This window comes from Vigna unguiculata, chromosome 8 (assembly GCF_004118075.2).
Source record: "Vigna unguiculata cultivar IT97K-499-35 chromosome 8, ASM411807v1, whole genome shotgun sequence".
Classification (NCBI taxonomy): Eukaryota; Viridiplantae; Streptophyta; class Magnoliopsida; order Fabales; family Fabaceae; genus Vigna; species Vigna unguiculata.
Genome location: NC_040286.1, coordinates 3,392,777 through 3,447,262, shown reverse-complemented (window position 1 = coordinate 3,447,262; position 54,486 = coordinate 3,392,777). Strand labels below are relative to the sequence as shown.

Sequence of the window (54,486 nt, the reverse complement as noted above, 5' to 3'; positions counted from 1 at the left end):
GAAAGACTAAGAAAATGTCCTTTTAGAAGTAAGAAGGACTTGTCGTATTGAATTATCAATTTAAAATAAAAATAACTTGTTTTACTAAAAAGTATAATATTGTTCTCATAAAACTAAAATTTTAATTCAAATTAATAAAAGTCAATATAAATTTGTTAAAACTAGGAGTGAAAACTATTAAAGAATAAAAAAAAGTTTTATCAATTAAAAAATATGAATAAAAGATTATATTTAATACTTTAGAGAAAATTTCATGTTGGCATAAGCTTTAAGCAAACATAAATTATAATTTTTGTGAAAATGTCTATTTACTAATTATAATATACATCAAAACATTAGACTCACAAATAGATGACAAAATACTTATATTTGCATGTATTTATAAATAAAACCCGCTATGGACAATAAGTTGATGTTTCATACGAATACCCGCAGACAATAAATAACAAATAATATTCACTTATAATACAGATATTATACTATTCATACTCCTGTGTGTTCTTTATTTATAAAAAATTAAAATTAATTTTATTTTTTATTAATTCAATTTAATTAAAATTAAAATTTTAATTTATATTGTATTAGTTTAAATTTAATTAAAATTAAAAATTAATTTGTATTAATTAATTTACTTTGTATTTTATATTTTTTTAGATTTCATTTTAAAAAATCTATAATTTTTTTAAATATTCACCGATAATCACATATATTTGCAAATTTTTTAAAAATTTGTGAATATTTTTTAAATGAGTATTTAGGTAACGAAACTATGTTAAACTTCTGTTGCGAGTCGGGAAGATAATAGATATTATTCGTACCTGACTCAATCGGTTGTTATAAGTAATTACGTAAGATCAAAGAATTATTTAAGTAATCAAAATAATAATAATTGTATAAAAAGTATTTAATTATAAAAATATAAAAATATATTAAAAGTATGAAATGTTTGTTTAGCTTCAGACCTCCTTTCTAGTTTTTTTTCCCTCTTTTGTTATACACAACAAAATCACAAAAGCAGCCATAAACATGCAATTTTTGTTATCCGGAAGCACCATATCAAACATGGACAGTTTCTTTCTTCACCTCCATAACTTTTAAATTCGTTCTGCACCTCTATACATTTTTATATTTCGTATTATTCAAAATATAAATTTTATATTTTAGAATATATAATCTAAAATATATATTATATTTTGTATTATAAAATATACACTCTAAAATATAATATTTTATATTTTAAAATTTGATTTTGAATATAAAAAGTATATATTTATACATACATACATACATACATATATATATATATATATATATATATATATATATATATATATAAAATATAATTTGGAATGTATTATGTATTTTATATTTAAAAATATATAACCTAAAATAAGTAATAAATTGTATTCTAAATTATATATTTTGGAATATAAAAAAATTATATATTTTAGAATAAAAAAAATATAGATATAAGTTGAAATTGAAACTATGGAGGTGCATGAAGAAATACCTCAAACATGTTGAAATAGCATAAGGAGGGGTTTTGTATTTTCAAGAAGGAAAAACTAATTTGACACCCCCTTTTTTATTACAGTCTTTAAAAATCTTTAAATAATAATAATAAAATATTGAATTAATTTATTTAATTAAAATATTGAATGAAAAGTTAATAAAAGTAACTGTGATTTAGTTGTATTAACAAAATGAGTGTGATGGCTCTTAAGTCTCTCAACAAATTTTCGTACAAATTAATCCTTATACTTACATACAAGTTCTTTCATATTAAATGTAAAGAAAAGTCTCTTAATCAAATAATTATAAAAGATATATTTCAAAGATTAATTTACATGAAAATTTAATTAAAAACCTATTTATCAATGCACTAGTTTTTTAAAATCAATTCGGATATTAAATTAAAAGGTAATATATTATTTAATAAAAATAACATACCCTTTTTTTCTGCAAAATTTTATTAACTCACGAAAATAAGCTTCCTAATTCTCCCGTCAATGATTTTATGTGAAATTTGATCAAAATCAATCTCAAGGAACATTATTTCTTGATTGTTATTTTTGAAAAATTAAATTAAAAATGAAATTACCCGTTCAACTTCAAATTCTCGTAAAACTAAATTTCTTATGCCATACTCTCCCTAAAATGAACAATCATGCAACAGTGTCTTTACCCCCATTCATTCCTATTCTAATTTTTAAACAATAAATATAAGTCAATAATGTCATTCAACTTTTGTTCCCTTAGGAGAAGTGAAGTCCAGCATACTTAGAAAAACAAAATCTAAAAACATTGAACATAAATAACTTAGATCTTATAGCAACTGAGGGGTATGGCAAACCTGGTCCCTCTCTATAAAATAACCAATTTAGCATATTCATAAAAAGAACTTGGTTTTAAAAAAATTACCTATAACTTCTACTTTATTTATAAAATTCTTAATCTGAACTTCATCTGTTAAGTATAAACTACAAGCTCCTTAGCAATAAAAAAGAAAGTCAGATGCAAAACTAGAATTCCAATAAATTTCAAGTCTCTTGGCCAAAGAGAGAAATGAAACAAAAAGTAGATGGGACGATGCAAGTTACTTCAACTCCGCAAGCATAATTATCTATACCAATGTTCTTAAGCTCGATCTCCATCCAAATCAGGTTCCTCATCCATGTTCTGCATCTTAGTTTCATCCATGTTCTGTGTCTTAGTTTCGTATGCAAAGTCTTCGTCATGACTCTCCATAGTTCTTCCATAAACAAATGACTTTGTTCCCATGGTTGTAAAGGGCATCAAGCCAAATGCTCGAGCAGTTTTTATCTCCCTAGCAACTTTTCTTTGAGCCTTGGCACTAATGCCGGTCTATTCAATGATCAAGAAGAAACAGTGTTAAGATCTCATAGTATATATTTTTATGAATTCTTCATAAATACTCACAGAAGAAAAAATGAGAATTTTGTTTTTTTCCGAAAACTCAAATCAACTTATAAGTTAAAAAATTAGGTTTTGGAAAAACTAACATGAAATAACATATAAATTGACTTACACATTAACTTTTCTAACTTTTGGAAAAAATTATTTAATATGCTTTGGGTAGGGAAAACAGTACTAGAGGAATCACTGAGGTACTAATTCTGACATATCCATAATCTATTTTTCTTTCATAATAATCCTTCATCATTCTTACAACGTTACTGCCAATATAGTTTCAGAACTTACCTTGCTTCGCTTGATAAGAATTCCTGCCTCTGTTATGAAATTTGCCAGGAATCTTACATTCTGCATCAAAACATAAATACTACTAAGCCATTTCAAAAATAGCATTTAACTCAAGGATTAGCAAAACATTTAATGAGATGTGAAAGTGTCTCTTACTATGAGAACATGCAAGTCGTGATGTTAGTTTTACTTTATCACAACACCAATATACAAAAACAGAATATTCATGCAAGTGACAATTTTCACTGCAGCATAGCAATCAGAAGTTCATGGTTGATGCATTACTATAAAGGAACTACTCTGACACAAATGCTAACCCTGAAATCTGCTTGACTAAGAACTTCTTTGGTGGTTACACTGAATTCATTCCTTACGGGAGCCCTGATTACACCAGGTTTGGTAAGATCCAGATCCTATATGAAAAAAGATACTGCACAAATTAGAAAACTAATATGTACACATAATACAAAATAAACATTAACAGAGTAAAGGTTGAGATATCATGCAGTGAACGGGATATTGTAGCCATGGTTGTTTAAAGCAGACAAAATACGATTAGTGATAGGATCAAAAGCATTTAACATTATTGGTTAATCATGCATACCATTGAATATGAATAATAAGATGTGTACGAGTTAGTTCATCTAATTTAAAACCCTTCTATGCAATAGACTGAAATTATGTGTCAAATTAAAAAGGATAAACAAGAGATGGATTTGAGTAGCCACTGCAATACATTTTCTTTCATGAGGAGCATCAATAAAAAGGGTTGGATTTGAGGGTTATAATATTTGTTGATCACAGGAAGATGAGAACACCCATTCAAAATTTCCCAAATGCATATTCTTGCAAAAAATATGTATTCCATCCACTTTTAATTGATACAATCAATAAAGATACCTGCAACAAACAACATATCAAGAAATTCAAAACCTCTTTCATTACTATCCAACCATATTCACATGCCTTTATCCCACCCACCCGAATGAGCTCAGCTAATGTGCTCCCAACCATTCCCCACATTTTCTGACACCCACACTGATTACTGATCACACACCACCTAGACCATTACAACTCTTTTCCCACCCAGTCATAGTTTGCAAATGTTCTTTTTTTACACCCTCTATTCTGCTACTCAACCAACCGACACCCATTGTTCTTATTATAGTTATAGTAATAAGGAGCATATCCTACGTAATCAAGATCATACATCTATTATTAGGAACGTTTTTGTTTATTCTTGTACTATGCCTTTATTATTTGAGGATATCAAATCTCCTCAATTTATTTTATAGGTTCATTTTTCTCAATACAGAAAAGTATCCATACTGTCTCAGAAAAATACAGTTTCAGCTTAATACCTCCCTTTTCCTAGAGTTCAACAGTTCTTTTTCTTTTAGAATAACTTGTGAATATCTCTTTAATGTTGTTTTTTTAAACGTATATAATATACATTATGATTATTTTCATTAAAGATCTATAATCTGAACTTAATGCGCATCCTGCTATTCCATTATATAGCATTATTGGAGTCTGTCACTTTGTCCTGCTATGAGTATTGAAAAAATACCCTGCGAGACACTCTTCACTATTCATTCTATACCTCCCACCAAACATGTGTATAATTTATAACTACATCAATTATCAATTTGGACATAAAACATGTAATGCCCTCATGCATATGACAGAACAAGCACAAACAAACATCTAAAATTAAAGATAAATACAAAACAATGATAGCCAAGGAAAATAGACATTGTTATTCAACTTACTTTTATATCATATGTTGAACCAGTTGGAAAAGTGGCATCATATCGAAAAGAATAATCTTCTTTCTCAACTTCCTCCTCATCCATTTCAAAGTATGTGGCAGCATTCTTCAGGTCTTCATCCATTCCATCAGATAATGTGTCATCATTTTCTTCTAGATGATCCATCATATCAGAACCAGCACCATATCCAAAACCAGATCTTCGTCGAGCCATTCCCTGTTGGCCAATCTTTTGAAGAATGGAATCAAACTGGGGATATCTACCACGATTTTCTCCAAACTTCCCAAACTCCTCAGGAGGTTCTGACTTGTTAGCCTGCTGATCACCGGTTTGATTATCTGCTCAAACATTGGGAAGGAAGATCATAAGGAATAATTTTAATTCCATAGTACAGTAATGAGAGACATATAAAAAGAATTTTTTAAACATCCTTATACAATTTGGGAAATTGTGATTCTAGCACAGACCACCATACTGTTGAAATTATATTTACATGAGTTGGGTATAGCAATAAATGCTAAAAAAGTCCCAATGATACGTTACATGTAATGTGCAGAAATCCGTTAGGCCTGTGACACAGAACACCTGAAATTCTCATCTGAATAAAGCTTAAATCCATAGAGGTTTACTATATAACGTTTTTCTTCCCTTCTTATAACAAAGATTATGCTAATCTTTCCTGTTTGAATATTCAACAGCAATATTTACTTCCTTTCTGGCCTACTACGTACTTTGAAAAATAAAAATTCAGAAGTGTAGTTAACTCTTCTCAGTACTGGAAAAAAAATATACAAATACCTAAGAACATGAAGAGAAACAATTAACCAGTACCCTACTTAACACGGAAACAAACAGAAGATGACAGATGATGGTGACTCATCAACTTTAAAAAACTGAAAAAAATGTTGCACAGTCAAACAGATATTTGGTTATTCAATCCTGGGGTTGGAATTTCATGCTTTTGATCATATTGTTGGTAAGTTGGTAACTTATTTTATCATCCCAAATTCATATCTCACAAAAATTACTTAACACCCTTGCAAACAGCCTAGAGACTAAAGTTACAGGCATTGGTCAAGAACCCTCTTCCATTCATACCTTTGGATTTAGATCTTCTCTTTCATGATTGTCCACTAAATCTAGCTTCAGTGAAACCACCGACCCATTTCCTTAACTGTTCACTAAACTTTTTCTCTAATTCCTTCAACGTACTGGACCAGAGTATGGAAAGATTATTGGTGCATGTTTTTAATCATACATGGCAACTAATCTCCTTCTGTTGTTAGTACTGACACTGAATACAAATCTCCACTTTATCTGACCCTAAATAATTACTAAAGAAGGGTTCTCAATCTCTCCCATTTGTAGTCTTTTGAAATGTGAATCATGTCAGCTAAATAATCACAATAATAAGTCTAAATTTCAACTCAGAAATGTTTATTCAGATGTTAGGGACCATCACAAGTTAGTTCTATCATGTGTCATATTATAATGAGTTAGTTTAGCCCAGTCAGCTTGCATGTGACAACAGGCTGTAACTGTCCGCAACTGTTTCTGTTTCTTGTAGAGCAAGCTATTTGTAGCTGTATAATCTTTGTTGTGACAGAATTCTAAATACAATGAGAAATAAAACTTCAATTTTTAACAATGGTAAGAGGCGGGCTGGCAAGCCTAGAACTTTTGGTTCACATTCAAACTTTCAATCATAGAGGAGTAAAGCATAAAACGTTCACAAACTCAAACTTCATGGAAACCAAACACATATACAACCAAATCATCAAAATCAATTACCAAAATATCAGCAACAAGGCTGACCATTGCTTACAAAGGAGACAAACACAGACCAAGTACCTGTAAATCCCCAAGTGGAAAGGCTTCTGAACATATGAGTCTGATAAAGCGGACGGGACAAATTGATACTCAATGACCTAACTGCAACTGAAACAATCTTCATTTTCTTCCTGTACCACACAAATCAAAGAGAGAAATTATCTCCCTTCTGTTAACCTGAAATCTAAATTTCTAACTAAACCATAAGAGATGTCTCAAATATTTCCTTATCTGAGGAAATTATATCACAAAATCTCAAAAAAAAAACAATAGTTTTCAGTTATACCTTCATAGTACACATAGACAACATACATATGAATACATTTAAGATAACACCTCTCACACTTCAAAATTAGTCGCCACTTAAACAGTGATATAGTTTGTTTGTTCGTGAAATCCAAAATCTGACAAGAAATGAGGTATGCTGAAAAAGTAATGAAGGGCTTACCTTACCAGAAAAAAATGAGAGAGTTTTGGGTCTCCAAATTTAAGGGTTCCAAGTTACGGAAAGTGAAATTTAAGGGTTCCAAATTTACGGCAACCAGCCTCTTGGTTCTGTGTAAGATCCAATTTTGAATGTGAAGGAAGTCACCACTGAAAAAAAAGGAGTGAAATTCATCACATGGTCATAAAAATTTCAGAAACTTCTGTGCCACAATATGAGATCTATCAGGAGTGCCAAATCAACATTCGAACATGTGATGTTGGGAACAACAAAAATACAGCACATGGGTATTAAAAAACAAAACAGAGATTTTCTAAAGAACAGAAGCAAAAGGTAGGATTTTTATTTTTCCCATTTTGGTGATCTTACCAACCAAAGATGAAAGGGGTGGTGCAGAGTCAATGGAGTGAAGGAAGGAGAGTGAACAGTGAGAGAAGAAGAAAAAGTGTACTCAAAGATAGTATTATTGACTAGTAGGTGTGGATTTTGGAGATAATTGATGAAACAAGTGTATGAATGAAAGAGTGAATCTGGATTTGTTGTTAAGTGTTGGCTGTTCCTACGACTTCTCGTATTCAGAGTTGCAACCTCGTCATGAGGGTGTGAGGAATAATAATAAGGATGCAGAATCTTCAAGCTGGTCTCATTTTTTCTTGCCCCATTTTGTACCCACATTTAGGGATGTCAAAACGGGCCAGCCCGGCCCGTTTTGACCCGGCCCGATTTTGGCCCGATTTATACGGGCCGGGCTGGCCCGCAAGGGTGAAACGGGTTACACTTTTGAACCCGGCCCGCAAGCTGGTGGGCTGGCGGGCTGGCCCGCGGGCTTTTTTCCATATGTTACATTTTCAGTCCAAAATCAGATTTCAACAAAATTATTGCAACAAAAACAACCCTGCAGTATATAATATAACTGATCACAAAACAAACAACCCTACAATATATATAAATGACATTTTGCTCTCTGCAAGTCATCAAGACACTGTTGCAACATCAATAACAAGTCTGAATTAGAGTACTTTAGGCATGGAGCATTACCAAAGTGCAAACAGTTACATAAAAAAAAAACAGAAGCATTAATTATGGATGAGAGGTTGTATAATTTGTTTGGCAACATGTGCTGCAGAAGCATCTAAACCCTCCAAATCAATAGAAGCATCTTCTGAAATCTCCCCATCATCAAACCCCGGTAGAGATGCCTCAAACAAATTAGAGTTCAGAACAGTTAAAAAGGAGGTGGCATTATAGTTCTACATCAAATATACTGCAGTGTATAAGCAAATTTCAGTTTAAGTTAATGCCAAACAACTCAATCCCAGCTTTGCAAACACGGCACATACAACTTTGCAACTTGGTACTTTCTTTCATATAATTCAATCATTAATGAAGAACATATTTTTGTCTCAAGGATGATAGAACAATATGAAACAGTGGCAGTATTTATTTGATCACAGTGCAACGATGAAATACATGTTCTCCACATATCTCCAACATGATTACAGATAAACAGACAAACAAAGAAAACAACCACAACTATCAGCCTATCACACAGTCAGATAAAAATTAGTAACACTAGAAAAACAAGAAAAAAAGAAATGAACATCACCACCACACCAAAACGGCAGCAACTACGAAATTGAAATTGGGGGAAAATTTAACCAACAACAGCACAACAATTATGATTCACAGAATGGGTCCAATCCAAACAAGGACAAATCGCAGCAACAACAACCACACATACACCATAACTTCCAATTACAGGAAACCAATTTTAGGGTTACGAAAATCATAAATTTAGGTTACAAATTGAAAGAAAAGGGAACCAGAACGCAAATTACAAACAAACCTGTGTTCGTGGTGGTCGTGGCGATCGAAATCGTTCGTCAATCGCAGTCCGATGGTGGCGCTGCTGCCCCTGCCAGCGACGTGGTGGATGTCACGGTGGAGGAGAAAGGAGACGCCGTGAATGGCCTGCACTCTGCCTTCGTGTTTCTTGGCCAGCGACGTGGGTGGAGGAGAAACGAGGGTGCTCTCTTCTGGTTTCCCAAAACGCGGGTGGTGGAGGAGGAGAAGAGAGTGTGAGAGGAATGAAGGAATAAGTCTGGCAGTGGCAGAGTAGAGAAGAGACTTCAAAAAAAATGCTGAAAGTGAAAGAAAAATGGAGGGAGACAATAGGCAAAAAAAAAAAATGTAAATAATGCATTAGTGTAGTAATCATTGGGTTCAAGAAGTAAAGGCCTACAATTAGTTGAGATACTCAAGTGGAATCACTTTCGGCCTGGCCCACTTACTTTTATCGCTAGCATGAACACATTGACATTGTTGACTTACAATTAATGAAAAATGTATAAAGTTAATCAACATGCACAATTTAAAAAGTAAAATTTTTAAAGCAAGAAACCAAAACTAAAATGATTCAATAATACATATTTCTTATAAATTATATCGATACAAAAATATTAAGTGCTACACATAAATTGTTATTAGTATATACTAAGGATGTGTTTAGACTATAGTTGAAAAAAATTAAATTTAGTTGAATGAAAGAAGAAAATCTGATTCAACTGAAAAGCTTTAGTGTGTGTAATATTTTTAATTTGGGAGGTGAAACCAAAATTTATTTTTCATCGAAAGTCATAAATAATATTTAACAATTTTTTATTCAATTCCATTGAACTCTATTTCAAAACAAAAACAGAAGAAAACTCAAAAAAAAAAAAATTTAAGCAGAAACTGTCTACAATCATTTCAGTGTCGAAGGTGAGTTAAAATAAGAGTACCAAAATATCATTTCTAATTAATAAATATGTACTAATAATTTAGTTACGTAAACCTACTACTATGGTATAACACTGTCTAGAACCATCGAAAACATCAAACACCCAAAGCAAAAGTGTAACTGTGTCACAGAGAGAGAGAAAAAAAAAATGGTGAACTTCACGTTGATGATCACTGCGGAGCTTGAGAACCTCACCAATCTTCAACCCCAAGGTGGCTGCGATGATCCCAATTTCCCTTACCTTTTCAAGGTTTCTTTCTTTTTCCTTCATCTCTTCCAATTAATCAAATGCAACTTTTTCAAGTTTCTTTCTGTTTTTCATTTTCGTTCTGTTGTTGCAATCAATAGTTGAAATGTGGGAGATGCGGAGAACTCAGCCAGAAAGAAACCTGCGTCGTCTTAAACGACACCGTTCCTCTTCCGGTTGGAAAGGCCACCACTCATCTCATTCAAAAGGTAACCTAATTCACCCTTTGGCTTGCGTTTTATCAAAAGCATTTTTTTTTCACTACCCAATTCAATAAACCCGTGGATTTAATAGTCCCTGAAAGATTGTGATTGATTCTCGCATGAGCTCCTCAAGTCTGCACATTTCTCAGTTCAAGTTCTTATTACTCTCTCATAGTTTATTGGTAACCACAAAATTTGGTGTGTCCTACTACTTTTTGTACTAGTTTCTTCTGATGATTTCTAATAAAATTTATCTTAGTATTCCTCATCGGAATCAATGGCCTTAGGAACTTCTTGTGATTTCCATCTTTGTATATTTTGACAAGAGTTTAGTAATCATGCACACCTTTAAAATAATTTTACATTGTTATCCAATTATAAACTATTGTTGGTTTGAGTTTTCAGATTACTATGGTGAAAAGTAACAAACTTAGTTTCGTTAATGATTGAAAGATAGTGCACAATGTAAACATACCATTAAGGTAATCTTATACTGTTAGTGCAGAACATCTTTTTCTCATTGGCTGTCAAAAAACAGTTTTTCTCAATTCATACTGCTATGTGTTTACTTTTAGGGATATATAATTTTTCAGTTATGTAGGGCAAATTGCAACAACAACAACCAGATATAGACCATAACCCCAAATTATGGGAAACGAATTTTAGGGTTACAAAAATTAGAAATTTAGGTTACAAATCGAAAAAAAAGGGAACTAGAACACAAAAACCTGTCTTCGCGGTGGTCGTGGCCGTCGGAATCGTCCGCGAATCGGAGTTCGATGGTGGCTCTGTGTTCTCCCTGCACTGCGTTCTCTCGCTGCTGCACTCCCTTCGTGTTCCTGGCCAGCAACGTGGTGGATGTCACGGTGGAGGAGAGACGCGAAGTGATGAATGGGCTGCACTGCCTTCGTTCGTGTTCTTGGCCAGCGTCTTGGGTGGAGGAGAAATGGGATAGGTATGGTCGCGAGAGAGAGAAAGGAAAATGGAGGGGAATGAGAAATCTGGCAGAGAGAGCAGAGCACCAAAATTAAACACACCTCTGCATATGCTTCTATTCGGAAAAATCAGGTTTCACATGACAATTTCGCCACGACGCCGTTTCGCCTGAAGTTCCTTGACCCACTCGCTCGTGCTCTCACTTTCACGCACAACGCCTACAATGATTAATATTTAGAACAAATAATGCATGCGTTGGTAAGAGCAGTAATAATAATAGATATATTTTTGTTGTCTTTTAATTTTTATAAAAATTAAAATTAGTTTTTTTTATATTTTAAATTAAGTTAGTCTCTTCTTTTTAAAAATGTGCAAATTTAGTCTTTTAAATTATTTTTTTTAAGTTTATTTTACGTTCCAAATTTTAGTTTAATATTGAAGCGAACATGTGTCAAATGAGATAAATAAACTAAAATAGTATAATAAAACGTAAAATAAACTTATTAAAATTTGATTAAAATGACTAAATCCTCGAATTTAAAAAGTTGAAAAACTAAATGGGTTCAAACTTTTTGGACAGATATTAATCTCAATTTTCACTTAATATTGAAACACCAAATTAAAGTTGGAGCACAAAAAACATATTTAACCTAATAATAATGTAAATTTATACAACTAAAAGTTATTTATAACAATTAGTAAAAATAATAATAAAATTATTAACTTTGTTATTGTTATAATGTTAAATTATGTCTTTGGTCTCCATTTTCGTAACAAAATATCGATTTGGTTTCTTTATTTATTTATCTCAATTTGGTTCATGTTTTGGAAAATTTGATGCAATCAAGTCTTCTAGTCTTTTCCATTAGTGGTACAGTAACAACATTAAAGGGTGTCACATGTTAGTTCTTATATTTTTTTATTTTTTATTTTTAAAAAAATTAAAAGTTTGCCACGTGTCAACTTTGACGTCATGTCACGTGGCAGTGACAGAGTAATGTGACAGTGAAAATATCATGTGTCACTATCATGCCATGTGTCATCTCATTGTTCTCAATTTGGTCCTATATTTTAATTTTTGTCTCAATTTAGTCTCAATTTTTGTAAAAATTATGCAATTTTGTTCCTCTCCAAATTAAAACAAAAATTAATTTTTATATAAATGTTATACAAATATTTTTAATAAATTTGATATTTTATTATATATTTTTAACAAAACTAAGTTTATTTAAAATTATTTTCAAATTTTAAATTTATTTGTTTTTTTTTTTTACATAAGGTAGTTAACATTATTTTTAAAATTTATATAATTGTTGTAAGATTTTATAATTTTAATTAACTTTAAAAATTACTTTTATTAAATATAAATAAAGTAAGATTTTCATCGTTATATATTTTAACCAAATATTATATTACAATATTTAAATAAGATGACATTACAAGATAAGAAAATTAAATTTTTAACAACTAAATTTTGACAATTTTTTTTATAACTTGAGATAACATTTTTGGCTAGAAAATACCATGATGAAAATCTCACTTTATTGTATTTAATAAAAAATATTTTTAACGTTAAATAAATTTATAAAATATAAAATAAAAAAGTTAAATAAGGTATGATTACAAGATGAAAAAAGTGATTTAACAACTAAATTTTGACATTTTTTTCTTATAATTTGGCTTGACATTTTTTAAGTGACTTTTTATTTTTTCATTTTCTTATTTTATATTCTAAAACAACTTGAAATATGTCGTCTTATGTCGTAAAAGTAAATAGTTAAAATTTTATTTGTCAATAATTGTCCTATATGTTATATACTATAAAAAAAATTTAATGAGTCAATTAAAAAATTTTAAAATTTTGAGATTTTAATAAAGACTCAATTGAGATCTCATAAATTCATTCGGGACTCAAAACTTAATTAATTAAGTAAAATAATGTTTTATAAGTTAAATCTATTTAATTTTTTGTTTAGAAAATCTTCAAATATGAAAGAAAAATAAAGAAAAATGAGTAAAAAAATAACCATAATATTGAAATATTACTTTTGACTATTACATGGGTAGATGAGAAAATGTCACTATCATTTGTAATTATTGGGCCATAGGTAAACATGAGACGAGCACGTGCACAGCCAGGCGCGTGAAGAAGAATGGAGAAACCTAAGAAAATTGAATTTATTGTTATTAATATCATTTATATGTAAGGTAAGGTTCCTTCTAAAGTAAGCAAGTAAAAAACATTTAGTCTTTTACTTAATTGTTAGGAAATTATTAATTTTATTACAAAGGTATTTGGAAATAAACAAAATAGTACCTATGTAATTAAAAATTAATTAAGTTTGAACTATCATTTTTACTATTTATGTATGATTCAGAGGATGGAAAAAGGGAAAAAAATAAACGACTAAAGAAATAAATAAACCTAAATGATGTAGGGAAGTGATGCTTGAAAAATAAAATACCATAAATTATGTAAAAATTTATATTATCTATACTATTTTATAAAGGAGATTTTTTTATCGGTATACACATTTATTTTCCACTTTTATTTTTTAATAATTATTTTCCAAAATTAAAGTAATTAAATTATCGATTTTATTTTAAGTGACATTTTTTAAAATTAATTAATTTTTATTTGACAATTTTTTTTAAATTTAACTATTTTTTAACTAAAATAATTATCTATAGTAAAATTGTAAACTATATATATATATATATATTTTATAATTATATTATTTTTTTAAACAATAATTTTTTTTTTGTTTTCCAGTTTTATCTTTAATAAATATATATTTTTTAATTAAAATAATTATCTTATCAATTTTAACTTTTTTTATTTGAGGTTTTTCAACTTAACTATTTTTTAAAATTAAAATAACTATTTATAATAAAAAAATACCTATAAAATAAATAAAATTTACTTTTTATTGTAATAATTATTTACATTTAATTTTGTAATTATAATTTTATTATAATAAAAAAATGTGAAAACAATTAAAAATAGCTGTTTATAATAAAAAAATATTTACAAAATAAACGAAAATTATCTATACTAAAATTATAAAAATAATCCATATTTAGTTTTATAATTATTATTTTATTATTATAAAAATGTGAATACATAAATCTTTTAACTAGTATTTTTTAGAGTTATACGTGACTATTATTTTTAGGGTTAAATATGTTTTTGGTCCCTCAAGTTTGAGCGAAATTTGGGTTTAGTCCCTCATCAAAATTTTTGACCAATTTAGTCCTTCATCTTCCAAAATGTGTGAATTTAGTCCTTTTAACCAAATTTTGTTAAGTTTATCTAACATTTCAAGCGCATTTCATGATAGTATTTAAATTATTTATACTGTTTGACACATTTTTGCTTCAATATTAACTTAAATACTATCATGAAATGCGTTCGAAACGTCAGATAAACTTAACAAAATTTGGTTAAAAGGACTAAATTCACGCATTTTGAAAGATGAAGGACTAAATTGATCAAAAGTTTTGATGATGGACTAATTCTAAATTTCGCTGAAACTTGAGGGACCAAAAACATATTTAACCCTTATTTTTAAAGTTAACATTTGATCAAAAGACAAGAAAGATAATTGAATTGAGAGTTTGTAGTTGAAATGACGCGATAATTTTTTCTTTTTTCTCAAGCAAAGTTTGTGACGGCGATTTGATAATTACGTAAATATTGAATTTGCATTACATAAGTTCAACCAACATATAAAATATTAACATTATCTTTCATATTAAATATAAAATTTTAAGATAATAAATTTATAAATTTTTATTTTTATATAAAATATTAAACTTTTTATTTTTCTTTAAAGTAAAATTTATAGTTATACTTGAATTTTTAATCGGATTCTCATCAAGTTATTAAACCTTATAACTTATTAGATAAAGAGATAATATGAATGTACATTGCTATATAAACTAATTAAAATTAGTATTTTTACGTGTCAAGTGTTAATATTTAATAACACATACTTAATATATATATATATATATATATATATATATATATTCAAAATACGTAATACTGTATATTAAGAATTTTGATTAAAAATTTTAACAACTCGTGGACAATATTTCAATTCATCCGAGGTGTTGGTAAGGACTACTTTCTTCTTGTTAGTAATATACCAATGTCATTATGTACATACAAGTTAGGCTTATATATTATTGTGAATTAATATCATCATACATAGTAAAAAACCATATGCTGAAGTAGGTGCATGCTACGGAGTGAAAAGGATATATACATATATTTTTTATATTTTTGTTGTAAATATTCTTTTCCATTTTATGTTTCGAAGTATTATAATATGTCATGTACATGACATTGATATATATATATATATATATATATATATATATATATATATATATATATATATATATATATATATATATATATATATATATATATTTAAATTATATTATTATTAAAATATTAATTTAAATAATACTTAGTTAAATATTTTAAGATTTTGACTGTTATTTTAAACTATGTGTTATTTTTATTAAAATGAAGATATTTATATAAATTAGATATAGTTAAATTTTTAATAATTTCCATAAATTAAAAAGTTAAAAATTAATTTCCAATAAATGAGTGTAAGTTTAATAAAAAATATATATCATTTAAACATAATATCCTGGTATTATTTATTTATTTTTCCATACTAGATTGTTATATATTATTCTATTGCATTCTTCTTATTTTATCCCATTTTCTTATGTTTTTATATAATGTACACCACTTTTAACACTAAATGTATCACCTTTAAAAACATTTTCTCTAAATAACTTCACCTTCTAAATAAGTTCTTTATAAAAATAATTAACTTATAAACAAATTAAAAAGAATTACAAAATAAAAATTAAAAACATTGAATTCAAATTAGAAGTGTTCTTATAATGTCGAATGGACTTCACAACTAATTTAATAACTTTATATTATCTCATTCCATTATTTTAGTGTTAGATGTTCCAATAGCACATTATTGAAGTTAATTTAAGTAAAGTCCACGTACACACTTCAATAAAAAAAAAACACAAGATTTATCCCAAACACCAAAATCAATCACTTCACCAAAGAATTCACATAGAGATCCAAAATATCATAAAGTTATCAACACCCATAATAATCAAATAGAAATTATGATAATTCATCAAATAAAAAAAATAAGATAATTATACTTTAATTCACTTTTTTTTATCCACTCTTAACCCAACACTTCAATCATCATTAGATCATCATATCACTAAAAAGAATCAAAATAGATGATGTAATGGTGATTGAGATAGTGGGTTAAAGAAGTGGGTTAAAATATCGTTATCCTAGAAAATATGTATGGAGATAGAAGTAAGAAGGACTTGTCGTATTGAATTATCACAAAATCTCAAAAAAAAAAAACAATAATTTTCAGTTATACCTTCATAGTACACATAGACAACATACATATGAATACATTTAAGATAACACCTCTCACACTTCAAAATTAGTCGCCACTTAAACAGTGACATAGTTTGTTTGTTCGTGAAATCCAAAATATGACAAGAAATGAGGTATGCTGAAAAAATAATGAAGGACTTACCTTACCAGAAAAAAATGAGAGAGTTTTGGGTCTCCAAATTTAAGGGTTCCAAGTTACGGAAAGTGAGTGTTTATTGTTTGAAGAAGATGGTGGCGCGGTGGCAAGACACCCTGACGACGTCGCCTTATAGTGGTGGCAAGAGCAAGGGCTTCCTTCTGTGTCTCTCTGTCGATCACAGCAGGTGGAGCGTCGTCGTTTTGCTTTGATCTTCTGAAAAAACAAATGTCACTGGTCCGAGTCACTAAAATTGGTCGGGTCAAGCTGATAGGTTCGGGTCATAATGTTTCAAACATTGCCTAGCCCGTTTTCATAAATAACTTCAAGTTTCGCTACTTTTTGCGTTTCAAGTTTTCAGTACTCTTCTATTTTCTTTCTCTTGTCCGTTTCATACAAATTTGGACTGTTGGGCCTCAATTTAAGTCCAACAATTTTCTTTTATATCTCAAATAGAGCATAATATAAAATACAATTAATAAAAAGGTAATAATATTAGTGAAATATAAAATATAAAATGTTATATGATTAATTAATAATAATATTATAATAAAATTATAAAAAAATATTTATAGCGACATATAATATTTAATTATGTTATTTATGTATGTTTTAATATATGTAAATTATTGACTTTTGACACGTAACGTAAATATAGGAGTAAAAGTTCAGAAGTGTATTTTATTTGAATGAAAAAAAAGGAATTAATGTGAAGGGGTGTTTCTTTCTTAGGTTTCATTATTGAACATGAAGTTTTTAAAGAATTATTAGATGAAAATTTTAAATGGAGGAAAATGACAATATTTACTTTATAGTGTTTGATTTTTTGTATTAGTTTTACTCAATCACTAACTTGATAAATTGAAAGACGTCTTCTTACCTAAATCAAAAACATAAAAAAAAATTGAATATTAAAAATAAGAAGAAAAAAATAGACCAAAAGAAAAATATAGACATTTATCAGAAAATAAAATAAATAAATAAAATCTATGCTTCTTATTCTAATTTGTATGTCTCAGTTAACAAATAACTTATCATTTAACAAATACATTACAAAAATTAAAACCGAAATATAATTTTTACCAAGAATTAAAATAAAAGCAAAAATAATCAAAAATCATATGAAAAATTGCAAATTTATATTAAAAAAGGTGATAGGTCACCTTTATACGTGTACAAAACACGCACACAAGCACAACACACATTTATTAGTATTATTGAACACAATTTAACACAAAATTAATTAATGAAACTATGTGCATAAACATACCTTTTTGCGTTTAATCTTTTATGCCGTTCCTGTCTAATACAAAATAACAGGGAATTAAACATTGTGTATTTCTGTAATTTTTGCAAATAAAGAAAATAAAAGAGAAAATGATTAAAAAAAGAAAATAAAATATGGAATAATATTTTATATTATGTTATATTATAGTTGTGTGTTTTACATGCATCGCATTATGATATTTGACCAAAGCCAAACAAATGAAATACTATTTTATTTTAATATTAAATTATGAAATGATTGATCCAAATGGTAAGGTTATTCTGTCCATGAATTACAAATATGAAATAATGTCTTTTTCGTTTAAAAAAATATGCATTAACAAATCAAAGTAGATGTAGAAATAAGGTGACTTTAAGGAATAATTTTGACCTTTTTGCTATTGATAACCTTGCTAACAAGAGAGAAGTAAAAGATTTTCAATCCTTTCTATATTCAACAAGGATTTTAACACTTGGACAAATAAGAAGCCTCTTGCCAAATTAAATTGTAAAACATGATTATGTATGCATTTACAAATGTCTATAGTCACTAATTCTCTATTTTAATATATCATTCATGGTTTTTGCTTTATAATTTCTTTTTCCCCTTTCTTAGCATATGACTCCAATATTCCATTTTTATTACTCTATCACTTCAAAACAACTTCGGCAATGCTTCTTTTATTTATTTTTTTTCTTATCTTCTAACAACATAAAAAATGACTTTAAGATAATGTGAAATAGATGTACAAACACAATGATATTATCTTTTATTCTAGCAAGGTGATTCTTTATCCTACAATGTCACTTCAATAAGTTTGTGAACAATATTTACACTTGAATAAAAATCATCCAAGAAAAACATTCTCACTATGGTTCAATGTAATGTTTGTTTTCATTTTTTTTTCTTTTCTTTATTTGACATATTGTCCTACTAACAAATTGAAATAAAGCTGAATTTGTATTATTAAAGATTAAATAAATAAAGTCCTTAAAAACAACTAACTTTTTTATACAAAAATAAAAAAATATACAATAAAAGTTATATTCTAAATCAAATTAATAAAAGAGTTGTCGGCTATTCAAGAAAAAACATATTCATTAATGCAAACTATCAAAATTGTGTCACTGATTTAGTGTATGCAAATGTTAACAAAAATAATACTATATCATATCCTAAAGTTCATTAAAGCATTTGGTGGTGTAATGTACATTCTAAAATATTATAATGAAACAATGCTAAAGTAAAAATATTCTTCAATTATTGTATTTATTTTCCACAACTTATTCTGGACAGTGTCTCTTTATGAGTTTCTTCTCCCAGGTGAAACGAATTTTCTTTTTATTTCTTATTTGTCTTTCTTTTTTTCAATTTCCTTTCTCAATATATAGAGCTTGTTCAAATCAACATGTTTCGTAGACATACACCAACTATAAACAATGGAGTTGAATTGTGAATCACTCAATTTAACTTCAATTCATCTCATTCAAATTACAATATAAAAAAAGTGCATTTAATGATATCTCTATATATGGGAGAAATTTTATATTAACTACAATTATTTAATTACTATATAGTCAAATTTATATTTTTGTGACAGAGAAATTTTTTCATCGAGTAATGTATAACTTCGAGTTTGGTGTTAAGGAGATTTTGGTTTCTCAATCTCTATTTCTTTGGTTTAGTTCAATGATTCTACAAATCAAAAGACAACAATGATATTCAATTAACTAACAGTAAGCAAAAATGAGTCATCAAATTTACAACATTTAACCAAGACACAGACAAAGAGGACAACATCTCCATGCTCTGATTCTATTTATAGACAACAGAAATATTGAATTCTATTTATAGACAAGCAAAGGCACATTCATATCACTCAATGCTCTGATTTGACCCTCACATCTCCATTTGACAGTGCACTTTGAGCTTGTGCCTGACGTTTCAGCTCCTGCACGATGTAATAAGGCCAATATTTATGTAACGAACAAAAATACTTAATTAATTCCTTGAATTCACTAAACCTGCTCAGCACTTTCAGAAAATTTAGCAATATAAATAGTCTCTTCATGCTTCTATTTACTATAGTCCTATTAAATTAACCATGTAAAATATACAGTGCAAAATGTGCAGAAAAGTCAACTCCAAGGTTCTTTAAATTGAGTGGGATTGCTTAATTTTAAGAATCATAATTGAACAGAAAAAGAATAGATGAGAACAGTCAAAGAACATAATAGTTGGTTTCTTGGAATAGAAAGCATTCCGAAATAATGTGTATTACTTTCTTCCTAAACTAATAAATCTCTCATTTTATTATTCATTATTTTGCAATACTTGAGTTGAAGAAGGTGAGCATCAAATGTAAACTTGTTCAGCATGTAGAACAACGGCCATACAAAAAGAATAAAAGTTAAAATGCAAAAAGCAATTCAAGGAAAGAAGATTAGTAAAGCTAAGGAAAAGATAAAACTAGTCATGTCATGACCTAATTTATTTCCATTATCAGTTCCAAAAAGAAGAGCAGTAAAGTTAAAATACAGAAATCAAGATATCCTAGGATCCTACAGTGAACTTAGAGCACACGAATGGCATAGCAAGGTCATTTTAAATCTCTGTTCCTCAATGAAATAAAATACCAAATAAGGAATACTTACAGCAGCTGCAGCAGCACGACTTTCTCTAAAAGTTTCAACCTCATCAGGAAAGTTTTGCTCCAATTCTTCTAAAAGATGTTTGCGCAAACTCTGCCCAAAAAGAAATGCTAGGTTAGACTAAAACTGCTTATTAAATACATAAAGCTGCAAACAGAAACAAATTCATATGTAATGAAAATAAAGAATAAGAATAGACCTTTAAGACATCAGTTTTTCCTTTGGTGATCTGATTCTTTGCAATACAGCTGTTTATAACATCTTTGGTAAATTCATCTGGATTCTTTCCATCATCAATTAGACTATAGCAAAAGATTAAACTCGGATGAGAAAAATTAAAAAAGATAAACTATATTAGGTCAAAAGAAAACTATATGAGCACATTCAAATGCAAATCACTCACTTAACAACCTCCATGGGAACCTGAATGTTGCATTTCTCTGCCAATTTAACCATGTTGTCAAGCTCTACCACAAGACCATTACTGGGATGTTTAAAGTAAAATATGATTAATTTTGAACATGAAACAAAAACAAAACAAAGAAAAAAGAAAGCATTACAGGAAAAGGATCAGAATAAAATACATGCGCTGGAGTAGAGGCATTTGAAAGGCAGCATTGAAGGTAGAAACTGTGAGGTAAAGCTGATGAATAAGGCCCAAGGTTTTCTGAATTGAGTTGCTGACCTGGTTCAGCTTCTGCATAGAATCATCAGCTCCTGCTGCAGAAGCTGTCATATCATTAGTTTGAGAAATCAATGTCCCATTTCCACCGCTCCCACCATTTCCCCCCAGAGCTGTGTTTTGTGATGAATCCATGTGTATTTTCCTATAAACAAAAAATTTATATAAAAACTTCAATCCAAAATAAATAATATAGCATTTCTCTTAAAAGTAAATCAAATGGCGTTACTGCACAGATTTAAAAAATTAAAATCATGCATGAGGTTCTTCTAATGTAAGTATAAGACCATTGGCAAATCATACTGTCATCAAACATCATGAGCTGAAGGAAAATGTTCTAGTAAAGTTGGACATGATACATTAATCTTGGATATAATCTCCAGTTAACAGGCACAAACTTTTCAAAATATCGAAACCCTCACTGTCGGGAAAAACATGTTAGAGTTACACTTGCATCCCCTTGCACTTTCCATTTCTTCCTCTTAGAGTGGCAATCCCAACACAAACATTGAATAACCATTATAGCGCAACCATAACACTAACATGAAAATTTCTGACCCGACCAAAATAGGCCATTTGTGAACCAAAGGGAAACCCAATGTCTCGAGAATTGTAAGGGATCAAAAGGGAATGAAAACTCATAACTCAACTCGTAAGAGTTTTTTACTAGTAGATAAAAAATTAAATTCATAGGTGCATCATGAAATGTAATCATATCAATTGAAATAACTCATACAAAATTCATAAAATGGGTTCATAACAATTCTTGATCACATAAGATCAAACATCATCATCCCAAAAAGGCAACAACCTCTGCATCATTTTGACTACTTGTAAACTGCCAATCAAGTAACAAACTAACCAATCGCTCTACCAGACAGGACTGAATTGTTATTAATATCATACAAACCATACAAATCATAGCATTAAGCAATTAGAAACACCACAAACAAAAAGTAGTGGAACAAAAACAAATGTAGTTTCACAAATGCATGCTATAAATGACAAGTCAAACAAAAATAAAAATAAAAATTACGTTTTGAAATATGAAAGTTTTTCCTTCAACACTACATCTGTAATCTGTTTAACTTGGCTTGTACCCTTAAAAGAAATCTCCAGTTATCGGACCCAATTTAAAACTCACTATGATTCTGTTATTTTTAAATTTGCTTGATTTCTTCTTTAACAGCACGGAATGATCATGTTCCTAAACTTCTATCCTCGTGGGGGTTTTGCTGATCGCAAACACTACAAATTTTAAAAAACGAAAAAATTCTTACAAATTATTCACACCGTTCAATTTAAACACGAGAATTAACATTACTCGCCACTTAAACAGGGATATAGTTTGTTTGTTTGTGAAATCTAAAATATGACAATAAATGAGGTATGCAGAATATGAAAAAACAATGGAGGGCTTACCTTACCTGAAAAAACAGAAGTTTTAGGTCACCAAATTTAAGGGTTCCAAGAAAGGGAAGGTGAGTGTTTATTGTTTGAAGAAGATGGTGGCGCAGCGACAACACACCCCTACGACGTCGCCTTACAGTGGTGGCTAGAGCAAGGACTTCCTTCTATGTTTGTCTCTCACACGTAGAGCGTCGTCGTTTTGCTCTGGATTTCTTAGAAAACGAATATTTACTGGCCCGGGTTACTGAAACTCTTCGGGTAAAGTCCGATCGGTTCGGGTCGCAAACATTTCCCAGTCGGTTTTCATCACTTCAAGTTTCGCTACGTTCTCGTTGTGTGTTCAAGTTTTCACTACTCTTCCATTTTCTTTCTCTTGTCCCTTTCATACAAATTAGGATGGATTATATTAGGGTTTTAATGTTTTACTCATCTTTTTCTTGGGCCTCAATTTAAGTCCATCAATTTTTTTTAAGTCTCTAAATTTTATCATATTTTTTTTTAAATTTTAATAAAATTTAATTATCCAAACTTTAAAAATAATCGAATATAATTTTGATGTAAATTTGGTTAGACTTGTCAAACAATATTTCAGGTAACATCAGAATTATTTAACGTGTTTCATATATTCTAATGCGAATATTAACTTTAAATTTCATTTAATACCTAAAAAGATTAACACCGTATTTATTAATTTTTAAAATTTTATGACTAAAATATATTAAAATTTAAAGAAATGAATTTCAACGTTTAAGTGTAAAAATAAAAAATATATTTAACTTTTTTTTTAACCAGAGCATAATATATACTATATCTAATAAAAAGGTAATAATATTAGGGAAATATAAAATATTTAAAAAGTAATATATTATATGATTGATTATAACAATTGTAATATTACAATAACAATTATAAAAAAAAAATGTATTTATGGCATCATACGATATATCATATAATATTTAATTGTTATGTTATTTATGTATGTTTTAATATATGTAAGTTATTTACTTTGACAATCTTGAGAATAACCTAAATGTCTAAGTGTGAGTGCTTTATTTGAATGAAAAATAATTTAATGTGAAGCGATGTTTCTTTCTTTTATTTTCATATTTTTCGTTTGACGTTTTTCATTTGACGATAAAACTAAAACAAAAATTGAATTTTTTTAGAAAATCTAATATGTATTTATCTATATCTTTTTAGTTTTCATTATTGAACATTAAGTTGATAAAGAATTATTATATGAAAAATTTAAATGGAAAAAAATGACAATATTTACTTCATAGTTTTATATTTTGTATTAGTCTTACTTATCACTAATTTATAACTTACAAGACATCTTGTTACCTTAATGAACAACATAAGAAAAACTTTATCGAATATTTTAAAATAAATCAAAAGAAAAATATAAACATTTATCAGAAATATATATATACGTCTTATTTGAATTTTTATGTGTCGGTTAAGAATAACTTATCATTTAACAAAAACAAATAATTACAAAAATTAAAATCGAAATATAATTTTAACCCAATAACTAAAATAATACAGAAGAAAAAAAATAAAAAACCATATGAAAAATTGCGTTATATATATATATATATATATATATATATATATATATATATATATATATATATATATATATATATATATATATATATATATATATATATATATATATATATATATATATATTACCTAAGTCACACGCAATTGTCAACTTGTCACTGTCGAAAATTGTCCATTTTGAGTTAGGAGAGCCCTATGTTGATATTTAGATGTATAGTTTGTCAATATGTTTGCCAAACTTTATTCTTTAAGAGAAAATTAATTAATGAAATGAAGGTTAAGCATACTTTTTTTTTGCCTCCCCTGTCTATACAATCTAAGTAAAAGTTTTGTGCATTTTTGTAATTTTTACAAATAAAGTAAAATAAAAGAGAAAATGACAAGAAGATAAGAAAAAATATGAAATCACAATAATATATTAGTGGTTAAATATGTTTTTATCATATAAAAAATTAGAATTAGTCTTCTTTTCATAATTTTAGATTAATTTAACTTATCCACTCTAAAAATACATGAATTTATTTTTTAAATCAAATTTGTTTACTTTAATTTTGTTAAAAAATTAAATCTAGTAAAATTTGAATAAAATGACAAAATTAATACATTTATCAAATTAATCGACTAAATTCAATCAAAATATTAAAAAATGAACTAATTTCAATTTACACCAAACCATATTATATTTACCTTATATTATTTATTATATGTGTTTTTTACATGCATGATATTTGAACAAAACCATACAAACGAAATACTATTTTTCTTTTTCTTTTATTGTGAAAGTATGAAATGTTTGATCCACATGGTAAGGTGAAACTCTCATGTCCATGAATTACAAATATGAAATATTGTTTTTTTTAAAAAAAAAAAAACTGTATTAACAAATTAAACAGGTGTAGAAATAAAGTGATTTTAAGGTATAATGGATCGCAAATTTATATCAATTTTAATCGTAGACGTTTAAGCAATTAAAAGTAAACTTTATTAAAAGTATTTTATTATACATTCGATGATTTTAATATAATAAATAATCTTAAAATTGGTGCTAACAAATGTTCAAATTAATATAAGCAAATATTTGACAAAAAATTATTTGAATTTAATATAAATAGACTGATAATGTAAGAGTATCTATTCTATTATACAGTCACAAAATTCCGCATGTGATTATAAAATTTGCGTTGACTTTCATACTGAATTTTTACCAATAAATAAACGAGTTTGAATTAGTTTAACATAGATTGATAATAAAAAATATATATTTTTATTGTCACGCAACTACAATTTATTAAATGAAAAATTAAATTTTCATAATAAAAATGGTAAAAATCTGTCAAACATAAATTTTAATTAGTTGAATTAAAAATATAGAAAACTTTACATTAATAGCTTTGAAAATTAAATTCCATTGGTTATATTCTTCCTACCTCTAAACGAAGTAAAACAACTAGGGAAGTTATCAAAGTAGATATACAAGTACAATCATCTTTAATTAAAAGAAAAGTAAGCAAATTCTTTCAAAATTAAATTGCTTCATATCTAAATCATAGGTATATTTTAATCAAATATTGCAAAAAATATTCGAAATGAAGTAAAATTATATTAAAATACCCAAACAAAAATTACAAAATTTTATATGTCTTTTATATTACTAATCTTAGTGTAGATTGCGTAAACAATCTGATTAAATTTTGATGAGAGCCTGAAAGTAAAATTCTCCAAAAATGCTTTAAAGCTCTGTTCTATTAAAACTCTGATCCTGTCTTGTCACGAAGGAAAAGAACAAGAGAAGTTACAAAATCAGAGGCTGAAACAGTGAAGTTTGATGCAACACGGTAAATACACATTAATGTGGGTACAAAATGGGGCAAGAAAAAATGAGACCAGCTTGAAGATTCTGCATCCTTATTATTATTCCTCACACCCTCATGACGAGGTTGCAACTCTGAATACGAGAAGTCGTAGGAACAGCCAACACTTAACAACAAATCCAGATTCACTCTTTCATTCATACACTTGTTTCATCAATTATCTCCAAAATCCACACCTACTAGTCAATAATACTATCTTTGAGTACACTTTTTCTTCTTCTCTCACTGTTCACTCTCCTTCCTTCACTCCATTGACTCTGCACCACCCCTTTCATCTTTGGTTGGTAAGATCACCAAAATGGGAAAAATAAAAATCCTACCTTTTGCTTCTGTTCTTTAGAAAATCTCTGTTTTGTTTTTTAATACCCATGTGCTGTATTTTTGTTGTTCCCAACATCACATGTTCGAATGTTGATTTGGCACCCCCGATAGATCTCATATTGTGGCACAGAAGTTTCTGAAATTTTTATGACCATGTGATGAATTTCACTCCTTTTTTTTTCATCTTTTAACCTCCCATCTTTTATATTTTTCGCATTTGGGGAGAGTTTATGTTTCTAGAGAGCCATCCTTGGATTTCGCACAGAGGAAGAAAATCGAAGAGGAGAGTAGAGGGCGTGGCGACTTCGTCTGAGTCGGAAGGGCTTCCCATAGTGGCCGGTGTTGTCGGCGGCGACTGCGTCTGAGCAAGGAAGGTGTGACCACAGGTTTTGCTGATTTGTAAGTTCGTAGTGATTTCGCGAGTTCACGCTTTCAACACTTTTTCACTCCAGATTTATGGAAAAACTCTGTTTCTAGCATTGATACTCACCTTTAACTTTATGCTTCAACAATCACTTTATCGCATAGATTTTTTTGATTCTTAGTAGGTGAATTTCATGGTTATTGTTGGTCATTATCTCAAAAAGTGCAAGTTTACACATATGACAATCTGTCCTGAAATTTAGATTAGAAATACTTTTACAAGATGAGAATCATGATCAGTTAGATTGTCTTTTGATAGAATTTGTGAACCATAAATCTGTTTTTCCTTCAGTAACTTCTACACTTCTCCAGAACTAAAATTGTCTTTTGTAACAACTGGTTTTGGATTATAGGTATGTAGGTTTTTGGAAGTCTCTAAGCTATCCTTTATACAAGAGTATGGTCCAAAACTAAAAGAAGGATATGTAATGGTGAAGCATTTGTCAAATATTTCACAGGATTTAGATGTATCATGTTTCCCGTGCAATTGGTTTCATTGTTGTAATACATGTTTAATTTATCTACTAGTATATTTCCAGTTAAGAATGTAATCATAATCAATACTATTATTTAATATGTTCTTTAGTTGATTTATCATTAATAAATGTAATCCATAAAATATCATTATTTAATATGTTTCTTATGTTTTGGTAAGAAACCCATCTCTAAATTCTTATCTTTCAACATGTTTTACAGTAATCTTATGTGTTTAATATTTCAATTAAATAGTTCATATATATATATATATAATTATTGATTTAACTACTAACATTTTTATGCCTTTTTCTTAATCTGTAGATGAGAACACCACATCTATAAATTGAAGTTCTTGCAAATTATACGCAAATAAATGAGGTTGTGAGGCATGGTTATATGAAACTTGAGGTAAGGTTTTCTTGTCATTTATTTTCTAGATTTTTCTCTCACACTAGTATGGAGATGACATGGTATCAAGTGAGTTCGTGTTTTGGTTTGAGTGTTACATGTTTGTTCACCATATCTTTCAAGTTTGCCACTACTACAGATTGTTATAAAGACCTCGGACTCTATTCAAGATAATCACATAACACATCAAGTCATGAAACAATAAATCATTTTCTAGTTTAATAAGTTCATGATACAATTGTCTAAGGAAACGTAAGTAGCATGTTACTTAGATTTTCAACATTTTAATATTTGACAAAGTAGCAATTTGTTACTTAGATTTTCTTGGTGGCTTGTCAATATTTTTTAAATGATTCTGAACCATGTGAGAGAAAGATTTTAGTTCATGTTTACAAGGATTGTTTTGTCGCTTCTTGTAATAGAAATGTCAAGTGAATTCTCAACAAGCATGGACAACACAAGGAGCCATTAAGCTTGAGGGACCCTTGGCCTCCAATTAATTATATTATTTCTCTTTGGCCTCTAGACAATACTATTTCACTGAATCTGCTGAATTCAAGTATTTACGTTTTGCTTTAAAAAGAATTGGAGATGCTCTTGTTAGTAAGAAGTCTATGAAATTATATATACATATGGCTTGTTCAACCTATTTCTACTTTAGATAGGAAAGGAGAATTCATTATTCTCCTTTGTTATGCATATATCTTTTACAATGAGCATCAGACACAAGACAAGACGACTAATTTTAGTTAATGTTCAACAAAACACAACTATATTTAATATAAAATAATTATTATCTTGCTTGAATATTGAAAATCCTACAAGTTAGTTTCTGATTTTCTTGCACTCTACCATGTGGCCTTAGCAACTTTTACATGTGACAAGGTTCTAGATGCCGCTGAAGCTTCTGAAAAACAAACTCTTTCTGCCACTTCCAAAGCTACATCAAGAGTGGTTTCTAACAGGTAAATATAGCCTTACAAATTTTTCTCTCACATGTTTTCAAATTCAGTTTTATTACTTATTTTAAGTTTAAGCAATCTAGTTACTATCTTTTCACAAAATTGTTAAACTTAGATATATAACTTTTACTAGAATAATGCACTCTAACCTGTTTAGAAAATACTTCAAATAAGAGTAGACTAATTGTTATACTTATGAAATGATATTTAAGTAATACGCATATGCTTTTTTTTCTAAAGTTGAATTTGATAGATAAGATTTGGTTGGTTTGGGGAAAGTGCAAGGGAAGCTACTGAACATGTATTTGCGACTACTGGACATGCTGCAAACACTGCTTGGAATGTCTTTAAGATACAAAAAGCTTTAACTCCAGCTTCTTCAGCAATCGACCTTGTATGAATTATGATTGATTGTATGAATCAATCATAAATTACTCACTGCATAACTCATAATCTAGTACTTAACTTTAGTTAACCTTGTATATACCGATTAAAATCTTGTTGTCAATGAAAACAAATTTTTATTCAATGATTTGTAAGTTTATCTATAAACATTTTCTAAATCTTACATCTCTTGCAGTGAACATGGTTAAATTGTTATATACATGTAAATATACTATAATTAAGAAATTTCATGACAGTTTTAATATATAAAATAAAACAATGAAGATGCATGTGTGAGTGTAAAGGGGAAAATGTGAGAAGAGAAAAATATGCACTACATAATATAATACTATCTTTGAGTACACTTTTTCTTCTTCTCTCACTATTCACTCTCCTTCCTTCACTCCATTGACTCTGCACCACCCCTTTCATCTTTGGTTGGTAAGATCACCAAAATGGGAAAAATAAAAATCCTACCTTTTGCTTCTGTTCTTTAGAAAATCTCTGTTTTGTTTTTTAATACCCATGTGCTGTATTTTTGTTGTTCCCAACATCACATGTTCGAATGTTGATTTGGCACCCCTGATAGATCATATATTGTGGCACAGAAGTTTCTGAAATTTTTATGACCATGTGATGAATTTCACTCCTTTTTTTTCAGTGGTGACTTCCTTCACATTCAAAATTGGATCTTACACAGAACCAAGAGGCTGGTTGCCGTAAAAGTTTTTTTTTTTTTTCTTTGGTTTTGATTTGTAATTGTGAGCAAGATGCAATCTAGGGGTGTGGCCCTTGAAGAGGGAAAGGAAAGAAGCAGCCAATCGAAGCCTCTGAGACCACTGCGGCTACTTGTGTTGTTTTTTTCTCTCTGTGTTGTGTTTTCGGTCATTAGCATATACACAGTTAAGCATTTTGGAATTGAGAGTGTAGCGACTACAATGAGTTCTAATTTTCAGCCATGTTATTATGAGGAACATGGTGGTTTGGATAAGTGGATTAGACCACCTTTGAGCCTGATCCACAACATGAGTGACAAAGAACTGCTGTGGAGGGCTTCTTTTGTTCCAAGGATCAAGGATTATCCATATCCTAGAATTCCCAAGATTGCATTCATGTTCCTGACCAAGGGACCATTGCCTCTGGCACCCCTTTGGGAGAGATTTTTCAAGGGGCATGAGAAGTTGTTTTCCATATATATTCATTCACTGCCCTCATATCAACCTCAGTTTCCTCCTACATCTGTCTTTTACGGCAGGCAAATCCCTAGCCAGGTAAGGCCATATTCGTCTTATGCTGCTATTTGTTGATGAAACTGCACTTGCTCTTTTTACCCTTGTAACTACCTTTGATCTGAAGTTGCCTATGCTTAATTGCTGCAAGTTTAGTAGTTTAAACTTTATATGTTAATCTCTGTTCACAAATGTTATGTCTTCTTTTAAGTCCTGTTTGTGATTGTTTTAAGCTTTTTATGAGAATTTAGCTACTGATGGTGGTGGCATCAGTGCATTTGATTATAGTTGCATCTTACTTTCTGAATTCTGCCTTGTGTGGTGATGGTAATGTTGATTTTTTATCAGTGTTAAATGGTTAGAGTATCAAGTTGCTAGACTTTTAGGTAAGGAATTCAGCAAGTCATATCAGTGGATGCAAAACTTTCAGGTTTACCGTGTTGTGAACTTAGGTTTCTAATGTGCTTGAGTCAAGGTTGTAATCTTTCAATACCAGTGTGATTAAAAGAATCATACACTTTACTTACAAGATAAAGTTAGTTTTACAAGGTGGTGAACCATGGAATGTATTAACCTTGGATTAGCAGGAACATATAAAACAGTAGATATAAATATAATACTACCTAATTATCTATAACTTGTTACCTGTTTAGAATTGTCCGTTTACGAAATATCATTGCATCTACAAATCTTATGTAGTGTTGCATTTGAAAGACATAGGTTTGAGAGAAAGATAAAAAATTTTATCCTGGGAAAATGCTTGAGCTTGCTTCCTAGGAGAGGTATGGCAGTCATTGAAAGTTATGTGTTCATGTTTCCTTTTGTAATACTAAGATAATAGATTATCATCGTGGAACATTTTAGATTGCTAAGCTCAATGGCCTACTTTTTTAAAATCTTAAGCTATTAGGTAAACCACAAGATCGGTTCTAGAGCCATTATTTTGTCCTTAAGGAGTAAACAATACACACATAAGCACTCTATTTTGTGCTAAAATTGAAATCAATAATGCAGGACAAGGGTGAAAAGGATCTAATTCCAAAATCACTTGGTCACAGAGGCTTGAATATAAAGGACTAATGCTTCTAAAAGTTTGCATTGTTAGAAAAAGGCACAAGATTAGCTTTATATGTCAATTTCTGTTCAAGGATTGCGGTTTTCAATCGTATGAAAAGGGTAGAGGGAGACCAAAAATGACTCTACAGGAAGTTCTCAAGAGAGATCTTATGATGAATATCTCTAAGGATTTGGTCTTTAAATTAGACCAATAGTTATTGTATGATCCATGTAACCAAACTTCATCTAGTGGCATAAGACTTTTGTTGCTTTTCATAGCTATGGATTTGCAGCCTTGCATATCTGATTTTCATAAGACTTTTTCATTTACACCATGAATTTGCTGCATTTTTAGAATTGATAACTTAAGATTAGTCTTGTGCCACCTATTTTGACTTAAGCTCTCTTACATTTTTTTCTCAGCAATGAGTTTTCCATCCAAGCTTTTAACACACATGGAAGCTATACTTGTTTCTAACTTATATTAACTTTCTTTTGACCATGAAAATTTTCTGCAAGATCTTATGATTTCTTTTGACGCCTCTGATGATGATCTTTGTGTAGGTTTCTGAGTGGGGAAGGATGAGCATGTGTGATGCTGAAAGAAGACTCCTTGGTAATGCATTGCTTGACATGTCCAACGAGTGGTTCATACTTGTCTCTGAGTCATGCATTCCCCTCTACAACTTCAGTTTTATCTACCATTACACAATGAAGTCCAAACACAGCTTCATGGGTGCATTCGATGATCAGGGTCCATTTGGAAGAGGGCGCTACAACGAGAACATGGCCCCTCTGGTGAACATCACTGAGTGGCGCAAGGGCTCGCAATGGTTCGAAGTGAACCGGAAGCTCGCCGTCACCATTGTTGAAGACACGAAGTTCCATCCGGTATTCGAGCGATATTGCCGGCCGGCGTGCTACGTCGACGAGCACTACTTTCCGACGATGCTCACCATTCAAGCTGCAAATGTTTTGGCCAATAGAAGCTTAACTTGGGTGGACTGGTCTAGGGGTGGAGCTCACCCAGCTACATTTGGAAGAAATGACATCACTGAGGAGTTTTTCAACAGCGTACGAGGAGGTTCTACATGTTTGTACAACAATAGAAACTCTTCTGTTTGTGTGCTTTTCGCCAGAAAATTTGCTCCTAGTGCTTTGGAACCTTTGTTACAAATGGTGGATTCAAAGGTATTGAACTATTGACATATATTTTGTTGTCACTTTCCATTGAAACTTGAGGGAAAATAGAGATGTAGAATAAAGTGCTTAGATATACTAGTGAGATTCATGATGACTTATGGGACGTGTCAACACCCAATTTCGTCATGATAATTACATTGTTGGAGAGTGCTAGGTGGTAGAGTGACCCCATTTCATACACAAGTTGAGTCATTTTTGAATGTACAAAAGAGACCTGTTTGATCATACTTTTGTTTAATATTAACTCCATGGATCTTTGTTCTTCTTCTCTTTTTTACTTTTTAAGGTTTTTACAGATCGGAGATTGTGACATAATTGTTCACCCCTCTTCTCCTTAATTTGACAATTGAGATATGAGAAATAATGGAGGTTCAAAAAAGTGTTCTTGTGAAACAAGAAAGACTGAAACTTTTGAACTCAGTGTAAGGAAATTGATTAAAACTATTGTTTTATGAAACTTAGAAAAATACTAATTTTTAGAATACCTCTTTATTTTGAAACCTAAACATGTGATGTTTTTAATTTTTAACTTTTCTGGGTTACTTTTTAAAAGAAAATTATCGAAATGAGATGTGTAAGATGAAGTCATGTTTTAAAATACAATTTCAATTATTTTTAGAAGTTGAATTTTAAAATTCAGCTTCTTTATTAGAAATGTATTTTAAAATTCAACTTTTCTATTAAAATAGGATCTATTATACTCTATAAATAGGATCTATTATACTCTATAATTTAATTAAAATTGATTTTTTTGGTATGTTTTTTTGAAAAAATAGACCAAAAACGTAGTGTTTATTTGACAGAAAAGAAAGAACCAGAGGGGATGGTAGAGAAGAGAAAAAAATAACAAATGTCAGATGAATGAAAATAGAGGTTGTTTGACTTGAAAAACAATATCTATATATTATTGTTTATTTATATTGTATTTATTATTTTTGTTTAAAATTTTTAATTTTTTTTTCTTATTTTACCTTCTTATCTAGCAATTTTAATTTTTTTGTAGATGTATAGTTATTTAACTTAATCGGAATACAAAATATTGAAAAACTATGTAAAATTTGTAGCATTACCATAGTTGAGAAATAAAGGTCCTATTATTCTAAACTGTTAACTAAAATAAAATACAGATAAATCAAACAAATACTCTAATATTTAATAAGAGAAGTGTTAGATTGTGACATTTACTTAATTTAACATGAAATATTTTTGCTTATTTTATTGGTGATATAATCACATTACTACCTTTTCACTTTATTTGTTAATCACATTATTACATCATTAAGTTAATATCCCGAAGGGAATGTGAAATCTATATACACTTTGAAACTTAAACGATAATGATCATAATGCTGCTAACATTGAAAAATCAATGTTAAAAATTTAAAAATTAACGATAAAAAATAAAAAAATAAAAAATTAATAATAAAATATATAAGTTAAATTTAAAATATCATACGTATTAAATTCTGAAACAGAAATCACTTTAAATTACTCAGATCATTACATCGTTAGTAATATAATAGTCAATTAACATTTTAAAATTCAGATTATCAAATTCGAGAAATTAAAAATTTAGAATAAAAATTCTAAAAATATAAATACTAATGATAAAATATGTAATTAAATATTTATTCTTTTAGATGCATAAAAAACACTCAATTTTCAATCTTTTATGTTCACTCTCTCTTGCCCTGTGTATCCTAATCCTACACTAAATTTTATTTTATTTTAATTTAATTTCATGTTACTTTCTAAAACCTCATTGCTTTTACATTTTGATAAATTTTTACTTATATTTTAATTCTATAAAAGCTTGATTAAATTTTAAATTTCGTTAAATTTAAGCATTCTATCGCAGTCGTAGTCATTAGCGTAGCCCAGGAGTCCTTTTCCTTGAAATCCAAATATGGGTTTAAATTGCATCATCGATTGCAACTAATATCAGAACATATCTTTTACCACCTCTATACTTATTTTTTCACCTCCATATGTAAGAAAAAAGTCAAATTAACACAAACATTTATACAATTTAAGATATATTTATAGATTACACAAACATTTTCAGATTATACAATTTTGATAACAAATTATAAATTACACGATTCATAAAAAATTTCAGATTCAAAATACGTTTATCAAAGTACATGAAAAATTAGACAATTAAAAATATATTTCCAAATCCAAGAGTATATTCTGTAATACATTATAAATTCTAAAATCAATTATACATTTTTAAATTTTAGATTACATAGTGCGAATACATTTTTTGATAATAAAATCCATCATGCATTTTCAAATTATATAATACACATATATTTCCAGATTGCACAATATTTTTTATATACAAACAATTTAAATTTTTTCACACGTGTAGAAACAAATTATGGGAGTGCTGAAAGAAAGAACCCATTAATACCCCCTTTTATCTGAAGTTGGCACATCAGTTAAATATTTAATTAAAATGATATCGTGACTTCTAACCCTTAAACAATTTCCTTATAAATAGGCATACACTAATATCATAAAGAAAAATGTCAAATTTGTTTTGTTCAGACTTGTTACCATAGGGAAAAACTGAAAATAAAATAAAATAAATAAAAATATTAATAATGAAATTTAAATATTAATATTTAGCGTGGTGTATTGGTGTCATGTCCAGTGATCACAATGAAAAGTAAACTCCATCAATCACATGTAATGTTAGAAGATTCCACAATTTCTTGCCTGATTAAGATGCAAACCAGTGCTCAAAAGCTCATCTGGAACAGAACAGTGAATTTATACATCAAGAAAATGTTTACACAGCAAACCAGTTTTCTACTTTGTCACTTCAAAAGTAGCTCGAACATTGGATATCATGACTGGGCATTCTCCCTTCTCGTCATAGTCAGCATATTCTCCACTTGACAAGTCAACATTCTCAAATTTGGTTCCCTCAAGCTTCAAAATTCAAGTTGTATTTGTCAATAATATAACTAACATGCAGAAAATTATGATATTACCAAAATTTATAGGACCTGTTAAAAATATGGCTATCGGGTTAAATTACAGTTTTTTGCACCAGGAAAATCTAGAACTGTACAATTTTGAATGAAATTTTATTCAAGAGGCTGTATCTTGTAAATTGTGATGATCGAAACTATTCATTCTGAACCTGTCACTTTCCCATAAATGATACAACTATAGGTTTAATTTTTGAAGACTGGGGAAAAGAAGATTTGAAATTAATCACATCACATCAAATTCATCCCAGTTTTAAGCTCTTAGAAAAAAACATTATAGACATCGTTTCCAGTATTGATACCAGTGAACAAAATAAATTGAATCACTAACAGTAAGCATCAAAGCAAAACAAAGGAAGCACATGATGATGTGTTTCAATGAATTATCAGTAATGTATATCAGTAACACTGAATTATCAGAAGAGATCAGACACATGATGCCATTAAGCCAATAATTTTTGTTTCAATAGAAAAGAGTGGGTATATGAACTATATCTACAATACAAACTCCTAAGCTTATATGTCAGAAGCAACAATGAACAATCAAAAGAGACCAAAGATATGTCATAAAAAAACTGGAAACATAGCATAAAATTAAAAAGGATACTCACCGATTCAACTTTCCATCCATCACCGAATACAAAATCTACAGGTTCATAGCCCCTGCAGTCAAATAACATCAATGGTGCGTACTTCCCTGATTCACTGATTTCCTGGGTGAGTGGTTTACCTTTGCCTTCGATCATGGTCACAGTGCCATCCCTGCCACAAAATTTGCACTACATACCAAATAAAGGATACTAAGAAACCACCAGCTGCAGGAGCAAACAGTTCAAAGAATCACAAATGAAAGAAAACACTGCATTGAGTGATTATCATTTTAAAGTTATGCAGCAGAATCACATAAAATCTTCAGAACCTTTCCTACTACGTCAGAGACAGAAAAATAACCACATAAGTAAAAGCCCAATCATGCTAAACGAATAGAATTCTATTCAGTTGGTGTGTCTTTAATGCACTTAGGTCATATTTGGATAAAATTATCCATAAGTATTTATAACAAAAAAAGTAATAAGGTAAAAGAATTATGTATCTCACATAAGCTAAAGTAAACTAAACTAATACATTTAACTTCCACAAAAGCTATTTTCATTTAACTTCTCCCAAAGCTAAGGTACAGAAGCTCGTTCATTTTAGATTATAGAGAAGTTCAATTCATTTTACCTCTCTTTTTTTCAACTACAAATATTTATAGAGAAGTTTATCCAAATACAGTCTCATTTCACCTAATTAAAAGCAAAAAGTCGATGAACCATAACAGTGATTGCAAATACTAGTATAGTGGATAGTTCACTCGTCTTTTCTACTGTTCAGAAATACATAACTGAAAAATTATATATCCCTAAAAGTAAACACATAGCAGTATGAATTGAGAAAAACTGTTTTTTGACAGCCAATGAGAAAAAGATGTTCTGCACTAACAGTATAAGATTACCTTAATGGTATGTTTACATTGTGCACTATCTTTCAATCATTAACGAAACTAAGTTTGTTACTTTTCACCATAGTAATCTGAAAACTCAAACCAACAATAGTTTATAATTGGATAACAATGTAAAATTATTTTAAAGGTGTGCATGATTACTAAACTCTTGTCAAAATATACAAAGATGGAAATCACAAGAAGTTCCTAAGGCCATTGATTCCGATGAGGAATACTAAGATAAATTTTATTAGAAATCATCAGAAGAAACTAGTACAAAAAGTAGTAGGACACACCAAATTTTGTGGTTACCAATAAACTATGAGAGAGTAATAAGAACTTGAACTGAGAAATGTGCAGACTTGAGGAGCTCATGCGAGAATCAATCACAATCTTTCAGGGACTATTAAATCCACGGGTTTATTGAATTGGGTAGTGAAAAAAAAATGCTTTTGATAAAACGCAAGCCAAAGGGTGAATTAGGTTACCTTTTGAATGAGATGAGTGGTGGCCTTTCCAACCGGAAGAGGAACGGTGTCGTTTAAGACGACGCAGGTTTCTTTCTGGCTGAGTTCTCCGCATCTCCCACATTTCAACTATTGATTGCAACAACAGAACGAAAATGAAAAACAGAAAGAAACTTGAAAAAGTTGCATTTGATTAATTGGAAGAGATGAAGGAAAAAGAAAGAAACCTTGAAAAGGTAAGGGAAATTGGGATCATCGCAGCCACCTTGGGGTTGAAGATTGGTGAGGTTCTCAAGCTCCGCAGTGATCATCAACGTGAAGTTCACCATTTTTTTTTTCTCTCTCTCTGTGACACAGTTACACTTTTGCTTTGGGTGTTTGATGTTTTCGATGGTTCTAGACAGTGTTATACCATAGTAGTAGGTTTACGTAACTAAATTATTAGTACATATTTATTAATTAGAAATGATATTTTGATACTCTTATTTTAACTCACCTTCGACACTGAAATGATTGTAGACAGTTTCTGCTTAAATTTTTTTTTTTTTTGAGTTTTCTTCTGTTTTTGTTTTGAAATAGAGTTCAATGGAATTGAATAAAAAATTGTTAAATATTATTTATGACTTTCGATGAAAAATAAATTTTGGTTTCACCTCCCAAATTAAAAATATTACACACACTAAAGCTTTTCAGTTGAATCAGATTTTCTTCTTTCATTCAACTAAATTTAATTTTTTTCAACTATAGTCTAAACACATCCTTAGTATAAACTAATAACAATTTATGTGTAGCACTTAATATTTTTGTATCGATATAATTTATAAGAAATATGTATTATTGAATCATTTTAGTTTTGGTTTCTTGCTTTAAAAATTTTACTTTTTAAATTGTGCATGTTGATTAACTTTATACATTTTTCATTAATTGTAAGTCAACAATGTCAATGTGTTCATGCTAGCGATAAAAGTAAGTGGGCCAGGCCGAAAGTGATTCCACTTGAGTATCTCAACTAATTGTAGGCCTTTACTTCTTGAACCCAATGATTACTACACTAATGCATTATTTACATTTTTTTTTTGCCTATTGTCTCCCTCCATTTTTCTTTCACTTTCAGCATATTTTGCATGCACCAAACAGATCGCTAAAGCCTCTATTCTATTATTCTAACTCCTAAGGTCTGATATATATATATATATATATATATATATATATATAAAACACTATAAGAACTTTTGAATCGTGCAAACAATTATTTTCAACGGGGTTAAATATGTTTTTGATTATTTAACTTTCACTAAAAATTGGAATTAGTATCTCTTTGAAATTTTGGCCTAATTTAATCTTGCAACTTTACAAATGGTTGGATTTAGTCATTTTAACAAAATGTTGTTAAGTTTATTTAACGTTTCAAACGTGTTTCAAGACAGTTTCTTAGTTAACATTGAAGCGAAAATGTGTCAAGCAAGATAAACAAAATGCTCTCATGAAAACATTAAATAAATTTTAAAAAATTGGTTAAAAAGGCTAAATCCAAATATTTATAAAGTTAGAGGACTAAATTAGGCTAAAGTTTTGGAGAGGGACTGATTCCAATTTTCACATTTTCACTGAAAGTTAAGGGATCAAAAACATATTTAACCCTTTTCAAGCTAAAATTTTGGAAATTTGTTGAAAAATTAAACCAAAGGATTCACATATGAACATTAATTTTAAATTTAACGGAAAAATCTAAAACCTTTATTTTCTTTGGTTCATGAATGAGATTCTTTTTTCAAAATTTTGATTGGGTGTTGGTGTAAGCATAAGTTGAATGACACAGACGGTAACTCATGCATTAATGTCTCTAATTCATGACCTCACTTCACCAATAAATTGCATATCTTCAATTTCAGTGTTGTGACTCACTTTGCAAGACACAAAAATTATCATTGCTAATTGAATTTTGAATGGGAAAAGTGTTGCACTTTTCTGCCATGAGATCCACAATCTTCATTCTCTTATGGCTGCTAATCACAGTCCATGGTGGCTCTCCATCAAGACACAAGATTTTGGAAGTTGAGAGAAAATTAAAGCATCTTAGAAGACATTCCTTAAAAACTATCAAGGTAATTAAGTCTATCTTAATGTTGTTAAACACCTAATTAGTTCTGTAATTGACCAGCCATTTGATCAAGAATATCATATAGTTTATAGGGAGATAATGTTTTCTGAATTGTTGCACTACGTTATTGATTATTATTATTATTACTATACAAAGTTAAAGTTTACTTATGTTTTTAATTTTGTAGACTAGAAAAATGTTTTTTATCTTTCTCAAAGACTAAACACACAATTAATTAAGTCTTGATTTATCATAACACTTCACTACTAAAAAAACTCATATTTCTGTTGATTTTGTTTTGAAATATTTATTTTGTAGAAAATACTTATAAATTTTGTTATGAAAAAAATTTTGCAGGAAATTGTTGCCAATTTTTTTTACAAAATATTTTGTATAAAATATTTTTCACAACAAATTTTGTAGAAAATACTTGTGAATTTTATAATTTTGTAAAAAATAATTATCCATAAAAGAATTACTTACCAATAAAAATTCTTAAAAAAAATAGCAGGATAAGTCTTTTCTTGCAAATCTTTTTAACAAATTTGCAAAAAAATTCCCATATAATATAAGAATTTTTAGTAGTAATTTTTTTCATCTTTGTAGAGCGAAGATGGAGATATAATTAATTGCATTGACATTAATAAGCAACCAGCATTTGACAACCCTGCACTGAAGGATCATAAAATCCAGGTGAGTCATATTGTTTGTTATACTGAATAGTCTGCTTCGTTTAAAAGTTAAGATACAAAATAATTTAAACACATTTTTTTTCTTTGGATCTCTTAAAGGTGTTTAAAAAAATAACCCGTAACAAATTGTATATGAATCTGCATATATCAGATGGCTCCTACTCATAATTCAGCTAAGAAGGACTTAACAGTGGGGTCAAGAACTTCTAGATATGGAAAAAAGATGAATGAATCTTTGATTGTGACTTCACAAGTGTGGCAGAAAAGTGGAAAATGTGCAGAGGGAACAATACCTGTTAGAAGAATAAGAAAAAGAGAGCTATTGAAGGCTGATTCAGTTGAAGAGTATGGAAGGAAGAAGCCAAGTTTCTCTCATCACGAACATGGTGAAGTGAATAAGAATCTTGATTCATTTGTTCAACTTAAAAACCACTCTGTAAGTGATATTGTTGTAGTTGAATGAAAGAAGTAAGTGTTTTTTTGTGTGGTGATTTGACATGGGAGGTTTGTGAAACAGAAGGCAATATTGTTCACAGTTGGTTACCGTTACCTGGGAGGAAAAGCAGACTTAAGAGTTTGCAACCCTTTTGTTGAGAAGGATGATGAATACAGCACTACTCAAGTGGCTCTCTTAACAGGCCCACACAATGACTTTGAGTGTGTTCAATCTGGATGGGCAGTAAGAATTTCCCTTTTCTTATATGCATTTTTCTTATTTAAAAAACCAAAGTTATATTCTAACACTTTTTCTTGTTTTTCTTTTTAAGTTCATAACAATTTTTTTTTTTTAAATATAGGTTTAATTACTTATTTATTCCTGTTTTTTTTAAAAAAGAAAATTATCCTCCAGATTTTTGTAATTTTAATTTAGTTTCTATTTGCAAAAATTGATATAATTTTTTAGTCGTCTACGTAGGAATATATAATTTATAATCAATATCTATAATCTATCTATCTATAATAATAAAGGAAATTCCTCTTTTTGTGTCAATATTTCATAATTCATGTTTTACCCTTAGTTATTTTAAAAATTAATTATTTTATAAATAATTTACTTTTAATCATTTTTATACAAATATTTTTTGAAATCTCTTTTGTCTTAAATTATTATTTAAATTTTCTTTTTACATATCTTATTTTTTTTAATTTTATATTTAACAACTATTTCAAAAATTATTTATTTGTTATTGATCTTAAATTTCTTGAAAATTAAAAAATGCGAATACACATGCGCGATAGCGCTTATGTGTTCGCTAGTAATATATAAAGAGTATTTCTTCTTTTGTGTCCATATTTCATATGTCAATTTTATTCTTTACAATATAATTATTTATTAAATTTTTTAAAATTAATCGTTATTTTTATCTATTTTTTATAAAACTGTTTATCTTTTTTTCTTTTTTTATTCATCAATAATTAATTTCTCTTTTCATTTCATTTTATTTTTAATAAATATAAATTTATTTTTATATATACTTAATAACATTACACTATTATCACCTACTACCATATTATTATTCATATTTAAAAGATACATACGCTAGTAATATATAAAAAGTATTCCCTTTTTTGTGTCCACATTTTATAATAAAAAATTCTACCATTTACAATATAATTATTTATTAATTTTTTAAAATTAACAGTTATTTTTATCTATTTTCTATAAAATTGTTCATCTTTTGTTTATTCATCAACAATTAATTTATTTGTTTATTTCACTTTATTTTTAATAAATATAAATTTATTTTATATATTAACTTAAAAACATTACATTATTATATTGTTTAAAAATGACACAATAGTTATTGATAAAAATAGTTTATTTTATTGGTGTAATTAATTTTAGTGTTAAATTTGATGATTTTTTTTATTTGTTTCAAATAATTTAACGAAAATAATAAATTGTATCAATTATTCTAAATTCAGAAGTAAATTGCTTCCATTTTTCACCGATAGATATAATTTTGAATAGTGAGGATTAAAAAAATGTGGTAGACATAAATTTGACTAAACTTCATGTTTGAACACCTGAAGTTATATATGGTTTCACATTTTTAAGTGTTTAAAATTTGTTCACCTTTAAATAACTCATTCTCTCTGTACTCAATAAACTTGCAACAGGTGAATCCCAGTGTATATGGAGATAGACAAACTCGGTTATTTGTATATTGGACGGTGAGTTTTATAATTCCATCAACCCAAAAATTAAACTTAACTATCTACCAAATCAAAATAAGTGTGTGTTGGGAAAAGTCCTCTGAGTCAAAAGTTCAACATTGGATAAAAAAGACAAAGTTAAACACTATATAAGAATAAAGACCCATAACAACATTGTCTTAAGGTTTTGGGGTTAGAGTGGTGTCTAAGATTTTATATGTGTTACATCCTATAAAACAAATTATTTTTAGTAAATTTTGAAATCATTGTTTTGTTTTTCTAAAGTTTAAAATCATTAATTTTCACATTTAACATAATGTTAATCTAGATAAATAGTATATATTTTTATAAATCCAAAGTTCTTTTTATTTTAAGATATTATGTATATGTAGACAGTAAGCGAATTTTGCACTTAAATAGCACACTATCTATCTTTTCTCCGCACTAATATAATATAGATTTTATTTAGATAAATAATACATTTTTATTCTGCTAAAGATGTTTTTGGTATATTTGATAAAATAAATAAATAAAAAGCGTACTAATTTATAACTAAGTCTGCAATTTTTTTTATTACGCTAGATATTAAAAATATATATTAAAAATATGATTAAATATATTTTTGTCCTTTAAATTTTTTTGTCCCTTAATTTTAGTAAAAATTAGAATTGAAATTTTGGACAAGTTTAGTTTGTTAAACTTTAGAAGTGTGTGAATTTAATATTTTTAACAAAATTTTATTATGTTTATTTGACGTTTTATATGTGTTTCTTAGTTAACATTAAAGTGCGAGTACAGGTCAAATTGTGTAAATAACTCAAATGTTATCATGAAACATGTTTGAAACGTTAAATAAATTTAACAAAATTTAATTAAAAATATTAAATTTACCCATTTCTAAATTTTGAGAACTAAATTGAGTCAAAATTTTAAAAAATAATAATTTCAGCTTTCACTTCGAATTACGAAACCAAAAACATATTTAAACCTTAAAAATACACTATATCATTACTTAAAAAAACTGTTAATATTTTTTAAAATTTCAAAATCAATGGTCATAATGATATTTTAAAGACAATACAGAAAAATTCATTAAAAAAATGTAATATATTTTAAAACATCAAAATCAATAGTGATAATGATATTTTAAAGACAATACAAAAAATCCAGCAAAATATCCAAATTTAAATTTGAGAACTCCATTGACTGAGATATCATTTAGTGTGATGGCATGACTTTTAGTTAACATATAAATATTTAGTGAATTATGTTAAAAAGAATTTATTTTCAATTTTAGATGCACAAGAAACAGAAAAAAAAATACAATAAAGTAAAAAATATTTTGATTAAAGTTTAGATTTATTGAAAATTTGTAGTAATTTGTTCTAGTATTTTGGGCCTGGTAATTTTAAACACCATCTTTTGCAGGCTGATGGTTCAAAGGAAACTGGTTGCTTTGATCTAACTTGTCCTGGCTTTATTCAGACCAACAACGAAATTGCCTTGGGTGCTGCTATATATCCAATCTCAATTCCTGGTGGCCTTCCATACGTAATAACTATTTACATCTTTAAGGTTAGTGATATGTTTGTTTAACATCGTTCTAGGGGAAATAATACAATATTGATATTGATATTTTATGAAAACAGTCACGTGTTAACATCTAGTTCTATCACGAGTTAAAATCTGGATCATTTATAACTATGAAATTCCTCTAATTTTGACATGTAATACTTTCTAGGTAAATATGATTCAAATTTTGACACTTATATACTTATATTTTGACATGTAGCACTTTTAATTAGGAGATCACAAACAAATTCATTCCGTGGATATTGTTTAAGTTCATTCTCATTTTGGAAAGGAATTCTTATATTGACTAAATATGGGTATGTATATGAGAAATACCCACCTTTTTCAATTGGTATGGAGATGAGATGGGATCAATAGATCTGTTTCATAATACTCATCTCCGTTCTCGTTTAAATTATTAAAACATTCATTGTCTGTTAAATAACTATATATATATATATATATATATATATATATATATATATATATATATATATATATATATATATATATATATATATATATATATATATATATCAATGATTTTCATTAATCTCCCTCTAATTTAAACTCTCAACTCCACACTTGTATTCTTGATAGTTGTTAAAGTATAAACGATAGATTCTTCTATATTTCATTTTTTTTTATGATTTTGGTTTGCATTAGGATCCCTGTACGAACAATTGGTGGATGCAATATGGTGAGAAGACCAACATAGGTTATTGGCCACCTGAGTTGTTTGAAACAATACTTTACAATGCACAATCTGTGGAATGGGGTGGTGAAGTTTACAGTGCAAGGGTTGCACAAACTCCTCACACAGCAACACAAATGGGCAATGGCCAATTTGCTTCAGTTCTGGATTATTCATCTGCAATAACAAGAATGAGAATTCATGACAACTCTGAGGCCTTGAAAATCCCAGAATGGACCTATGATTTTTCTGATGAATATAATTGCTATGATGTTTGGTACATGTCAGAATACATTTATGATCCTCAATTCTACTATGGAGGTCCGGGTAGAAATCCAAAATGCCCTTAACTTATTCATAATTAATGTTTCAACCAATTACATCTGATAAGAGATACATGAAGAGGATGTATTGAATATTTTGGTAACATTTTTTTTTCGCTGATTTTTATAATGATAAAAAAGAGTAAATTAACAATTTTGATTCCATTTAATTTCTACAATTTTTCTTATACGTTTGTAGTCCTTCCTCTATACAAACATCGTCTTACAGATCAACAAGAGAATTTTGCTGATCAAACAAAAGAACAAGTCGAAAAAGTTAAATTAGAGTTAAAATCTACTTTTTAAGAACTAAAGAAATATCAATATTACAATTTAGCCAGTTAAACACTACTATGTAAGGGTCAAAACTCTGTTTGAATGAGTAAAATGAAAATGTAGTGCACAGGGAGACAACATCCACTAATATTACATTTGATTATTTTTAACATTCCATATAGTTACAACAATATCTACAAACGAATATGCTGTAACAAGGACAAAAACAACAGAAAAAGTAGAATAAAGTAGCAAGATACATATAGTAAAACAACAACAACAAAGTACAGGACTTGACGCACTGTACAAACTCATCTCAAAGCCTGTCTTGTGCCACATTTAGACAACATTTTCACTTCCAACAGAGTTTAGTATTTATAGCTTTGGACTTTCACATTTCTGAAGCAGAACAGAACCATAAACATGACTACACTAAATCATGCTGTTTTCTCTCTTGTTGAATGGATTGAAATATTCTAGCAGCTGATTCTGTGGCAGATTTCCCGTTATGTGGAACGACTTTGATGACTTGTGTTTGGTGTCTGGTTTCAACAGAGTGAAGAGAAAGAGAATGTGCATCACTTCCTTCAGCAATGTTCCCTGCTCTGATTCCCTGTGGTGTTTCACCAGGAGTGCTTGCTGTGCTCCCTTGTAATTGTCTCTCCTTGGACACATGAAGTTTCTTGACATGTGATATGGCTCCATTCCTCTGAACTGGTAAGTTGGATGAGCTTTGGTTATGGTGAGTGTTAAAATTGGCTCCCTCAACTGATGAATGACCATTTTGACCATGAGAACCTTGTCCGGCCAACTGGTTCACATGTTCAACAGCTGACCCTGATGCTGCTTGATTCGCTACCGGCATGCCATAGGGGGAGAAGTAGGTGTGGTTGGCCGGAGAAACAAACGGTGACACCCCGACTACTTGATGAGAAGCTGGGAATTGAAATGCAGGATTCATGAAAGTAGCACCGAGAGGTGCTTGTCCGAATCCTGCAGGCATTGCTCCGGTAAATGCCGGCCCGGGATATGGCTTGTAGACAAGCCCTTCGGAAGGAGACATGATAGGAATTAACCACTGATGTTGAGGTGACTGATTGAAACTCCAGGGACTTGTTCTGTTATCAGAAGCTACATCTGCCTGGTGTGGAAGTCCTGAATAAGGGGTGTGATTTGTAAGGTGGCTACCATTTTTCGGAGACGAAAATGAGGTCTTCTTCTCAACTGCATTCTCAGCAGAACATTCTGTTTTAAGGTTCTGCTTTTCTGAATTGTTTTTCCGTTTAGGAGTTTGTTGCTGGGGATCGACGACAACTTGCAATGAAATGGTTTTAGGAGTAGACCCCTCCAGAGGAAATTTTCCCAAGAAAGCAGCATCTTCAAGCAAAACATCTGGGGATGAAGCAATCAGCTGTTGAACCTGTTTAAATAAAGAGAATTAATGTGTGAATGTGTATGAACAGACTTGAAGGGTGATTCTCCATGTCTGTGTGCAAGTATGTGCAATAAAAGTTAACATGCTTCCCATTTCGAGCTAGCAGAAGAGATCAATTTTACCTTGATCAGTCTGTGCAATTCAAACACTTGGACAGCAAACACTCTCTGTTGACTGTAGAGAGGAATGGGAGTTCAATCAAGAAAATTACACAATACTCATCCAAAAGGTAAAAACTCCTCTAAAGTAAAAGTGTTTGACACACTTTCTTACTCTGAAGGAGCCAAATAAGAATATAACTCATAGCAATTGCTCAATACTCATCCAAAAGGTTAAAGCTCCTCTAAAGTAAAAGTATATTTATATACTTTCATACTTTGAAGGAGCCAAATAAAATATCATACAGATGGCAAAAAAGAATATAGCTCATGGCAGACAAACAAATTTTATAGTTCATACGAAATAGTTGTGTAGTTTAGTTGTTTCTGGCCAAAGCATGGAGTTTAAACCGTGCAATGTAACATAGTCATCTTTTCTAGGCATATGCATATCAAATCATATAAAAGATATCTTATGCAAAGGAACTATTATATGGCTACCTAAGCTAAATGTCCCAACCTGAACACAGAAATTAAGACATTGACAAATGGGAGAAGAAAAAAAGAGAAATATTCCCCTTGTTATAAGTATAACATGTATTAACAACTCATCCCCTCATCATATACTGCGAGGGATCATCCTGCATTTCTCAGTCCCCTTCTTAGTCCAAGTCCTTCAGTGCAGCAAGGGCAAGCGGTATAGTAAGGAAACTCGCCCCAGAGGTCACATGGAGAACCAAGTAAGAGGAAACCAAGAGATGAATATATCCGCTATCGGCCTGTCATAAGGGTAACCCTTCGACACAGTACAATATTTTAAGACTGCTCACCACCCTGTTTTAAGACGATCCAGTATCCACCATTAAAAATTTATTAAGAACTTTGAACATACAAAAGACCAATTTAGAAGAGACCCCAAGATGATCAGATTTTCTTTCTTCAGAGCCACATTTGCAACTCCTCGAATGAAATGTAAATATACAGGTTATTTACCTAGTGTAGGTTGTATAGCATAAACCAAATGCAGTTCTACAGTTTTATATACAAGAGAAAGGAAAAATACCTTCATTGAGTGGCAATAGGGACAAGGTTTAACATAGCTTATAAACCAAGCCTTATATCCATATCAAATATGCATGAAACAATATGAAAGGAATAAAAATATGAATAATCAAATCAGAAGACAAATCAAACTTGGGGTTTTATTCTATACTCCTGCAGATAGGAACAAGTTGACTTTTTCTATGATAACTATAATATACATAAATCACAAATACCATCCAGATGAAGCATGTAAAAAAACATTACCATAAATCAGTAAGAAGTTTCACGAGGAAATAATTGAAGCTTGAAAGCACCACACCACAGTAAAAGCTACTGCTAAACATCAACATGACTTACTTGGCAATTTTTCGCCTTGCTTTCCAGAAATGTTTTTGACCTAATATCCCTACAACATCATCAGGAGAAACTATCAGACTTGATAAATTTGTTACCGTGGAAATCTTCGAGACATCACCACTTTCATCAAAATTTCCCTTCTGTATCGGACCTTCAGTACCAACATCGTGATATTCAACATCAACATCATTGGTAACCTCAACTGGACAGGTTTGGTTTACTGCAGAATGAAAACAGCTTTTTGGTACAAGGGCATTTCCATTATCCATATCCCTTGTAGAGTTAAGGACACCATTTCTATGTTCAACATCATTGGACTGTGTCCCAGCCACACACTCCTGCTGTAGACAAGCAACATCCTGATGTAACCTGCTTATACTTGGGACAGAACAATCTTGATCCTCTTGATTTGGAATCACCTTGGCTTGCATCACTAGACTGTCAATAACTTCTCCACTTGATTTGTTTTTCACAGACATTTTTTGTTGCTGTCTACTTGAGCTTACATGTGGATGTGTCTCATTCCCACTCCTCACATGCTTTCTGGTGTCAACAGGAAGGGAACCAAATTGTGCTGAATCTCTGTCACCATCATTTTGCACTGAAACTGAGCAAAAATTACCCAAAGGAGTGAATTTTTTCCCATTGAAACTCTTCATCGCTTTATCATTTGAGTGACCAATCCTTGAGCAAATGTATGCATGAACATCATCTTCATCTGCTCTCTTTCTCCTTTCTAGCTGCACCGATGAAGTGTTTGATCTTGATCCATCAGATTGGCGAGAAACATAACTTTCGGTTCGATGAGCCTGTGTTTGCGAAGGTAAACGAACTGGGTAACCATAACTTCTCTCATGCCCACTCCCCTGAATATACATATATTGATTCGTATTAGAAATATACACAAATTCATTCGCAAACCTTCACCGCACAACTCAAATTATAGGCGTATTTGTTTCAAATCTTACACTAAAACAACAAACTCCAAGGCATATATATCACAAAAAGGTCGATCATTAAGAATCCTCAAAATTGCTAAATTCCTTATTAAAGCCTAACACGATCTTATAAGAGGTGATTCGATAAACCCACCATAATATCTTAGAATTTGAGATTTGACCTAACCCAATCCTGCAAAACTGAGTTATGAGACAAAGGCTACCCCTAATTACATACTATCTTAATTATTTATCTCTAATTGAAGTTAGACTTGCTTTTTTCCCAAAAATCTCAAGCTTAAGAGCAAGTTAAGCAACTAAACCACAACAACACAAACATTTTCCAGCTTAGATAAAAAAAAATCAAAATTGAATGAAGCACAAATACACAAAACCCAATCCTCACCTGGGTTGAGGAAGTTGGTGGAGCAACTAAGTTAGAAGATGAATTCGGTTTGAGTGGCAGAAGGCGTGGATTGAACCTCTGAGAGGGAACACTGAGTTGTTCATAGAGGGCCATCTTATTCCTCGGTGGTGCTCTTGGCCCTCCTTTCTCTGCATCATTCACATGCAGCCTCGGAAACATTGGCCCCGCCACCTTCTCATCGTCGTTCCCTCTCTTCATCTTATCGAAAAATCTCTTCTTTTTCTTATCCCAATTTGCACCCACAAAGAGAAAGAAAATCTGAATCGAATCTGAAAGCAAAATCTAACAAGAACCCAGATGGGGCAACGAACTGTGATCAGAAAGCGAGGTACGGAAGAAAAGAAAAAACGGAACTGATGAGTTAGGGATTCTCCTCAGACATTGCTCCGAGGTAATAGAAAGAGAGAAATAGAAGAGGAAAAAAGTGCGCTCTTGTGGGCCCCACTACAGCATATCTCTACACTTGTTTAGATTTTCTTGCCTAGATTGTTCTCTTCTTGCTTCTTTCCCCTTTTCTAGTTACTATCATTTACTATATTAATTAATTAACTACCTTTTTTGTGTTTTATAATTAAACAAAACACTTGTTTCTCTTAGGATTGGATTTACCTTCACTTGGTTGGATTTTTTTTTTTTCATTTAAAATTGGATTTGTTTTGTTTTTCAGTTGAATTTTCTCATTTGAATGTGGTACTTTTTATGAGTTGAGATTATATTGGATACTACCTTAACTTTTTGACCTCTTAATCTAATATATATTACATAAATCATGAAATAATTAAGTATTAATAATGCATTGTATTAGTGTGGATATTTATGGCTTGTTGGTATTCATGTCAAGAAAAGACTTGGAAAAGACACATAAATTGAAAATGAAATTCAACATAAAAGATATAAAATATTTACTGCTTGCACACAAATCCTTTCAAAATCTGAAGAAAGTAGTCAATCTTGAAAGATAAAATAAACAAAAAATTATATAAATTAAATTAAAATTAATTATTATAATTTTTAAAATGGTATTCTTTTATTGTAAAAGTAATATTGAAATATTAAAATAAAAAATATTAATAATAAATAAATTGATCTTTTTCATTTTTGTTTTTCTCTTAATTCTAATAATTCACTCTCTATGGTTTCTTCCTATTCCCTCAATTTAAACAAGAACTTTAAGATACAAATTTATTAACAATTCTAAATAATATAAATTTAAGATATGTATTATTATTATTATTTACGTATTTATTGTTAAATCTTTATCATCTTAATGTTAAAATATTTTTACAGACAAACACTGTTTAGATAAAGGTTAAAAAAATACACAGGGGGTAGAAAGAATAATAACACACACTAAAGTAAAAACACTTTATATAAATTTGAAAAGGTAACAGTTCTGAATTGAAGGATCAGTTAAAAATAAAAGTTAGTTAATTTTGAAGTGACACTAGACAAAAAATGTCCAAAACATATTTAAATAAAATGTCTTTTAACACTGTACAATATTAACAGAAATAATTTAATTATATCAATTATTTACACAAGTAAAAAAATATGAAATTAACTTGATATTTTTCTTAAAAACTGTAATTAAAAGAATAATTAAATCTAATTTTTTATCTTTATAAAAAATATTTTAAAAATTACATTTTAAATCATTTTATTTATTAATAATACAAAACTATATTATGTTACTTATTTGATTTTAGATTATATTGATGAAAATACTATATATATTTTTTTGTATTATTATTAAATAATTAAATATTCATAAATTTTCTTTTTCTTTTTTATGTTATAGAATATTGTATTTTATATATTATATACATTTTCAATATATTAATATAAAAATTATATCGTGCATATTTTTCATTTCTCGTCTACTTATACATATCTAATATATTGCGAACACAAGATATAAAATGAGATTCTTATTTTAATATTAAATTCATATTAAGAAGTGCATTATTAAAAATAAATAAATTATGGTTTATTGATAATTGTGGATTGAACCAAGTTTTCAAAGACTACCTACCACCCAGCTGTAGTTTCCGTACCTTCCTCTTCTTTGATTTGAAGATACCTAAACACCTAAACAGACCTACTAATAATTTATTTCCCTTTTTACTTTAAATAGTAACATTATTTTTATTTTTGTTGAACTTGAAACAGTAGTTTTTGGTCTTCATTAATCTTGGCAAAGTTAATCAGTAAACAATTGTGATTCCTTGTATTTATCCTCACTTTATATTTTACTAAAATAAGCTTTAATTATTAAGTAATTAAACAGTTTACATTAATTTTTTTATAATGTTTAGTTTTGTAATTATACATCGAATATTTTTATATATTTTTTTAATTCACTATCTTTAGTTGATTATAAATTTTGTATCTTGATATTTTATTAGAGAATAGAAAATATATATCATTTTAATATTAAATTTTTTATTAAATTTTTTAACTTATTTAATAAATATTTACAATAATAAAATACAGGTAGAGATACAACTATAAGTACAATTATTCTACCATGAAGATAAAAATTAAACCAAATTTTCATAACTATTTAATTTAAAAATGATAATAGATTTTTACTTTAAAAATAAAAATGAAATTATCAAACTTTCAACCTGCCCTATTGTGATCACTATTTCCAAATATTTGAAAAAGACTAATTTACATGGGCTCATAAAATTTAATAATTTTAGGATGAAAGCAAACTCATGTTCAGCTATGGCTATGTATTTGTTTAATCTTTCTCAAGAGTTCAAGAAAAGTATTTTTTGTATCCTTATACTAAAAATAATAAATTAAGAGATCAACAAAAATTTACTTAAAATCTGAAGACAAAACATACAATTAAAGCAACAATTAAATGACATTTACTTGAAATTCTGATATAATATTTTAATTTAAATGTTAAAATTTTAAGAGATTAATTAAATTAAATAAAACTAAAGATTTTTTATTAAAAATAATAAAAATGTGTAATTATTTATATTTCTAATTTATTATCTTTATATTATCTCTTCCACTTAATTTTGCTGAGTTGTTCTCAACTAAAAATTTAATACATAGTTCACTTAATCATAGATTATATGTCATAATCTTAAACTAATGTATTAAATATGATATTGACTGTTTTTTCTTTATACTAAAATAAATGTTTATTATGATGCTAGAGTTATTTATTAATGATCAACATACTCTTATTTATCAAATTTAATATATATATATATATATATATATATATATATATATATATATATATATATATATATATATATATATATATATATATTAACATAGTAAAACACAATAATTTTTGTTATTATCAACGGAAATAAATTTTCAATCGATCTAAATTTGTCAACAAATTTAGAATTTAAATTATTTATGGATATTTTCTTTAATAAATTGTTTAATGATCAATTTATATTATTGAAAGACTAAAGACGTTTCTCTCAAGTAAATTAAGTGACAAATCCCACGAAGTTTGATGATAATTTTTGTATATTAAGGAGAAATGATGAAAAGTAAAGAAAATGAAGAAAAGAATAGAGAGAAGAAAGAGGAGAAGATGAGATAAGAATATTAGAAACAACAAAAGTTCAACAAAGACTACACGACAATTATATTTGACGGAGTTGAAGAGGGGAATGATGAGTCAAAGGTGATAGTGGTAACAACAACGGTGAACATGACAACCAGGTGGAGGAGGATGGAGGAGAAAAATGAAGAAAAAAAAGAAAATAAGAACAGGAAAAACAAAAGAAGAAACCAATTATAACTTTTACCAACGAATTTTATCAACAAATATTATGATCTGTTAGTAAAATTTATCAACAAAAAATTTACCATAAAACTTTTATGTCAATACTCCATTAATAAACTCAAATTACTTTATTATTATTTATAAACTATGTACGTAAAAAATATGTAACTTTTTATAATGATAAAAAAAACTAATTACGATTATTTAACTATATTAATTTAAAATTTAATTAATTCATATTACTATATAAAAGTTTAGTTCACTTATTAAATATCAGTTTACTAACACGATTAATTATATATTTCAATTTTAGTATAAGAAGAAAACTACAATATTACTGATATAATTATAATTTTATTAATGATTGAAATAATTAAATATGTATTTAATATTTAAAATTTATAATGTAATTTATTTTTACAAATTTAATTATATATTAAAGTTAATTTTTATTTATTAAATACACATAACAACTATTAAATACTAAATATGTCATATTAAATTTTTATATTAAAATTGTAATTTTATTGCATTAAAAATAAAATATGACAATATTTACGTAATGAACCGATTTTTTACTCAAATAAATATAAATTATAAATAGTATATAATGTATAATAAAATATATTATTTTTAAATTAATTATTAAAAAGGTATATGTACGACAATTTTGAATTGTCTAACATACCCTTTAATAT

At 28.9% G+C, this 54,486-nt stretch overlaps 6 protein-coding genes across 13 annotated transcripts; 2 read left to right on the top strand and 4 right to left on the bottom strand.

Annotated features, from left to right (window-relative positions):
- Positions 1 to 2,406: 2,406 nt before the first annotated feature.
- On the bottom strand, positions 2,407 to 11,639 carry LOC114194755. 4 transcript variants are annotated; one of them, XM_028085150.1, is made up of 8 exons: positions 11,227 to 11,639; positions 9,116 to 9,410; positions 7,273 to 7,418; positions 6,846 to 6,955; positions 4,995 to 5,332; positions 3,540 to 3,635; positions 3,223 to 3,282; positions 2,407 to 2,865 (listed from the first exon to the last, which is right to left on the bottom strand). In XM_028085150.1, exons 4-8 carry the CDS (start codon positions 6,946 to 6,948, stop codon positions 2,638 to 2,640), a joined length of 825 nt encoding a protein of 274 aa, XP_027940951.1. In that variant the 5' UTR covers positions 6,949 to 6,955; positions 7,273 to 7,418; positions 9,116 to 9,410; positions 11,227 to 11,639; the 3' UTR covers positions 2,407 to 2,637. The 4 variants fall into 4 exon arrangements, with proteins under 4 accessions (XP_027940951.1, XP_027940949.1, XP_027940948.1 ...); XM_028085148.1 differs by having other exon boundaries at positions 9,116 to 9,370; XM_028085147.1 differs by having other exon boundaries at positions 7,278 to 7,418; positions 9,116 to 9,370; positions 11,227 to 11,525.
- Positions 11,640 to 20,000: 8,361 nt separating this feature from the next.
- On the bottom strand, positions 20,001 to 23,421 carry LOC114193572 (mediator of RNA polymerase II transcription subunit 10b-like). Of its 2 annotated transcripts, none has more exons than XM_028083427.1 (6): positions 23,060 to 23,421; positions 21,540 to 21,782; positions 21,359 to 21,439; positions 21,155 to 21,257; positions 20,959 to 21,048; positions 20,001 to 20,255 (listed from the first exon to the last, which is right to left on the bottom strand). In XM_028083427.1, exons 2-6 carry the CDS (start codon positions 21,770 to 21,772, stop codon positions 20,184 to 20,186), a joined length of 579 nt encoding a protein of 192 aa, XP_027939228.1. In that variant the 5' UTR covers positions 21,773 to 21,782; positions 23,060 to 23,421; the 3' UTR covers positions 20,001 to 20,183. The 2 variants fall into 2 exon arrangements, with proteins under 2 accessions (XP_027939228.1, XP_027939227.1); XM_028083426.1 differs by having other exon boundaries at positions 23,065 to 23,420.
- Positions 23,422 to 26,418: 2,997 nt separating this feature from the next.
- Positions 26,419 to 33,215, top strand: LOC114194306 (glycosyltransferase BC10). Of its 4 annotated transcripts, none has more exons than XM_028084436.1 (5): positions 26,455 to 27,182; positions 28,030 to 28,116; positions 29,002 to 29,081; positions 30,124 to 30,733; positions 32,312 to 33,215. In XM_028084436.1, the coding sequence occupies exons 4-5, from the start codon at positions 30,233 to 30,235 to the stop codon at positions 32,951 to 32,953; spliced, it is 1,143 nt and encodes a 380-aa protein (XP_027940237.1). In that variant the 5' UTR covers positions 26,455 to 27,182; positions 28,030 to 28,116; positions 29,002 to 29,081; positions 30,124 to 30,232; the 3' UTR covers positions 32,954 to 33,215. The 4 variants fall into 4 exon arrangements, 3 of the variants coding, with proteins under 3 accessions (XP_027940237.1, XP_027940235.1, XP_027940236.1); XM_028084434.1 differs by having other exon boundaries at positions 26,455 to 27,207; XM_028084435.1 differs by having other exon boundaries at positions 26,455 to 27,207; positions 28,982 to 29,081.
- A 2,336-nt stretch (positions 33,216 to 35,551) lies between these two features.
- LOC114195261 (CXXC motif containing zinc binding protein) lies at positions 35,552 to 38,319 on the bottom strand. Its single transcript, XM_028085665.1, has 4 exons — positions 38,130 to 38,319; positions 37,924 to 38,031; positions 36,564 to 36,731; positions 35,552 to 35,890 (listed from the first exon to the last, which is right to left on the bottom strand). The coding sequence occupies exons 1-4, from the start codon at positions 38,229 to 38,231 to the stop codon at positions 35,768 to 35,770; spliced, it is 501 nt and encodes a 166-aa protein (XP_027941466.1). The 5' UTR covers positions 38,232 to 38,319; the 3' UTR covers positions 35,552 to 35,767.
- A 1,556-nt stretch (positions 38,320 to 39,875) lies between these two features.
- Positions 39,876 to 45,468, top strand: LOC114194228. The gene is made up of 7 exons (XM_028084341.1): positions 39,876 to 40,007; positions 40,610 to 40,696; positions 40,847 to 41,131; positions 41,213 to 41,374; positions 42,817 to 42,870; positions 44,281 to 44,427; positions 45,091 to 45,468. The coding sequence occupies exons 1-7, from the start codon at positions 39,876 to 39,878 to the stop codon at positions 45,466 to 45,468; spliced, it is 1,245 nt and encodes a 414-aa protein (XP_027940142.1).
- Positions 45,469 to 45,797: 329 nt separating this feature from the next.
- On the bottom strand, positions 45,798 to 50,484 carry LOC114193317 (protein EARLY FLOWERING 3-like). The gene is made up of 4 exons (XM_028083054.1): positions 49,996 to 50,484; positions 48,652 to 49,517; positions 47,275 to 47,326; positions 45,798 to 47,137 (listed from the first exon to the last, which is right to left on the bottom strand). The coding sequence occupies exons 1-4, from the start codon at positions 50,212 to 50,214 to the stop codon at positions 46,145 to 46,147; spliced, it is 2,130 nt and encodes a 709-aa protein (XP_027938855.1). The 5' UTR covers positions 50,215 to 50,484; the 3' UTR covers positions 45,798 to 46,144.
- Between the last annotated feature and the right edge of the window lie 4,002 nt (positions 50,485 to 54,486).

Coding starts and splice junctions, on each gene's coding strand:
- LOC114194755 (XM_028085150.1), bottom strand. CDS start 6,948: ATGAAGATTGTTTCAGTTGCAGTTAGGTCATTGAGTATCAATTTGTCC. Junction 5,333..6,845: donor TTCCACTTGGGGATTTACAG/GTACTTGGTCTG, acceptor ATGTTTGAGCAG/ATAATCAAACCGGTGATCAG. Junction 2,866..3,222: donor TTCTTATCAAGCGAAGCAAG/GTAAGTTCTGAA, acceptor ATCATTGAATAG/ACCGGCATTAGTGCCAAGGC.
- LOC114194228 (XM_028084341.1), top strand. CDS start 39,876: ATGAGATCCACAATCTTCATTCTCTTATGGCTGCTAATCACAGTCCAT. Junction 41,132..41,212: donor TTCAACTTAAAAACCACTCT/GTAAGTGATATT, acceptor TTTGTGAAACAG/AAGGCAATATTGTTCACAGT. Junction 41,375..42,816: donor GTGTTCAATCTGGATGGGCA/GTAAGAATTTCC, acceptor AACTTGCAACAG/GTGAATCCCAGTGTATATGG.
- LOC114194306 (XM_028084436.1), top strand. CDS start 30,233: ATGCAATCTAGGGGTGTGGCCCTTGAAGAGGGAAAGGAAAGAAGCAGC. Junction 30,734..32,311: donor GCAGGCAAATCCCTAGCCAG/GTAAGGCCATAT, acceptor ATCTTTGTGTAG/GTTTCTGAGTGGGGAAGGAT.
- LOC114193572 (XM_028083427.1), bottom strand. CDS start 21,772: ATGGATTCATCACAAAACACAGCTCTGGGGGGAAATGGTGGGAGCGGT. Junction 21,440..21,539: donor ATGCCTCTACTCCAGCGCAT/GTATTTTATTCT, acceptor TAAACATCCCAG/TAATGGTCTTGTGGTAGAGC. Junction 21,258..21,358: donor GTTCCCATGGAGGTTGTTAA/GTGAGTGATTTG, acceptor CTTTTGCTATAG/TCTAATTGATGATGGAAAGA.
- LOC114195261 (XM_028085665.1), bottom strand. CDS start 38,231: ATGGTGAACTTCACGTTGATGATCACTGCGGAGCTTGAGAACCTCACC. Junction 38,032..38,129: donor ATTTCCCTTACCTTTTCAAG/GTTTCTTTCTTT, acceptor TGCAATCAATAG/TTGAAATGTGGGAGATGCGG. Junction 36,732..37,923: donor CCACTCATCTCATTCAAAAG/GTAACCTAATTC, acceptor TTTGGTATGTAG/TGCAAATTTTGTGGCAGGGA.
- LOC114193317 (XM_028083054.1), bottom strand. CDS start 50,214: ATGAAGAGAGGGAACGACGATGAGAAGGTGGCGGGGCCAATGTTTCCG. Junction 47,327..48,651: donor GCAAGGCGAAAAATTGCCAA/GTAAGTCATGTT, acceptor TCCTCTCTACAG/TCAACAGAGAGTGTTTGCTG. Junction 47,138..47,274: donor AATTGCACAGACTGATCAAG/GTAAAATTGATC, acceptor TTATTTAAACAG/GTTCAACAGCTGATTGCTTC.